Here is a 71,667-nt window from a genome sequence, read left to right as displayed (position 1 = left end):
GTTAACCTCTTACCGTGCCTAACTTGTAAACTGAACTTTATCGTAGGTCTGTATGTATAGGAAAACATAGTATAGTTAGAGTTTGGTGCTATCTGCAGTTTGAGGCACCCACTGGGGGTCTTGGAATGTATCCCATGCGGGTAAAGGGAGACTACTGTACGCTGTGATGTGGTTAAGTACAGTTACAAAGATATGAACCAGGAAATGTGGAAGAACAACAAATTTGCCTTGAAGAGTGGATGGCAAGTATTTTCCAAAGAGAGAGATGACAATTTTGAGTTGGGTCATAAAGCAAGGTGTTGGTGTTGGTTAGGAGGGTGGATATTCTAGGTGGTGAAAAGGGCGTGTCTAGAGGCTTGGTAGAAGGGCCCTTGTCTGCCTTGAGAACAGTGAGGCATTGAGTGTGATTGGAGAGGACAGGTGAGGTAGAGTTGAAAAAAAGGAAGGTAGTTGGAGTTGTAACCATGGGTCTACTAGGACTGGTTCACCTGACCCCATCTTATCAACAGAGTAATTAAGAGTTGTGTTTCAGGAACTGAGAGTTCCCCCTTGTCCAGTTCAGGCCGGTTGGGACCACCAGCCCATCAACTGGGCCTCCGCAAATGCTCTAAAAGTGTCCTTTTGACGTCAAGGGCTGAAAACTCCACCCTCAGATCATACTCCCACAAGCGTTTGAGAACACGTGTCCTGTGAAGAGCCCTGAAGCTTGACTACACTTGCACAGATCATCAGTTACCTCACTTATCCTCACCTCCAATCCTCTGTCTCCATACTTGAGACCACCCTGCCCTCTGTCCCATACATTTTACCCTAAGCCCTGGATTGGGGAGACAGATCTGAGAGCTTATGCGTTCTGTCTCTTTGCAGGTCGATCTTGCAGTAACGCTGTGTTCTTTTATCAAAAGCTGAAGCTGTAATGATTGGCTCTGTATGTGCATCAGGCAAGAGAACCCCAATTTTGTGTGTAACAGGGTCAGATTTCAAAAGGCTTTTTATGCTGTTTCAGTTTTTGCCTTTTCATTATAGGAAACTAACAAATACTTTAAAAGTCTTTAGAGTAATATGATCAAGTTTTTTAAAGGAACAGTAATATAGTGAAATGATAAAAAGCAGATGGTTAATATTAAACTCAAGAAGATAACTCTAGCCTATAAAGTAGGAAAATAGGAAGGGATGGAGATTTATGTAAAACTAAAACTACATGTCAGAAGTTGCTCTCAAATCACATCACCTTGTGTGTAGACTTTTTTCATCCTATATTTGTGAAAATTCTTGTATATTATCAACACTGATGATGATTCTTGGTATTTAAAGCAGGAGTAAAGTTGGCAAATGTGCAAAGTTGTGTTTTTTCAAGCAAGTTGTTAGAGTGATATATTGTAAACTTATCTGCTTTCTTGGATTGGACCGGTAGTCGGATTAACTGAAACTGCTCCTATAATAGTTCTGTGCTCTGAGAAAAGGAAAATACTTGAAGAAGAGTTAAAATGCTACATATTTTCTGGTGACTTTTATTGTGATATTATTTCACACTTACGTAAGCATTACAAGACTAGTACAAAGAACTCCTGTTTACCCTTTATCTAGAGTTCCATTGTTAACATTTTGTCCCAACTACTTAATTAGTTGCATTTTCTCTTCTTATATTCATTTTTTTTCTGAACCATTTGAGAGTGAGTTGCAGACATCATGCTCCCTTTCCCCTGAATTCTTCAGTATTTCGGAAGGACAAGAATATTCTTTTATGCAAATAACAAATCAGAAACTTTAAATATGTATAATACTCTTATCTAATGCAAAATCCATATTCAGAGTTTCCACTTGCCCTGATGTCTTTTAATTTGGAACAGTTCTTCTGCCTCTCATTGTCTTTCTTAACTTTGATATTTTTGAGGAGCACAGGCCAGTTATGTTTTTATAAGGTCCCTCAGTTTGGGTCTGTGTGATGCCTCCTTATGATTAGATTAAGGTTATGCATTTTTGGTAGAAATACAACAGAAGTGATACTGTGTTCTTTTTAGTGCATCTTGATAGGAGACACATGATGTCAATTGATCCCAAGACTAGTGATGATAATTTCGATCGCTTGGTTAAAGTGGTATCCACCAGATTTTTCTATGTAAAGTTAATTATTCCCCATTTTTAACCACTAAATAATTTGTGGGGAGATACTGAGACTGTGTAAATATCTTATTCCTTAATAAACTTTCACTTACTAGTTTTAGCATTAATTTATTACTATGACTTTTAAAAAATGTGGTGATTGATTTCATTTATTTTACGCTTACTGGCATTTACAAAGATGCATTTGAAGAACAACATTTTTAAAAGTTATTTTATCGTGGAGAAACGATGGTGTAAAACAGTAATAGGTCTCAAATTTGAAAATAAATTGCTATGATGAAACAAATGAGAATGTGGAGTCATAAAATATAATAGAAAATAGGGGTGCATGGGATTCTTGGGATTGCTGATTTCAGGTTCTTAGGATAGATACCCAGTAGTGGCATAGCTGGGTCATAGGGTATTTCTATTTTTAACTTTTTGAGAAATCTCCATACTGTTTTCCATAGTGGCTGCACTAGTTTGCATTCTCACCAACAGTGTATGAGGGTTCCCTTTTCTCCACAACCTCTCCAACATTTGTCACTTTTTGTGGTTTTGGATCAGCAATCCTAAGAATCCCATGCACCCCTATGTTCATCGCAGCATTATTTACAATAGCCAAGACATGGAACCAACCTAAATGCCCAGAAACTGACGACTGGATAAAGAAGATATGGTATATATACACAATGGAATACTACTCAGCCATAAAAAAGGACCAAATTGTTCCATTCGCATCAACATGGATGGACCTTGAGGGTATTATGGTAAGCAAAATAAGCCAGACAGAGAAAGACGAACTCTATATGACCCCACTTATAGGTGGAAGTTAACATATAGACAAGGAAAACTGATCGGTGGTTACCAGGGAAAAGGGGGGGTGGGGGGAGGGCACACAGGGTGAAGTGGTGTACTCACATCATTACTAACGATAATGTACAACTGAAACCTCACAAGGTTGTAATCTATCATAATCTTAATAAGAAAAATCATAGAAAAAATATAATAGAAAATAATACAAAGCCAACATATGGATAGGTCTATGGAAATTGTGTTAAAAGCCTGCCAATTCCAGATTTGTTCTATTTCTTGTAATTTGTTTAAGAACAGTTTGCAGAAAAATAACCCATGTGTAACAATTTGCTGCTTTTCCCATTTTTGACCTTTGGTTCCCGACCTTTCTCTAGAATAAAAAATACGGATTGAGGGGGAGATTTGTAGGGGAAAGAAAAAGAGCCCCAACTGCTGAGCCTTTAATGAATTTTTATTTACCCTGCAGTCGTTAAAAACAATATAGACACATTAAATAAAAGAGAACTCTCCAAAAATCTTGTTAAAGCAGGATTTCTCAGCAGGATCACTGTTGATGCATTGGGCCAGATGATTGTTTGTCGTGGGGGCACTCTTGGGTGCGTCGTAAGATGTTTAGCAGTATCCTTCGCCCCTTCCCCACTATATGCCAGTGATGACCCCATCCGCTGTTGTGATCTCCAAAATAGTCTCCAGACATTGTCACATGTACCCTGGGGGCAAAATTGCCCCCAGAGAGAGCTGCTGTCCTCCAGCGGTGTTTTGCTCCAGCTCCCGTGGTGCTTTAAAATTCCTTGGACATGTGCATGTATAATGTTCACATAGTTAGAAATAGTTTTGATTAAATTTGAGAATCAGTATTTTCACTTAAAAATGTAGTTTACGTAGTTATTTTTTCCATCTTTTTTATTGTGGTAAAAATATACGTAGCATAAAATTTACCATTTTAACCATTTTTAAGTGTACAGTTCAGTGTCTTTAAGTAAATTCATAGTATTGTGTAACCATCGCCACAGTCTATTTGCAGAACTTTTTCATCATCCCAAAGAGAACCTGTGTATCCATTAAACAGTAATTCCCCGTTCCTGCTCTCTCTATCCTCTGTTAATTTCTGTTCTGATTTCTGTTTCTTTCAGTTGTTTTTAATCCATTTAGCTATAGTGTAATTTACTCTATTATTCTCTGTGACAATGGCTTCATTCATTCTTATAAGGCGTTTTAAAAGGTGATTTCTTTAGTTTATATTCCTAAGAGAGGGATTAGTGAATCAAAGGTTATGACGTTTATGATTCTTCTGTAATTTACCAATTGCTTTCTAAAGGGTTTATACTTATTTACACTGTTAGCATAATGTGTGAGAGTACCCATTTCACTGTACCTTCATTGGGCATTATATTTTCAGTTGTTGGGTGTAAAATGGTACCTTGCTATAAAGAGGTTAAAGGTAGTTCAACACATTTTACTAATTGCATCTTTTGTGAGAATTGTTCTATTCTTTGTCCTTGATGTCCTTGTCTATTCCTTTGATGACAAAATTTTTTAAAATGTATTTGATATCTTAATAGAATATAGATGTTAGTTTTTCATCATATTTCTGGGGGTATTTTTCTTGGCTTGTTTTCCTTTTTATTTAAATTGTTACGGTCTTGAAACTTACAAATATAACTTGGCTTGGCTTAGGTCTTTCACCATAACAGATTATAGTTGGCAGGGATGGGGAATAGCATTCTGTGAAAATCAGAAGTAATTTTTATGTGACTGGAAATGTTCTTTTAACATGTTCATAGTCATGTCTAAGAATATACTGTTTATACTGTTTTACCTTTTTTTTTTTGAGGAAGATTAGCCCTGAGCTAACATCTGCTGCCAGTCGTCCTCTTTTTGCTGAGGAAGACTGGCCCTGAGCTCACATCCGTGCCCTTCTTCCTCTACTTTATATGTGGGACGCCTGCCACAGCATGGCTTGACAAGCGGTGCCATGTCTGCAGCCAGGATCTGAACCCGTGAACCCCGGGCCCCCAAAGAGGAACGTGCAAACGTAACTGCTGCACCACCGGTCTGGCTCCTGTTTGCTTTATCTTTAATAATTTAAGTGGATTTTTCTAACTTTTGTTTTATTTCTAGTGTTGTATTTGAATTTGCTATTCCTTTCTCTAAAAGAGAGCTCTGCAAGTTTTTATGTAATAACGATTTTAGAAGTGAAATTTTCATGGTTTTGAATCTTATAATGGTATGGCTAGTCTTTTGCTTTCTAAGAACTGGCTAAGACCATATGCGTAGATACATTTATTTCCTCTTATTTACTGTATTTCTGTTTTTCAAGAAAAGTACCTGAGGACAGGATTTTTCCTCCATGTGGACGCTAGACATATTTAATGATATCCTTCTAAGGAAGCAAGGGTATGGTTCATATTTCCTTAGTTTTGAGTAGTGTGGCCTAGTTGTGATCCAGTTATAAAAGAGTGAGGAGTTCAAAACATTTCCTTTTATTCATAAATTTGTTTCATCGAAGTTATTGTTAAAGCCAACATTTATTTGTGTAACGATAGGTAATAAATCTTTGTTATTTGTTGCATGTGCTTTTCTAAAAATTAGGAAACATGGTAGGGGGAGGAAGTCTGTTTTTACTCTTGGGCCAGATCTCTGTGAGGATTATTGAGTCTCTTGCTTTTGAAAAGATAATTAGTTAACAATGATAAACAGTGGAATGATGGGCAAAGTAGATTTATTATATGACACAGCTCCCGTTCAGCGATGATAGCTAGCTTGATTTACACTTAGACTTAAATAGTTGGTGAAGGAATGAAATAACTTTGAAACTTTGGGTGATATAAAGTAAGTCAAGGTATTATCAGGTTATGGGTAGTGTTTTTAATAGAATGAAATATTGAAAAAGCACTGGAGTAATACCATGCTTTCTGTAACTTAGTTCTGGGTCTTCTATTACTTGTGTGTCCCTAGGTCTCAATTCTTTCTTTCTTTCTTTTTTATTTGTGTGAGGAAGATTGGCCCTGAGCTGACATCTGTTGCCAATCTTCCTCCTTTTGCTTGAGGAAGATTGTTGCTGAGCTAACATCTGTTCCAACCTTCCTCTATGTTATGTGGGATGCTGCCACAATGTGGCTTGATGAGCAGTGTGTAGGTCTACACCCAGGATCCAAACTGGGGAAACCCGTGCTGCCAAAGCGAGTGTGTGAACTTAACCACTTGGAAAGTCAAATATAAAGTTGGATTGATGATCCCTTTCAGAAGCAAATTTAATAGCTGGAACGTTATCTTAACAGTCATCTAGTAAAGTTCTCTCATTTTACAAGTGAGGAAATTGAGCTCTACTGAGGTTGCAGTTTGCTTAAGGTCATAACTCTAAGTAGTAATTAGGACTAGAACCAAGATTATTTGACTCCCAGATCAGGGTTCTTGGTGCAGTACTATGCTTTTAATAGCCCATTAGGATTTTTTGTATGTATTTTATAACAATGAAGAATGTAGAATATTTTTCTGTAAGTCATGTCAGAACTCTTGTTCAAGAAACCAAAGGACACTTGTTATGTCTTAAAGTAATTTTTACAGTTTTGTGTCATTGCTACAGTCTCAAGGAAGTAAATTAGCTACAATTCTATTGTTGTGACAGTGGATTATTTAGAATCTTCTTGATTCCTTGTGTTTTTGTTCATATGCTTCAGAGTTGTTTCCTTACTATTTAAATTAAGATAAGGTGATTATTTACTGAAATCACTACAACATAACTCAGAAGCTAAGGGAACTTTCTAGGAGTGTGCAATTAGTGACATAGTTGTTTTCGATCAGAAAAGTTTCCTTTTCTAATCTCAAAGTAGTTTGTATGTGTTCTTTGTTCTGATGTACAGTTTCTACTTTGGATTTGCATGCTCCATAGTTTTGACTCTGTTTTAAGTTCCATAACCAGTTTAACAGTATGACCTTTAGAGGTCAGAATAAATTCCATTTGCTAGGTGGAAAGGTCTTGATGCCTACCTATAGCAGGAGGAAGTCTGGAATAGGAGAAAAAAAGTGAGAGTAAACCAATTCTAGTCTTCTATAAAATTTGAGTAATTTAAACTAATCTTTCTGCTGTGAAAAAATATTCCTTATTTGACCTTTCCATCGTATGTCTTATATTAGAACTTGGAATTCCATTTCTTTATTACCTATGTGATTTTATTATGGTGAAAAATGTGGAATAAGTTAGAAGTTGGCCAAAGAACAGTTACCCTTCCCTTACATTCTTTGATCAGAGTGGGGAAAGTCCAGAAGCTTGGATCAGATTTATGGAACTCATGTCAAGTCCTGGTAACTCTCTTACTACTTTCCTAAATGCACACTATAATAATAGATCAAGAAATATGGAGGTACCCAGAAGATTTAGAACTTAATTGTCCATAAAAACAAGGATCAGTATCTTTCTACAAGATTATCGTTTAATGGGGAGCCAGGATTAGTTACACCTTTAATACTATAAATAGTTGAAACAGCTTATTTTATCTGCAAAGTAAAAAACATCCAACTATACAAATAAGATAAGGATTGTTTTAACCATTCAGCTTATTCAGCAAATACTTATTAAATGGCTGTTTATTTACTAGGGGATACAGTCGTGACGTCCATACTATCCTGTGGCTCTAGAGAGCTGTTTCTTTCTAGTGTCATATGTATTTGTGGAATTTTTATGTAATCAAGTAGAATATGTTTAATTATAGCTGTGTTTGATTTGCTGTAAATTCAGGACATTGGACTCACTTGTTTAAAGCCCCCATCTAATTACAACATTGCTAAGAATTGTTTTTCCTGAGTACTTTCTTTTTTTTCTTTTTTTCCTGAGTACTTTAAAAATCTCTCCCCATTTTTTACTTGCTATATTAAATGAAAGCAAACCTCTACTTCTTAAGTACTTTGTAATTCAGATCTGGCTAAGGTATGATTTGGGAGTTATCAACTACATTTAGATTCTGGCTCCACAATTTATTTACATTGTGACTTCGGGCAAGTTACCTAACCTCCCTGTGCCTCAGTTTTCTCATCCGTACAATGGAGATAATAATAGTACCTATCTTATAGGGTAGTTCTGAGGATTACCTGAGATAATGCGTGTTAAGCACTTAGAACAGTGCTTAACCCAGTAAATGTTACCTATGGCGGTTGAATCTTCTCTAGGAACACCCAGTGAGGTGTAAGGGCAGGGGACGCTTGAAATGAATGACTTGTATGTTTTTATGTCATGAATTCACAAATAAGCATTAATCCATGTTTAACTGAATATAATCAGAAGTGTGTGAGTTTAAATTCTAGATTTCCTTACTTATATAAATGCTTATCTATACAAATTTGAGTACCTACTGTTTATAGGCCACTTATTCTAGGGTATAGAACACTGAGCTAGGTGTTAAAATAATATTCTTTATATATTTAACTTTCTTATTCTGGAAAATCACAAGTGTATTCAAAAAGAAGAAAATAGAACCCTGCCAAGTACCTGTCACCAAGCTTCAACAATTACCATCTCATGGTTAGTTGAATTTCATATATACCCACCCAGGTCCCCCCTCACTGGATTATTTTGAAACAAATTCCAGACATCATATTATTATATTGAATTTTTTTGTTTTTTAAAAAAACTGTGCCGTAGAGTGTTTGCCTAAAATGAACTATTTGCAAAAAGACAAGTTGATTTTTTTTTTATTTTCTTTTGGTGCCAATACAAGAAACAGGTAGCATTCTTGATTTCCTTTAAGTGGTAGTATCTTTGGTGTTTGGCGTCCATCATAATTGTAGTTTAGAGGTTATTATACTCTCATGTTATTTTTTTAAAGATTTTTTATTTTTTTCCTTTTTCTTCCCAAAGCCCCCCAGTACAGAGTTGTACGTTCTTCGTTGTGAGTCCTTCTAGTTGTGGCATGTGGGATGCTGCCTCAGCGTGGTCTGATGAGCAGTGCCATGTCTGTGCCCAGGATTCGAACCAACGAAACACTGGGCCGCCTGCAGTGGAGCGCGCAAACTTAACCACTCGGCCATGGGGCCAGCCCCTACTCTCATATTATTGAAGTATAAATATTTCAACATTTTATTATGAAAAATTTTCAAACTTACAGCTAGATTGAAAAAATTTTACATATACTTACTGGAGTCTACCTTTAGTATTTTACTGTACTTATTTCATCACATATTTATCTATCTATCCAACTCTCCATTGATGTAACAATCCATCTTGTTTTCTTATTCATTTCAAAGTAAATTGAAGAGATCAGGATAATTGAAGTTTAATTTTTAAAGTTGCCTTTTCAACTAGATTTTATCAGATTTCTTGTTCTGCATAAAATTTGTTGTTGTGAATGATGGTTTATATCTGAAGTTCTGAGTTGTGACAACTCATTCTCTGTGGTTTCAGTGCTTCTCATTTTGAACTTTGCTTTCATACACTGGGAACCTTTCTTAGAGTATTTAGCTTATGTCCCAGTAATTCATATTTAGCCAACACTAAATAGAATGAATAATGAGGGTTTTGCATGTGTGTTTTCACTGGTCTTTTAAAAAACACTATTCTAGGAAGTCCTTGTGTGTCCCAGGGTGATACAGCAAACTAATATGCTATTTTAGGAATCTCCTTTAAATTTTTCCATTTAACGATTATTTTGAGGGCCAAAAGTCGCTGTTTTGGTGTGTAGCTCTTTTTCTTGGATCTTGGTATTCTGTAAAGTGCCTAAATATACTTTGATCTCCACATGACTGTGTAACTTGTGACAGAAAAAGCTGTTCTCCACACCATGAGCTTCTTGAATGCTAATGATAGCCATGTAGTAAATGCTTATTGAGTAAATAAGTAAGGCAAATGTATCAATTCTTATCTTTATTTTGTTTTTTGAAGTTTTCGTTTCCCTTAAAACTTACATGAAGGAAAGAAGGCTACTTTTATTCTCTGTAGAACAAAGTGAAGTAAGTTGTTTATATTCTAAATACTTCGTTAGCATATTTTCAGACTTAAGTTATTGTAAGGTAGAGGTAATGAGAGTTCTAGAACATGCACACTCTGAATTTATTTAATTGTGAAATATTCCAGACAAGAACACCATATAAATACCTTTCCACCTACTACCCAGCCTTATGAAATCTTATGTCACATTTGCTTCAGATTTCTTTTAGAGAAGTAAAACATTACAGGTAGACGTGAGGTCTCATGGATTTTAAAATATTGTCTACATATATGAACATATAATGGACACGTTTTTACGTAGTCATAAACATTATTTAGAATTCTTTTGGTTTCCTAAGTTTAAGTTGCACCCTACAGTACATATTATTTTACAGCTTGCTTTTTTGTTTAGTGTTGTTTTGGGGAGTATGAAGTAGCCTCAGATCAGCACTATCCAAAACAATAGCCACTATCTCTGGCTATTGAGTATTTGAAATGTAGCTAGTGTGAATTGAGATGTGCTGGAAATGTATTTGCACAATGGGTTAAGACAAAATGAAAAAATTATGTAAAATCTCATTACGAATTCCTTTATATTGTATATTGAAGTGATAATTTGGATATATTGGGTTAAATAAGATATTAAAATTAATTTCACCTGCCTTTTCAATTTCCTTAACTTGGCTTCTAGAAAATTTTACATTATATTTGTGGCTCATGTTTGTGGCTTACATTACATTTCTTTTGGACAACACTAATCTAGATTGCTCACTTTTCATTCCTGTTTAGTATTAAGTTGTATGAGTAAACTGTAATTTATCTACCCTTGGTGGATTTTTGAATCTTTTTCTAATTTGGTGCTATTAAATGTGGTTCCATAAACACTCTTCATCATGTCTCCTTTGAACATATGCTAGCGTTTCTTCAGGAGATCAATTTTACTTAGGTCATAATAGTTTATAACATTGTGAAATTCCAGTTGTACATTATTATTTGTCACTCACCATATATATGTGCCCCTTTAGCCCTTATCCCCACCCCCGAACCTCCTACCCTTAGGTAACCACTAATCTGTTCTCTGTCCATGTATTTATCTTCCACATGAGTGAAATCATACGGTGTTCATCTTTTTCTGTCTGGCTTATTTAGCTTAACATAATATCCTCAAGTTCCATCCATGTTGTTGCAAATGGGAAGGTTTTGTCTTTTGTTATGGCTGAGTAGTATTTCATTGTATATAACTACCACATCATCTTTATTCAATCATCAGTCGATGGGCACTTGAGTTGCTTCCACATCTTGACTATTGTGAATAATGCTGCAAAGAACATAGGGGTTCATGGGTCTATTTAAATTGTTGATTTCAAGTTCTTTGGATAAATACCCAGCAGTGGCATAGCTGGATCATATGGTAGTTTTATTTTTAATTTCTTGAGAAATCTCCATGCTGTTTTCCATAGTGACTGCACCAATTTGCATTCCCACCAGCAGTGTATGAGGGTTCCCTTTTCTCCACACCCTCTCCAACATTTGCTCTTTTTTGTCTTGGTGATTATAGCCATTCTGACAGGTGTAAGGTGATACTTAGTGTAGTTTTGATTTGCATTCTCCTGATGATTAGTGATGTTGAACATCTTTTCGTGTGCCTGTTGGCCATCTGCTTTGGAGAAATGTCTGTTCATATCCTCTGCCCTTTTTTTTTTTTTTTTTGGGTGGCTCAAACAGCAGAAGTTTATTTTCTCATAAGGAGGCTGTAAGTCAGAGATGAAGGTGCCACCAGAATTGGTTTCTGGTGAGACCTCTCTTCTTACCTTGTGGACAGCCACCTTTCCCTGTGTCCTCACATTCCTCTGCCCATTTTTTGATTGGGTTGTTTGTTTTTTTGTTGTTGAATTGTATGAGTTCTTTATATAGTATGGAGATTAACCCCTTGTTGGATATATGACTTGCAAATATTTTCTCCCAGTTGGTGGGTGGGTTGTCTTTTTGTTATGTTCTTGGTTTCCTTGGCCTTGCAGAAGCTCCTTAATCTGATGAAGTCCCATTTGCTTATTTTTTCTTTTGTTTCCCTTGCGAGAGTAGACATGGTATTTGAAAAGGTACTGCTAAGACCGATGTCAAAGAGTATACTGCCTATATTTTCATCTAGGAGTTTTATAGTTTCACGTCTTATCTGCAGGTCTTTAATCTCTTTTGAGTTGATTTTTGTGTATGGCGAGAAAGATAATGGTCTACTTTCATTCTTGTGCATGTAGCTGCCCAGTTTCCCCAGCACCATTTATTGAAGAGACTTTGCTTTCTCCATCGTATGTTCTTAGCTCCTTTGTCGAGGATTAGCTGTCCATAGATGTGTGGTTTTCTTTCTGGCTTTCAGTTCTGTTCCATTGATCTATGTGTCTGTTTGTGTACCAGTACCATGCTGTTTTGATTACCATAGCTTTGTAGTATATTTTGAAGTCAGGGATTGTGATGCCTCCAGCTTCATTCTTTTTTCTCAGGATTGGTTTCACTGTTTGGGGTCTTTGGTTGCCCCATATGAATTTTAGCCTTCTTAGTTCTCTTTCCCTGAAGAATATCATTGGGATTCTGATTGGGATTACATTGGATCTGTAGATTTCTTTAGGTAGTATGGACATTTTAACTATGTTTATCTTCCCAATCCATATGCCTGGAATATTTTTCCGTTTTATAATGTCATTATTGATTTCTTTCAATAATGTCTTATAATTTTCATTGTATAGGTCTTACCTCCTTGGTCAAATTTATTCCTAGATATTTTATTCTTTTTGTTGCACTTGTAAATGGGATTGTATTCTTGAGTTCTCTTTCTGTTAGTTCATTATTAGAGTATAGAAATGCAACTGATTTTTATAAGTTGATTTTGTACCCTGCAGCTTTGCTGTAGTTCTTCATTATTTCTAGTAGTTTTCCAGTGGATTCTTTAGGATTTTCTATATATAAAATCATGTCATCTGTAAACACTGAGAGTTTCACTTCTTCATTGCCAGCTTGGATTGCTTTTATTTCTTTCTCTTGCTTAATTGCTCTTGCCAAAATATCCACTACTGCATTGAATATTAGTGGAGATTGTCTTCTTCCTGTTTGTCTTAGAGGGATGGTTTTCAGTTTTTCCTTGTTGAGTATGATGTTGGCTGTCAGTTTGTCATATATGGCCTTTATTATGTTGAGGCACTTTACTTCTGTACCCATTTTGTTGAGAGTTTTTATCATAAATGGCTGTTGGATCTTGTCAAATGCTTTCTCTGTGTCTGTTGAGATGATCATATAGTTTTTATTCCTCATGTTGTTAATGTGGTTTATCACATTGATTGATTCGCAGATGCTGAAGCATCCGTGCATCCCTGTATAAATCCCATTTGATCATGGTGTATGATGCTTTTAATGTATTGCTGCATTCAGGTTGCCACTGTTTTGTCGAGGACTTTTGCATGTATGTTCATCAGTGATACTGGCCTCTAATTTTCCTTCTTTGTGTTTTCCTCATCTGGCTTTGGGATCAGGGTGACAGTGGCCTTGTAGAATGTGTTAGGAAGTGTTCCATCTTCTTGAATTTTTTGGAAAAGTTTGAGAAGGATAGGCACTGACTCTTCTTTGAATGTTTCCTAGAATTCTCCAGAGCAGCCATTTGGTCCTGGACTTTTGTTTTCTGGGAGGCTTTTGATTACTGTTTTAGTCTCTTTGCTTGTGATTGGTCTATTCAGATCCTCTGTTTCTTCTTGACTTAGTTTTGGGAGGTTGTATGAGTCTAAGAATTTATCCATTTCTTCTAGATTGTCCCATTTGTTGACATACTGTTTTTCACAGTCTTCTCTTATAATCCTTTGCATTTCTGTGGTATTCGTTGTAATTTCTCTTCTTTCATTTCTAATTATATTTACTTGAGCCTTTTTCCTTTTTTCCTTAGTGAGTCTGGCTAAGGGTTTGTGAATTTTGCTTATCTTCTCAAAGAACCAGCTGTTAGTTTCATTGATCTTTTCTACTGTTTATTTGATTTGTTTCATTTTTTTCTGAACTTAGTTTTTATTATTTTCTTCTTTCTGCTGACTTTGGATTTTGTTCTTCATTTTCTCTGTTAGGCATAGTTTAAGATTGCTTATTGGAGATTTTTCTTGTTTCCATGGTGGACCTGGATTGCTGTGAATTTCCCTCTCAGGACCTCTTTTGCTGCATCCCATATGACTTTGTATGATGTGTTTTCATTTTCATTTGTCTCCAGATATTTTTTGATTTTTCCTTTGATTTCTTCAGTGATCCATTGGTTGTTCAGTAGCATGTTGTTTAGTGTCCACATATTCATGACTTGCCCAGCTTTTTTCTTGTAGTTGACTTCTAGTTTCATAGAATACAGTTGAAAAAGATGCTTGATATGATTTCAGTCTTAAGTTCTTGAGGCTTGCCTTGTTTCCCAACATATGGTCCGTCTTTGAGAATGTTCCACGTGTACTTGGGAACAATGTGTATTCTGCAGTTTTTGGATGGAATGTTCTATACATATCTGTTAAGTCCCTCTGCTCTAGTTTTTCATTTATATCCCATGTTTCCTTGGTGACTTTCTGTATGATCTATCCATTGATGTAAGTGGGGTGTTAAGGGCCCCTACTATTATTGTTTTGCTGTTAATATCTCTGTTTAGGTCAGTCAGTAGTTACTTTGTGTACTTTGGTGCTCCTGTGTTAGGTGCATATACTTAAAAGTGTTATATCCTCTTGGTGTAGTGTCCCTTTTATTATTATATACTGCCTGTGTTGTCTCTCATTGCCTTTTTTATCTTGAAGTCTACTTTGTCTGATACAGGTATGGCAAGACCTGCTTTCTTTTGTTTTCCCTTAACTTGGAGTATTGTCTTCCATCCCTTCTAAGCCCGTATTTGTGTTTAGAGCTGAGATGTTTCCTGGAGGCAGCATATTGTTGGGTCTTGTTTTTTTAATCCATCCAGCCACTCTGTGTTTTTTGATTGGAGAATTCACTCCACTTGCATTTATAATGATTATTGACATATGAGGGCTTAATGCTGCCATTTTATCACTTGTTTTCTGGTTGTTCTGTATTTCCCTTGTTTCTCAATCCGGTGTATTTCTGACTGTGAATTAAGTTTGGCGACTCTCTATGAGGGTTTTCTCAGTTTTGTCTTTATTTATCATTTGTGTCTCTGTTCTGAGTTTTTGTTCAGTAGTTATCGTGAGGTTTGTATAAAAGATCTTGTAGATGAAATAGTCCATTTTCTGATAGCCTCTTATTTTCTTAGTCTGAGCAGGTTCCATCTCTTCCTTCTTCCCTGAGTTATTGTTGTCACAACTTAATCCGTTTTGTGAGTTTTGGTTAAAATGAAGTGATTATAGTTATTTTTGATGTTTTCCTTCCCTTTTTCTTTAACGTTATAATTGTTTGCTAACCTGTTGTGATAGAGAGTTGTAATATTCTGTTTTTGTCTATCTCCTCGCTCAAGGCTTGGTTAACCCTTTTTTTTGAGGTATGAGGGCCTTCGTGATCATTTCTTTTATGGGAGGTTTTGTGGCAGTGAACTCCTTTAGCTTTTATTCATCTGGAAAAGTTTTTATTTCTCCAGCACATCTGAAGGATATTTTTGCTGGGTAGAGTATTCTCGGCTGAAAGTTTTTGTCTTTCAGAATTTTGAATATATCATTCTGCTCTCTCCTAGCCTCTAAGGTTTCTGCTGAGAAATCTGAAAGCCTGATAGGGGTTCTGTTGTAGGTTATTTTCTTCTGCCTTGCTGCCCTTAATACTTTTGGTCTTTGATTTTTGCCAGTTTTACTAATACATGCCTTGGAGAAGGTCTTTTTATGTTGATGTAATTAAGAGTTCTATTGACTTCATTTACTTGTAATTCCAGCTCCTTCCCTGGCTTTGGGAAGTTCTCAGCTATTATTTCTTTGAACAAGCTCTCTGCTCCTTTCTCCCTCTGGAATACCGATTATCCTTATGTTACATTTTGTAATTGAGTTGGATATTTTTTCATTTGTTTGTAGTCTTACTTCTATCTCCTCATCCTTCTGAAGCATTTGCATATTTCTTTCTTCTAAATTGCTAATTTTGTCCTCCATAATATCACCTCTGTTTAAAGACTCCAAATTTTTCTTTATCTTATTCATTGTGTTTTTCATTGCCAGCATTTCTGATTTTTTTTTTCTATATCTCATTGAGTTTTTTTGTGATAGTTATTTTGAATTGTCCGTCAGTTAGATTGTAATTTTCTGTGGCTTCAGGATTCATTTCTGGGTCATTTACTTTCTGGTCTGTAGTGTTAATATATCTCTTCATACTATTTGATGGGGTGGATTTGTGCTGTTGCATAGTGGTAGTATCTAGTCACAGCTGCCTCTTCCCACCACAGGAGGGCCGGGCAGAACCTGTGTATTCTGAGCCCACTGCAATCCCTGGCAGGTGTGCTTGTCCTTTGGAAGTTGTGCTGACAGGGCCCATCTGCATTTGCCCACTGGCCACCGCTGCTTTACACACATAGGTGTGCAGGCGCTCTGGTGAGAGTCCCTTGCTCTGGATGAGCTGATGTGCCAGGCAGGGGAAGGCCGCTTTCTTTTGCTGCGTGATCCTGGGGGTGCTCCTGCTCTGTACTCACTCTCTGCCCTTCTGGGCTGCTCAGCTTGGGGAAGACGCCCCCGTGATTGCTAAGCCTCCTCTGTGTGGAGTGTTGCCACAGGCTGGGAGACAACTCTGAGATTGAATGCGTTCCCCTGGAGGGCTGCCCTTTCCCCCTCTCTTCTCTCAGAGCCATGCATGGTGTTATGCTCTAGATTGCTGCCGTTCGAGGGGGGACAGGAGATCCCCTTACCTCCTTCCGCTGCCTCCTGTGTGGTCCAGCACCTTCATCTTCAGACATATGGCTGTGTGGATCTCTCAGACATCTCTTGTATTGTGTCAGTTTCCTCTGTTGGTTTATGAGTGTCCTTTTCATTGTATCTTAGGGGGGGAGAGTGTAAGGCAAGACCTCACTCTGCCATGATGCTGATGTCACTCCTTTGTTTCTTATTAGAATTGCCAAATTGCTCTCCATAATGACTTTATTAATTTACACTTCCACTGGCAGTTTGAGAATTTTCTTGTTCTGCAGTTCTTTATTGTGGCCAGTGTGTTTTTGTAGACACCTATAACTTAACACTGAAGTTTTTAACAGCGCAGACAAGCATTGGTAATTCTTTAAGTGAAGATAAAATAAGTGTCACCATATTTTTCTCAGCGAAACTTTTGTAATAGTTAATACACGTAGCCCTTTTTTTGTGGTACTTATGATCTGAATAAATAAAAATTGATTTTAAAATTTACCAGCTGTGCTATATATCCTATTAGTATGCAGCTGCAATTCTTACAATGAAAGCATATCCCTCTTTAAGTGCTGTTAGCTGGAAAAAAATCTTATGGCATCTTTACATGATGGAATACTATGCTGCCACTAAAAATTATGTTTTAGAAGAATATTTAATGTTGCAGGAAAATATTTACAGTATATTAATGGACAGGAAAGGTTACAAACCAGTAGAGTAACCATTCAGTTTTGTTAAAACCAAATGTGTGTTAACATTTTCCCCTACGATTATCTCTGGATGGTGGGATTTTAGATGACATTCTATTTTGTACTTCACACTTTTCTTTATATTTTACTTTCAGTAGTGGATTTATCATCAGGGAAGAAGGATGTGGAGGAGAGTCCTTAGTAACCATATGCTAAAACTTCCACACCTGGACTATTGTTATAGAAAAGATAAGTGAGTAAATGAGCTGTAATTGTTTTCATTTTCAAAGACGAATTAATGCTTTTCTTTTATTAAATATCAGGCTTTCCTTAAGATGCAAATGGAACCAAGCTATATTATTGTTTACCGGTTGTTTTTCCATTATTAGAGGAATATTTCAAAGAATATCTCATAAATTATTTAGGGATTGTCATTTAACTTAAGTAAGAGGTCTATTTGCATTTGGTATTTTCTCTTCTCGGGGAAAGGAAGTAGAGGAAAATCGATTAATCTCCAATCCTTTGGAATACAATTCAAATAGTTTGAGCTCTACTCTCAACTTGCTTTCATTTGGAATTACATGATATAGCGATAGATTTGGGTTCAAATCCAATTCTCTTGCTTTGTAACTTTGGGTGACTTTGGAAAGTTGGTTTTTCATCTGTGCAATGGAAACAATAACACCTAAATGAAAATCTTTATAAGATGTTTAGCATAGTGTAAGCTCTTAACAAAATTGACTAGCTTTCTTTTCTTTTTTTTGAGGAAGATTAGCCCTGAGCTAACATCCGTGCCCATCTTCCTCTACTTTGTATGTGGGATGTCTACCACAGCATGTCTTGCCAAACAGTGCCATGCATGTCTACACCTGGGATCCGAATCGGTGAACCCCAGGCCTCTGAAGCAGAATGTGCACACTCAACTGCTGTGCCAATGGGCCGCCCCCCCCTTTTCTTTTTCTTAAGATTTTATTTTTCCTTTTTCTCCCCAAAGCTCCCTGGTACATAGTTGTGTATTTTTACTCGTGGGTCCTTCTAGTCGTGGCATGTGGGATGCCGCCTCAGCATGGCTTGATGAGCAGTGTGCCATGTCTGTGCCCAAGATTCGAACCAGTAAAACCCTGGGCCACCAAAGCAGAGCCCGTGAACTTAACCATTAGGCCACGGGGCCAGCCCCTTGACTTTCCTTTTTTGCTCCTTTTCTATTTTTTGGAGTGGATTTACTTAACAGTTGGAGAGAGAATTGATTAGGTATGAATTCTATGAAAAGAGCTATGAATAGCTGTGATGTACATATCCCAAAGTATGGAAGTTACCATATAAGTTGATTCTGATTTTTCATACCTTCCTTCTCAGGTGTCTATCACCTGGAGTATCGAGTTCACTACATTCTAAAGATGAGCTAAACACTGTTTTTTCGAAGATGATCTAATGTGTTTATATATCTTTTGCCTCTGGCATGATGGTTTTATTGCTTGTGTAAAAAACTTAATATTATTTCAGAGCTTAATTAATATTTTTCAAAACTCTGTTTAGATAGCCACTTGTGTTGCAGATTTTATCTGATTCAGTTTTTATTGATTAGGGAAATAAGCTTTGTTTTTATCTGGAGAGATTTGCTTTTTAGCACTCTCTCAAAATTGAGTAGTAGTCCACAAATTAAATGGTTACCATAGTAGCTTGTGGATGGGCTTAGTTATGACACTAAATATTTAGCTATAGAATAGGAACGTGACTTTTGTTTTCTCTCAGGAAATCTAGATTTTGGTTTTCTCCACTTTCTTCTTTACCAAAAGAGAAATAAGGCTTTTATTTAAACTGGGTTTAAGTACTCTTTGTATGACAATATATAGGGATATAAATTCACTCTGAATCAAGTTCTAGAGGAAAATAGATTTTGTTACAATGAGTAGAAGTAAAATTGTATTTCTGCTTCATTTGAGGGTAGTTTGTCTTTTAACTTACTTAAATCTAAATTCATTCCCTTTGAGCTAAAATAAAGTTCATCCTGTTAAAAACCTCCTAAAGGTATGCTTTTGTAGAAAATAAAGGCAGTAATACTTGTTTACTTTTTGTGTTAAAGTGAATAGAATGTATTGAATTTGGGTAGATTTGCCTTGAATGGAATGGTAAATCTAAGCTTTGCAAATATTTACCACCTTCAAGTGATCTACGTTTTCCCTTGACTTTATGTTAAACCATTACACCTTTCTCTTTTAATACAGGAAACATTTGTGGTTCAGTGTTTGCTTTTCCAAGGTATTCTTTCAGGAAATTCCTGACCCTCTAGCAAATTTTGGTTCTTAAAATGGAGGTTAGCAGTTGTTGGAAATAAGGTAAAGAGTTTTAACCCTAAAGGAAGCTGTATAAAAATTAGGTGTAGTCAAAGATTTAAAAAGCATTAGGTAATTCATAGTTATAGGGACGGACCCCCCTTTCTTCCCTAGATTACTCCTGGGCTACTTAACAGCCTTTTTTCACTATTAGATTGTGAGTTCCTTGAGGTGAGGTCTTAATATATTTTTTATTCCAATACCAAGTGTCCAGAATAGATTCAGCATTTGGTAAATATTGTAAAATGACTAAGTGAATCTAACTCCTCATGAATAAGACGTGAAATCTGACTGGTTAACTGGGGTTAAAACCCTTATCAATTCGGGAAGAGTTTAAATGGAAGTTTTCCAGGCAACAGATATTTGTGAAGGTGACCTGAATTGCCTTTGCTTTGTAATTTTAATGCTACACGGTTACTTTAAAGGATTTTCAAAAAAGCATCAACCATTAGAAAGTTATATCTATTAGTCTTGTTTCCTTATTATATTGTTACTCCTAGATTATGACTCATCTTTCCCCTGAGGCATCAGCCTGCTAAAACAGACCCATATGACTTTTTCATGTGTTAAACCAGACTGGAAAATTCGAAACTCAGGATCTTTGGCCATTTCTGAATCTCTTTTATTAATCATAATGGAATTATAAGAAAACCATTTAATAGTTAAAGAAGATAGGCTATTTGCATTCTGGGAGTGGTATTAATTTTAGTTTTCTGAGATCGGTGCCATCAGCTGAAAAGAAATGAATGAGGAAGTTTAACCAGAGTGACAAGGAATGAGTTGTAGTTTTGGGTGGTAAGACGAGAATTAGGTTTTACGTACAGGGCAAGATGCTCAACTATCAGAATGAGTACACACAGACTAGGAACTCTAGTTGTCTTGAGGTAGGAGGATTAGAGCTGATGTTGGACAGGTTTGTTGGGTTGTATTCTACTCCTCATCTATCAGAATTGCAGAACTTACTGATTTTCTCTTGTTTCTTCTTAGTTGAGTCCTCTCTTTATGCTAATCTTCATGTAACTTTAATGGTTAGGCACGGCGTACAGAATTAGTTTGCTTCTGATCAACTCCTTATGAATTCTTCCGTTTACTTCTGCAAAGTCTTAAGATGGCTTCTACAAAATGTAGAACCGCTATTCTGAGTTTTTACTCAAATGAGTTAGATCCAAGGTTTTGTGAAAAAAAGGATCGCCTCCTTTTTGTTTTTAGAGAAATCTTCAGTGGTATTCAAGAGATTTTCCGTGGCTCTTTGTATGCAGGATACTTATTTATGAAGGACTACCTTTTAATGTATCTTGTGTGAGGACTCAAAGAGAAGGTCTTAGGTTTCAGTAATGCCATGTTGGTTGTGGTAAACTTTGGACGCTGTCTTTAGAAAAATAAAATTAATCTTCTAAGATGACTATTCTGTGTTACCCATGCTGGTGTGACCTGTTGTCTCATATACTTAATTTTTATATCCTTAGATGGCTGGGAGGCCTGAATGATTTTTTGAGATGATGTAGAATAGACACCAGTCTTGTTTATTTCTTGTTTCAGTATTTTCTCTTCCCCTCCTTTTTTTTCTTTTTGAAAAGGAACAAAAGTTTGTTATAGTCCCAGAAATTTTTGAAGTTTAAGATGTTAATATTTCTCAAGGGTCAAGAGAAGCACGTGGGTTTAAAAAGTCTAGGTCTTTTAGAGGATCTCTAGAGAGATCTCTGAAGAATTAAAAAGGGAAGATACCATTTGACTTCCCTTATTTGTGGCACAAGCTTCCTGCCAGACTGTCTGGTACTTTGGTCCTTTCTGTGTCCCAGTACAAAATTAATATTAAGCAATTAATGTTAAATAGAAAGTAATACAATAATAAGATTCAAGTAGAGTTGAAGGCCAAAAAATCTTATTATAGAGAACAGAAATTGTAAAATCACATTGTAAAAACCTTGTGCCCTTGATGAACATAAAGTGTGGACACTTGGTTTTTTTCTTAATACTGAATGTGGAATTTTTCAGAAAGCAGAGCTTCATTAAAGAGTTGATATCCTAGGGTGAGATATCCTTGGTGGAAGGAACTTGTGCTGCTTCTGCTCATTTTTAATATAGTCAATCAATGTTCACTACTGCTTGGCCTCAAAAGGCAACAAAATAATTGTCTTGACAGATAAGTTAAAAAATATGTATATTTATAACAGATTATTTTAATTTCTATTTCCATTCCATAATTTTATAATCTCTGCTGAAGCAAAAAATTCAAGCAATTACAGATTGATTACTTCCTATTTATTCCTTTTAAAGCTCAGGATTCAAATAATATTTTCAGATCATGTTAAATCTTTTAGTTTGAGTTAGGTTTTTCCTCCCTCGTTCTTCTTTGGGCTAGAAATTGTATTAAAGGACAAAATTCCAGTGCAATTACTGTCAAAAGATCTATCAGCAATTCAGTTAATGTGCGTCATTTTTTTAAAATAACAGCTTTATTAAAATAAATCACATTCCACACAGTTTACCCATTTAAAGAGTACATTTCAGTGGTTTTAGTATAGTCACCACAATATTTATCACTCCAACAAGAATCCCCATACCAATTAGTGGGCATGCCTCATTGCCCCTCACAACTTCTACCCTGGATCCTAACAACCACTCTTTTACTTTCTATCTCTATGTATTTGTGTATTCTGAATATTTTATATAAAAGGAATCATACAACATGTGGTCTTTTGTGACCAGCTACATTCATTTTAACATAATGTTTTCAAGGTACATCCACGTTGTAGCATGACTTAAAACTTCATTTCTTTTTATTGTTGAATAATATCCCATTCATCATTTGACAGATATTTGGTTTGTTTCTACTTTTTGGTTATTATGAATCGAATTATGAGTGTGTATAAATTTTTGTCTGGGCATATATTTTCTCTTCTCTTTGGTATATACTTAGGAGTGGAATTGTTGGGTCATGTGGTAACTCTGTTTATCTTTTTGAGGAACTTTCAGAACTGTTTTTCAAAGTGACGATACTATTTGACATTCATATCAGCATTGTATCATGGTTCCAATTTTTCCACATCCTTACCAACACATCCTATTGTCCATCTTTTTTTATTATACCCATTCTAGTGGATGTGAAGTAGTATCTCACATTTATTTTTATTGTGGTAAAATATATCTAACACAATATTTATAATTTTAGCCATTTGTAAATGTGCAATTCAGTGACATTAAATGCATTCACAGTATGTAACAATCACCACCATCTATACTCAGAGCTCTTTTATCATCCCTGACAAAAACTGTATACCTTTCTTGATAGTCTCTTCAGTGAATGGTGCTGGGTCAACTGGATATCCACATGCAAAAGAATGAAGATTGGATCCTTACCTTATACTTTATACCACAACTCACAATGGATCAAATACCTAAATTAAAGACCTAAAACTATAAAACTCTCAGGAGAAATCATAGGGGCTAATCTTCATGACCTTGGATTTGCCAGTGGTGTCTTAAATAAGATGCACAAAACACAAACAACAAAAGGAAAAATAGTTTGGATTTCCTTAAAATTAAAACCTTTTTTCACATCAAAGGGCACTGTTAAGAGAGTGTAAAGATAATCTACAGAATGGGAAAAAATATTTGCAAATCATATATCTGATAAGGGTTTACTATCTAGAATATATAAAAAACTCTTACAACTCAGTGACAAAAAGACAAACAACTCAATTAAAAAATGGCAAAGGACTTGAATATACATCCCTTTACTTTTTAAAAAAATATTGTGGTGAACTACCCATACATAACATAATATTTACCATTTTAACATTTTGTTGTTGTTGTTGTTGTTGAGGTAGATTCACCCTGGCAACATCTGTTGCCAATCTTCCTCTTTTTGTATGTGCGCCACCACCACAGCGTGACCACTGACAGAGGTCTGTGCCTGGTAACTGAACCCAGGCTGCCGAAGTGGAGCGTGCCAAACTTAACCACTGGGCCACCTGGGCTGGCCCCCATTTTAACCTTTAAATGTACATTTCAATAGTGTTAAGTACATTTACATTGTTGTGCAACCAATCTTCAGGACTTTCTCTTCTTGCAAAACTGAAACTTTATACCCATTAAACAACAAGTCCCCATTTCCCCCATCATCCCTTTACTTAAAATCACTATGGTTATGTTTATTTTTATTTACTTATTTATTCATTTATTTATTTATTGAGGAAGATTAGCTCTGAGGTAACTGCTGCCAATCCTCCTCTTTTTGCTGAGGAAGACTGGCCCTGAGCTAACATCCATGCCCATCTTCCTCTACTTTATATGTGGGACGCCTACCACAGCATGGCTTGCCAAGCGGTGCCGTGTCTGCACCTGGGATCCAAACTGGCGAACCCTGGGCCACCAAAACGGAACATGCGAACTTAACTGCTGGCCAGCCCCAATATTGTTATGTTTCAAGTGGGTTTCTTGTAGACAACATATAATTGAGTCTTGTTTTTTAATTCATTCTGACACCTGATTGTATCCACACTGACACTCTGACACATTCTGACTCTTAGTTGATGTATTTAGATCATTTACATTTAAAGTTAATTTTTATATATTTGGATTAATATCTGCCATGTTTGTAGCTGTTGTTTATTCATTGCACTTGTTCTTTGTTTTCTTTTTTCTTTTTATCTTCCCCATTTTGCCTTTGGTTTTAAACATTTTATATGATTTCATTTTCTTTCCTCTTTTAACTTATAAATTATACTTCTTTAAAACAATTTTTATTGGTTGTCTTACAGTTTGCAATATACATTTATAACTAGTCTGAGTCTACTTTCAAATAAAACCATACCATTCACAAATAGTGTAGGTACCTGATAATAGAGCGTTCCCAATTCTTCCTCTTATCTGTAAGGGGATCACACTCACCCGATACATTTTTGCTATTAGGTAAGTTAAGAATAAGAAACATAAAAGATGTTATTTTCCCTTCATTTATTCCTTCTCTAATGCTCTTCCTTTCTTTATCAGATGTGTGTTTCTGACCTATATAATTTTCTTTCTCTTTGAAAAACTTCTTTTAACATTTCTTGCAAGGCAAGTCTCCTGGCAACAGATTCTTTAAGTTTTCATTTGTTTGAGAAAGCCTTTATTTTTCTTTCGCTTTCAAAGGATCATTTTGCTGGATACATTGTTCCTGCTTGGTGGTTTTTTTATTTCCTTTAAACACTTTAAATATTTTATTCCGTGCTCCTCCTGCTTGCATGGTTTCTGACCACATGTCAGATGGAATGCTTATCCTTGTTTCTCTTTAGATAAGGTGTCTTTCTTCTGCCTTCTTAAAATTCTTCTCTGTCTTTGTTTTTTTGCCTGTTTGCATATGATATAGCTCGGTGTAGATATTTGGTATTTATCTTGCTTGATATTCTCTGTGCTTCCTGCATCTGTGGTATCTATCATTAATTCTGGAAGATTTTCCACCCACCATTATTTCAAACATTTCTTCTGCTCTTTTCTCTCTCTTTCTTATTCCATTATGTGTATGTTACAACTTTTGTAATTGTCCTATAGTTACTAGTTTTTCTGTTTTCTTTTTTTTCTCTCTTTTCTCTTTTGCATTTCAGTTTGGAAAATTTCTGTTGACGTATCATCAACCTGACTGGTTCTTTCCTCTTCGAGCTCATTGATTCTTTCCTTGCCTGTGTCCAGTCTATTGATGAGCCCATCAAAAGCATCTTTATTTCTTTTACAGTGTTTTAGATTTATAGCATTTCCTTTTGTTTTATTTAATAGAGTTTCCATCTCTCTGCTTATATTACCCATCTATTCTTGCACGTTACCTGCTTTTTTTTATTGGAGACCTCATCATACTAGTCACAGTTATTTTTAATTCCCCTGTCTTATAATTCCAAAAACCTGTGTCTTATCTGAGTCTGGTTCTAATGCAGTCTTTGTCTCTTAAGATTGTGTTTTTTCTTGCCTTTTAGCATGACTTGCAATTTTTTTTGAAAGCCAGATATGATATTTCTGGTGATAGGAACTGAGGTAATCAGGCTTTTAGTGTGAGCTTTTATGTTAATCTCACTAGGAACTGGGTTGTGTTTAATATTTGCTGTACCCGTAGGTGACAGAGGCTTCATTTTCTTCTAGTTTCCTTGTTTTAATTTTTTTCTTCCTGTTTTCTTTGGATTTCCCTAAGTAAAAACTCCTTCTTAAACAGAGTCTGTTATCTTGCTGTATTCTCACTTGTAATTCACTGTTGTTATGGTGGATCCCTGTTGATGGGGTGATAAGCAGTTGGGGAGGGAAAGTGTTCTGTAATCTTACGATTAAATCTCATTTTTTTCTAGTGGTCCTGAGTCCCTGGACTGTGACCTTCAAAAGTGTCTTTTAGCCCTCCCTCCCTCCCCCAGCTTCGGTGAGACAAGAAGGCTGGTGGAGGCTGAGGTTGCCTAATTGCTCTTCCTCCAGGTAGATGATGCTCTGCTAAAGTACTTTATCTTCAGGGTGTGACTTTGTTAAGAAGAGAATGTTCTGGGCATATTTCAGTATGGTTACTTTCCCCTTCTCCTGCTCAAAGCAGAAGAGGATTTTCCTCAGATCTTCATTGTGAAAACCTGAAAACCTCCTAGGGTTCCTGGACGTAAAACCCAGGAAAGTGTGGGGCCCCCCTCCAAAACTGGGACCCCAAGATATTTTAACTCTCAGGCTGATCCATACTTGGTCTCCTACAGTTTGTCAGTTACTGTTGAAGTGTTCCCACTCCAGATAAGCTGTGATTCTCTGTATCTGCCTGTCTCCAGTGTTTTCAGTGGTGATTTGCCCTGTGACCTCAGTTTTCTAAGATGTTATTGATTTACAGTTTCCTTTATCTTTTTTCTTGTTGTGAGCATAGGAGTGAGGACTTATAAGCTCCTTATGGGCTGTAGCTGACTGGTTAGTGTTTTTTGTTTTTTTTTTAAATGGTCCTATGTGAAATGCCATAGCTGTCTGTGGCTTTAGTTTTCGTACTGTCCTTTGCTTGAAATACTTTTGTAACGCCTGTCAAGTCTTGGTCTTTGTGAGGATCGGTTCCAGTTTTAGTTGGAAGTTTTAGGAATTGATTTTAAAATGATTTACTTTTCTTATTGTTAGTGACTTATCTTTAGTTGCTGCTATGTCCAAGTGAAAATAGTGTGGTAAGCACAGTGGCTTAAGCATGAGCAGTAAAGCCAGAGAACTCGGGTAATTTCATGTGTCCATAAAGTGTCTTATTAAAAAAGTAAATTAAATCAATGAGCGTATATAAAACAATAAAGATAGCAATGAACAAAGATGAAAAACTTTGGAAAAGTATGCTCTAGTAACTGAAAGCACTTTCATGGACGTCTTAGTTTGTCCATAGTCCTTTTAAGTACAGACGGTTCCCAACTTAATGGTGGTTCAACTTAACGATTTTTTGACTTTACAATGGTGCAAAAGCGATACACATTCAGTAGAAACTGTACTTCAGATTTTGAGTTTTTTGAGGATTATCTTTTAGGGTAACTACTTTTTCTATTCATTAAATTATATTTGTCACTGTGCCTGGAGTTCCCCTAAGGGGTGCAGTATAGCGTAGGCTTTGGTTGGAGATAGAATTCCTAATTTTCCACTTAGTAGCTGTAAGTGCAAATTATTTAACTCCCTTATTGCATTCAGCAAATAAGTGCCTTTCTGAGCCTCAGGTTCCTGTAATAAAGTTCTCATGAGGTTTAAATCAGGTCAGTGTGCATAAAATGCACATGTTAAAATTTGGTAAGTTTTTGTAAGGAAACCCAAGACACGTGGACCCACTGAGAAAAATTCCACCATTTACCCTAACAACCGGAAGCAGTGGTTAAGTATTCAGCAGCGTAGTGGAAACCTGTATGGGCCTGTATCACATTTGCGACTAAAATCAAGGCATAAAAAGTTTATAGACAATTAGACTTTATTTTATATGCTTATGTAATTAATACTTGGAAGATTTTGATAGAATTTCTTATAATTTTACTTGAATAAGGACATAAGATTTCTAACACTAAAGCAAGGAGTAAACTTGTAAATAAAGGAGGTGTGAAAAGCTAACTATCAAATACTGTTTGATTTATAACTGAAGTTATTATGGATACTAACAAATAAATGAGCTGTATATTTTATAATGCATTGTAAATAGATACAATAATTTTAAAACTAAAAACACATGCACATATGAGTAATTTCTTGAATGGGAGTGGATTACCTTGCAAAATCTTAGGAAAATTAAGTTTTCAACTTTTAAGTTTAGTTTACCTCATACATCTCCAATCTTCATTTATGAACTATAAAAGAAAATTACATGAATTAAAAAAGAAAACAGAACTTTTACAGCATAAAAGCGATAAATTTATAATATGAAAAGGTAGAAAAAGATCCCCTATAATATTATCATCTAGATAACACCTACTATTAATATTTCTGACAGTATTTTACTGTAATAGTTTTATTTTATTTTATTTTATTTCCTTTTTTTTTTTGGTGTGTGTGAGCAAGATTGGCCCTAGCTAACATCTGTTGCCAATCTTCCTCTTTTTGCTTGAGGAAGATTGTTGCTGAGCTAACATCTGTGTCAATCTTCGTCTATTTTATGTGAGATGCCGCCACAGCGTGGTTTGACAGTGGTGCTAGGTCTGTGCTCAGGATCTGAACCTGTGAACCCCAGGCTGCTGCCAACTTAACGACACTATGCCACCAGGCTGGCCCCCTATTGTATTTTTTTTTGTTGAGGAAGATTGGCCCTGAGTTAACATCTGTTGCTTATCTTCTTTTTGCTTGAGGAAGATTGTTGCTGAGCTAACGTCTGTGCCAGTCTTCCTCTATTTTGTATGTGGAACACCGCCACAGCATGGCTTGATAAGTGGTGTGTAGGTCTGAGACTGGGATCTGAACCCATGAACCCTGGGCCGCTAAAGTGGAGCACGTGAACTTAACCACTATCCCACAGGGCTTACCTCATGTGCTTTTAAACATAGTTGTGATCATATTTTGTCTACAACTTATAGCCTGCTATTTTTGGTTAGCATTGTAGTGTGAACTATTTTCCATATTATAATTGAACTTTTTTGAATTATTTTTAATGGATGGTATGATATTGTATGACTTTTATGCATACCTGTTTATTTAGCCATTATTATACATTTTAATTATTTACAGTGTTTTCGCTGTTGTAAATAACTCATAGATCAGTATCTTTTGTGAGTAAAGTTATTTATTAAGAATTATTTTCTTTGTATAGATAAAAAGAAGCAGAATTACTCAAGAGATCAAAGGCTTATTGCCAAGTTGTTTTCTAAATCCTTTTATTACCACTGTCCATATGTGAGAGTGTCTACTTCAGAGTAAGTTGTCCTACAATGGGTAGTCTTTTTTTCCCTTAAGTATTTGATAAGTAAAAAAAGATATACATTTAACACTTTTTTATGGAGTTAATGATAGGTTACAATCTTGTGAAATTTCAGTTGTACATTAATGTTTGTCAGTCGTGTTGTAGGTGCACCACTTCACCCTTTGTGCCCACCCCCCACCCCACCTTTCCCCTGGTATCCGCTAAACTGTTCTTAGTCCATAATTTTAAATTCCTCATATGAGTGGGGTCATACACAGATTATCCTTCTCTTGCTGGCTTATTTCACTTAACATAATTCCCTCAAGGTCCATCCATGTTATTGCAAATGGAATGATTTTGTTCTGTTTTACAGCTGAGTAGTATTCCATTGTATATATGTACCACATCTTCTTTATCCATTCATCTGTTGCTGGGCACTTAGGTTGCTTCCACATCTTGGCTATTGTAAATAGTGCTGCAATAAACATTGGGGTGCATAGGACTTTTGGGATTGCTGACTTCAAGCTCTTTGGATAAATACCCAGTAGTGGGATGGCTGGATTGTATGGTAGTTCTATTTTTAATTTTTTGAGGAATCTCCATACTGTTTTCCATAGTGGCTGCACCAGTTTGCCTTCCCACCAGCAGTGTATGAGGGTTCCTTTTTCTCCACAACCTCTCCAACATTTGTTAGTATTAGTTTTAGATATTTTTGTCATTCTAACGGGTGTAAGGTGATATGTTAGTGTAGTTTTGATTTGCATTTCCCTGATGATCAGCGATGATAAGCATCTGTTCCTGTGCCTATTGGCCATCAGTATATCTTCTTTGGAGAAATGTCTGTTCATGTCTCCAGCCCATTTTTTGATTGGGTTGTTTGATGTTTTGTTGTTGAGTTGCGTGGGCCCAGGCGACTCGGCCCCCACTGCAGCCTTGGTCCTTCCTGCGGGAGCGGGCGGAGGTGCCGGGTGTCCGTGTGTCCGCTGGCCGCATCCTCAGTGCACCTGCTGTCTGCTGCCCTGTTGACGTTTATGTGACTGGCTCCTACCTTATGGTGTGCGTTAGCGCTACATCCTGCATTGTGGTTACGTTCTGCCCTGTTGGTACTTTGTGCACTGTCGTTATTTTGGACGTTCTGGTTACTTGGTACTTTGTCGTGACGTTCCACACTGTCGTTCCATATTGTTACCTTGTATGTTGTGGTACTTTCTGCCCTGTCCTGACATTCTACGTTTTGTCGTGTGGAACCGGCACCAAGACTACAGAAGCCAGAATACTCACCCCCTCACCCGATTTTTGAAGAGAAAACTTTCCGGTGTCCTCTGCAGCTTCAGTATGTTTTCTCAGCCTCTAACGAGCAGGGGAAGCTGGGGCGGGCAGACCCCTTTGTTCCCAGTGCGTTTTCAGGGAGGGAACAGCTGCTTGGCTGCATCTGGGTCCCAGGCTGGGGCCTCAGCGTAGAACCCGCTCCTCCGCGAGGAGCCTGTGGCAGGTCCCCTTTAGTTGTGGGCGGGCGGGCAGGCTTTGCTTCTGGGGAGAGCGCCACCTCCCCGCTGTGCGAGCGCTGGCAGGCGGCCCCAGATCTGCCCCAGATCGGCTGTCCTTGCTGACCTGTTTGTGCCCTGTGCGTCCACACTGAGCCACAGCCGGGGTCCCTGCAGACACCGCCCCCTGCAAGGCCTCCCGCACCCTCAGCAGTCGCGCAGAGAGCTGCTCGGTCAGGGCGCGCCAGCTGTCCCCTCCCGCCTGCACAGCCGCCGGCCCGCCTGCCCGCGGGAGGGGTGGCCTGCCACCCCTCCTCCAGCCATGTGCCCTCCTCAGCCTGTGGAACGCGCGCCGCCTGGGCCGGCCCCCACAGCGCCTGGCCAGCGACGCACGGAGTGCGCTGAGCCCAGCCACCCCAACCGTCCTGCCGGGCGCAGCTGCCGCCCCGAGCCCAGCGGCCCCAGCCAGGCCCAGCCCCGAGAGCAAGAGCCAGAGCGAGGTGCCTGGCCCGGGCCCTGGCGGCCCACGCGAGCCGACATGCGGCTCCACGAGCCGTCGCTGTGCCAGGACCCCAGCCTGAGGCAGGAGCTGGCCTCACTGGCCCGCGGCTGCGACTTCGTGCTGCCCTCCCGCTTCAAGAAGAGGCTCAAGGCCTTCCAGCAGGTCCAGGTCTGCCGCATGTCACCCCCCCGGCCCACCCGGGTCCCTCCCGAGTCCCTCCCTGGTGTGGGGGGGGCGGGGGCTGCTCGCACCCACCCGTGCAGGGAGCGTGGGTCCCGCGTGAAGTCGCTGGGAGAGCTCCTAAGAGCTCGCCCGTTGCTGGAGTTTTGGCGGCAGGTGCCGCGGTGTGGCCAGGATGCAAGCCCCCAGCGCGTGGACAGGTTCTGGCTCGGGTGGGGACCTGACCCTGTGGTCCCGGTGGGAAGCCTGGCCCATGGTCACGGCCATCTCCGTGATGACACGGCCCTGTGGGACGCCTGGCCTTCTCGGCCACATGGTGTTTACTGGGCTGTGGGGATCTGCACACATGGGCCGGGCAAGTGGATGGCTCGGTGCTGATAGTGAGTAGTTGGCGTGTAGACACCCTCTCCATGGTTGTGTGTGCTCAGAGGAGTAAGACCTGCTGTGTCTACACCTTGGACGTGTTACGAGTTAGTTTGAGGGACCCAGTCGTTTGGAAGCATCAGACAGCCCGTGATCCCCAGAGTCTGTCTGTGACTCGAGGGGTCTCTCCGTGGCATATCTTGTCCTCGCCTCAGCTCTGGGCCGGTGCTGGGGGCAGGGCCACAGGGCTTGGGGCCGGGGCTCCTGCTCCTGAACGCCTCACCTCTTGCAGTTAGACACCCGCACTTTTTCTGTAGGCCAGGACTTAACGTCCTGTTGTGGCCAAAAAAAATGACATCCAATCAGACCGGGCCATCTGGGGGAAAAAAAGACCTGCCTTCTGCTGATATTTTAATGGGAGTTTTTCTGGGATCATATCTCAGCTTTTACACAGCTTGGGAATTTTTCCTGTCTTGTGTCTTCCAACTTCTGAAGTTTTGTCTGCAGCTGGGGAAGGTGTGAGTCTGTCCCTAGATTTTAAGGAAAGTGCCTGCATTTGGAGACCCAGGAGTGGAATCTGCCCCACGCGGGTCCTGCTTTGACGATAGGAAAACAGATGTGGGGCAGTTAGGGTTTCTCCTGATGGTCCACTGGGCTGTGTGGGAGACCCGGAAATCCCTCCAGCCTCGCCCAGGATGGTCGTGCCTGGGGGCCCGGCTCCCCACAGAGCCCATGCAGGAAAGTCTGCATTGCTTTAGGGCTGCTGCTTATCAAATGAAAATCACTTTTTGGGAATCAAACTTTATGAATTCATTTCATGGGAAGTTGTTTCTTGTCACAGAAAACATGTCTCAACCTTGCTTCTCAGCCGTGACGATGTGCATTGCGTAACGTGAGTGCTCCCTGGGCTGCAGGCGGTGGACCAGTGGGTCTTTCTCATGGGGGTTGTGGGAGGAGCAGAAGGAGAGTTCTCCTGGCTCCTTTCATCCCAAGATGTTGGAGGGCGGATTCGGGACACAGCCTTGGGGGGGTCAGCAAACATCTTTGGGAGAGGCTGGGGGTAGAGGGAGAGGCTGGGGGTGGAGGGAGGGAGGTGGTGCTTCAGCCTGACGGCCACGCCACCCGCTCAGTGGGCCCCCCTGGCCCGGAGCAGAGGACCCTGGGGCACGGCTGTGCCGTCCACAGTGGAGCCATCCCTGCTCCCGCCTCCCATGTCCACCCGCCCACCCTGCCCAGGGATTCTTGGGCCTTCTGGGCGCCGAGCAGCGCCAACTCCCGGTGGTCACTGCAGGCTCTCTCAGGCCCAGGACATGCTCGGCTCACCCCGCTGGAAGGGGTCCTGAGCGTCCTGTACCCCGGGGGTCCCATCACCCACTCTCCACAAACAGGCTCAGGCACAGTTGACGGGCGCCTCTGCTCCTCCACTCTGTCACCTTGCTGTGGGCCCGGACACGCTGTCCAGCCTCCCTGCAGGGTCCTTCAGGGCACACAGACCCCGCTGAGCGTCATTCCAGACCCCAGTGTGGCCACCCCCTGGGGACAGTCCTGGACTCTGAGCTGACCTCCCCTCCCTGGGGTGACAGCGTGGCCTCCCAGCTCTGCCTGTCCCAGATGGCAAGTGGGCCACAGTCTGGGGTCCTAGTCTGGGTGGGGTCACAGTACCCTGCAGGAAGGGTCATGAATACCCCCTTTGATCCACATTCCCAGGACCCTGGCAGCTGGAAGCGGCCCCTCTGTCCACTCGGCTGTGGATGCAGGTTCCCCTCACAGGCCACTCCAGAGCCACACACACGCCCCCTTGGGAGCCCGTCCTGTGGGGCAGGTGCAGAGCCAGGCTGACAGTGTCCAGGCCGGGGACCCCGCTCAGCCGGGCTCCCCCGTCTGTGTCAGTGTTGGGAACACAGCTCTGCTCCCTCCTGTGAACGCGGCTGGCCCAGCAGCCTCCACAGTGAGCCCGGCCCCTCCTGTGCTGGAGGGAGATCCTTCGCACGAACCCGTGTGCAGGGCCTGGCTCCCCCGTTGTTGTCTTTGGCTCCCCTGTGTTAAACTTTGACCTCTGGCTCCCATCTGTCAGCGTGGAGTGTCGTTCACGCGTTTAGTTGGCGCACCTCCTGCCAGCTGGTGTGGAGGGTCCACGGGAGCCGAGGAGAAAGCTCGCGGCCCACAGGGGCCTCCTGTTGGGTGCAGCATCTTTGGGGCCTGGGCTCACCTGGAATCCACAGGCTGTCCCCCTGAGCTCCCTGGCCCCGTCCAGGGCCCCGTCCCGGCCTTGCTGCTGCATCCGGTCTCAGACGGGGCCGCCCAGGACGCTGCTGGGCTTGGCCGCTCCGGCCCAGCGTCCCTGCCTGGCCTGCTCTCATTCTGCCACCTGTGCCCTGTCCTGGCCCGTTGGAGTCGGAGGGACCCATCTGATGTCCCAGCACGTGCCGTCTGACCCCTCTGGGACCTGACCGTCCGAGGCTGGTGTTGGGAGGTGTGACCCCAGAGACACAGCTGGACGGATTTCTGCTGGGCTCCCCCACACCCTTCTGCGGGAGAAGAGATGCCTTTGCTTTATCCCAGGGCTTGGATTTTGGTCGTGGGGGCACCGCTCCGCCCCACTGTGTGTTCTGGGAGGCCCATGGGCGAGTCTGAGGTCCCAGGAGTGGGGTCGAGTCAGGGAGCAGGCGGCTGGGGCCCTCTACAGAAGTAGCTCTCCGTGAGGCCGTGCCCCTTGATCGGGGCTGCAGGGGGCCTGCGTGGGGCGGGGCGGGTGGGAGCCCAGGCAAGAGGCTTGGGGACCCGAATGCCCCTTGGTCGGCTGGTTGCCATTTTTTAAGAGGCCTGAGCCGTACTTTAGGACTCTCCTTTCACACACACACGTGTGTGTTTTTGCCACTTTTGTTCATTCCAGTCATCTGGCCGCGTCCCCTGGAGGTCGGGGAATGCGCCCCACGGTCCCTGCAGGACCTGCTGAGACCTGTTTTGCGGCCCAGGAGGTGGCCAGCCCCCAACGGCGTCCTGTGTGTTGGAAAAGAATGTGAGAGCTGCAGCTGTGCTGGGGCCGCATCTATTTCTGTCCCGGAGATTAAACTTGTAAATCTCCCGTGTCTGCAGCAGGCTGTTTGTTTCTCGTTGTCCGGTCAGCTCCGTCATCGCTCCGGGGAGCTGGGCCCGGCCTCCCTGGGGGCTGGACCTCTGCTTTTCCCTGCAGCGTCTGCCGTGTCCGTGTGGGGCTCCTGGGGCCGGCATCGGCCAGCTCTGAGGCATGTCGTTTCCCCTGGTCGCCTGCCCTGACGCGGTCCCTGTCTCTCTCTAGTACTGTCCACACCTCCACCTCTTGTGTGCACGTCAGTCCAGCCACCCCACGGCCCCTCTACCCTTTTCCGTCTTTTGAGAAGATGTTCACCCTCTGCACCCTTACGTCTTATGTGTGTCTCTTGTGAATAGACACGATTCTCTTTTTCCTTCTGATCTTCATCTTTTAACTGTGCCGTTTGTCTGTTTCCACGTGTTATGACTGTTCGTCCATCTTGGTTTATTTTCGTCCTGTCCTTTCTTGCCTCCTCTTTCTCTTTTCCTCTCCTACTTTGGAGTATTCCCTTGCTCCTAGCTGACTGCTCATCCTAGAAATGGCCACTACTGGATTTTTCCAGGTGAAAAATTAATACCTTTGCCTTCCAGCTCAAAACACTCAGATGGGGGCTGGCCCAGTGGCGCAGCAGTTAAGTGAGCATGTTCTGCTTCAGCGGCCCGGGGTTCACCAGTTCGGATCCCAGGTGCAGACATGGCACCACTTGGCAAGCCATGCTGTGGTAGGCGTCCCACATATAAAGTAGAGGAAGATGGGCACGGATGTTAGCTCAGGCCCAGTCTTCCTCAGCAAAAAGAGGAGGATCGGCAGATGCTCAGGGCTAATCTTCTTCAACAAAAAAAAACAAAACTCTCAGACACTTCCATTCCATGACCCCATTCATTTTATACTGCTGTTGTTGCCTTCGGAGGGTTTTTAAAAAGAAATAAAATCGCCGCCTTATGATGATTCACACAGTCAGCGTGTTGAGATTTGCCCCCCATACGCCCCTTTCCTGCATCTCCGACCTGCGTCAGGAGCACTTGGCTTCTGCCTGACGCACGGTCCCCCGCACATCCTGGACCAGCGTCTGCTGACAGTGGCCGGCTCGCTTTTGCTTTTCTTCCGTTTTGGTCTCAAACTGTCTCCATGTTGGTTTTGTGTGGCAGACACCTCCCGGGAGGTGGCGTTTGGGCGAAAGGGCAGCCGCTCTCCTCCAGCTCTGGCCCCTGCATTTCTGTCGAGAAGCTGGCTGCAGGGCTCCTGGGTCGCTCCTTTGGAGACGGTCCCCTTTTCTGTTCCGTTCCGTCTCCTTGTGGCAGGTTCTGAGGATCTGCCGCTGTCTTGGGTGTTGTCCCGTCTCGTCGTCCGGTGTGCAGTGTGGGTCGCTCCAAGGACTCCTGCTTGGGGTTCCTTGGGCCTCGGGTCTCAGGATGTGTCTCCAGCTCTGCAGCTGCAGGCTCAGCACCTGCGTCTCCTCCCTCCCGGGGCACGAGTCCCTCCCAGCTGTGCTGCTCTGCTCTCCAACCCAGAAAGCAAGTGTGTTTCCTGTTCTTCTGGACGTTTTATTTGGGGCTGTCTTAAGTCTCCTCACTCTTGCATCTTCAAGCCTCTCCCTGTCTTGATATATGAAGCGTGTCGGCTCTCATTCTCAACAACGTCAGAGTCCGGAGTCTTCGCCAGCCCAGCTGCTCCCTGCTTGCCGGCTCTCCCTCATGGTGCCTTCCTTTCATGTGTGTTTGTGCATTTTGATCATGAACGCCTCACTTTCCTTGGAACTTGGGGCGTTTTCTGAGTCCCGAGTTGAGGATGGTTCACCTCAGCACATCTTGCTGCTTCCGGGCACTGCTGATCTGTGGCAGCCTGACGTCGTCGGCTGGAGGGTTTGGGGACCAGGCACAGGATGTACATTTGGTTTGCACACTTGACTGGGAGTCTGCTGTGAGCTCTCGGGAGCTTTGCCACCACCCCTGCCCGCAGCCCCTTGATGCAGCACCAGCTTTCAGGCCTATGATTGTCCTTTCCTTCCTGGGGTCAGAGGTTGGTGGGGATTTATTTCCACTTCATTCTTCTCGCTGCAGGGGCAGCCCCCAGGATCCCGCTCAGGGGGCAGCCTCCGTCGAGGATGCTGGATGTTGCCTCCTGTCCCCGAGCTCTGCAACACTGTGAGGTGACGGTCACTTCACCCCCTTGAGTGCACTCCCTGAAGGCAGCGCCTGTCCAGCCTCTCCTGGCCTCGCTGGGTGCCCCTTCCCAGCGTCCGTGCCCTGAGAGTCCTTCCTCTCTTGCCAGTCCGTGAGGCACTCAGGAAGATGTTTGTCAAGTGCTCTCCCCAGCATTTCCAGCTGCCTTCCTCAGAAGGGCTGGTCCGGGTACCTGGGTCTTGACAGGGCCGCAGAAAGAGCACACATGTTAGCATTTACTTCTCCCTGAGTCGATCCTGCAAGTCCAGCACCAGAACTGGGTCATCCAGTGTTGCGCTGTGCCTCAGGGAGTGAGTTGGTGGGAGACGCTTGCTTCCCCATGAGTGTGAGAGACATGGAAGGTTCCAGGCTGGGAGAGACTCACTGTGGACAGAGGGAAACAGAGTCATGTGGCCAAGTTCTCTGAGGTAGCAGCTTTCCGAACACAGCGAAAGGTGTTTTCCTTTCAGGGGAGCTCTTTGGGATGTGCGTTCCATCACTGCATATTGCTGGGGGCCTGCTCTGTGCCAGGCACTGGAGGGTAGCTGCACCTTCTAGTTGGGATGACAGAAAAGCCTACAGAGCCTGACTGGGATGACAGTACCTGTGAAGGGGCGGCAGGTGGGGTGGGATGTGTGTTCTGTCAGGGATGACCTTGTGACCTGCGGTGATGTATTCTGTGAGGGGGCAGCAGATGGGGTGGGATGTGTGTTCTGTCAGGGATGACCTTGTGACCCGGGGTGATGGTTCCTGTGAGGGGGCAGCAGATGGGGTGGGATGTGTGTTCTGTCAGGGATGACCTTGTAACCTGGGATGATGGTTCCTGTGAGGGGGCAGCAGGTGGGGTGGGATGAGTGTTCTGTCAGGGATGACCTCGTGACCTGGGGTAACGGTTACTATGAGGGGGCGGCAGGTGGGGTGGGATGTGTGTTCTGTCAGGGATGACCTTGTGACCTGGGGTGAGGTTCCTGTGAAGGGGCGGCAGGTGGGGTGGGATGTGTGTTCTGTCAGGGATGACCTCGTGACCTGGGGTGATGGTTCCTATGAGGGGGCTGCAGGTGAGGTGGGATGTGTGGTGTGTAGGATGACCTTGTGACCTGGGGTGATGGCTCCTGTGAAGGGGCAGCAGGTAGGGTGGGATGTTTGTCCTGTCAGGGATGACCTTGTGACCTGGGGTAACGGTTACTATGAGGGGGCGGCAGGTGGGGTGGGATGTGTGGTGTGTCAGGGATGACCTTGTGACCTGGGGTGATGGTTGGTGTGAGGGGACGGCAGGTGGGAGTGGGCTCAGGCGGGGGGTGTTGTGTTGTCTATTGATGACATGCTAGTGGCAGGTGGGATCTGATCATGGTCTTAGATGAGGTAAGGCAGTGTTTGTGGGGCGCCTGGGAACAGTAGGCACAAAGGCCCTGAGGTGGGCAGTGACAGGGGCAGTCATTAGCGCCTCCACACACCCGCTGTGCCCCAGGGAGCTGTGGTGCAGTGGTTCTCAAACTCCTGACCCAGGGGACCGTCCTCCTGTACCAGCGTGTTGGTGGAAGGGACGTGTGGCACCCTCAAGGGAAGCCCTCCTGCTGGCAGCAGCCAGTGTGGCCATGCGGGGTGTCTGCAGGGCGCTGTCAAGAGCACCAAAGACCTGTGGTTGTGTCTTTGCCCCTAAGTTTGTAGCTGTCTCCCTTCCTCCCTCCCTCCATCTGCCAAATTCCCCCCAAATTCCCCCCGTCCGCATGGCTCTGACCACAGGGGCCGTCTCTCACTGCGCAGCCCATGTGGGCGTCCTCCCTCCACCATGGTCAAGCTCCCCAGGCAGTAAGCTCGCTCGTGTCCCACTCTGCTCGTCCTGTGCCGCTGTCCAGAAGGTCATGTCTCATGGAGCTATGCGTGTGTCCTCGGGGCCAGGCCTCAGGGCCCGGAGCAGAGGAAGACAGGAGCTCTGCTGTGTTCCAGGGTCAGAAGGACCCGGGCTGCCGCACGAGGCGAGGGGTTCCTGGAGATCAGCGAGCTGTGTGTCCACCCCCAGGAACAGACACACGAGCTGAGGCAGAGACAGGCCCTCGCGTGGCAGCCCTGGGCGTGGAGGCCTCATGCGTGTGTGTGCGTCTGTGTGTGTGTCTCCATCGCGACCAGCAGGCCCTTCCCCGCCAGTCCTGACTGGGAGGCCCATTTGGCTGTTGGGCCCCATCCCCTTCCTGTTCCTGCCCCTGGAGACAAGCGGACCAGCAGACGGTGGGGGATGGAGAAGGAGGAACAGGTGACTGAGCCGGTGCCATCGCTGTCGTGGGAATCTCTGCGCCATGTGCTCAGGAAGCGGGTAGAAACCGTCAGATGTGGTTCATCCCGTGCAGTGTGAATACTGCCTCCTAGAGTGCTCAGTCTTTGCAGCTTCGGAAGACACGTTGGCGCGTCTCCACCCACAGAGGTTTGGTGAACTTGCTCCTGACGCGTGGTTTCTGCCCCTTGCGAGGCCCACACAGGACCTGGGGCTCCCCGTGCCCTTGGCCCAGGCTGGCCCCTCTGCCCGGGTGGCCCATCAGCTTCTCCCTCTCGGACTGCGGCCGAGCCTGCATCACGGGGGCCCGGTGTCCATCCTCCTTGGAACTGGCCCCCCATGTCCTTCTCTATACCTCTGGCCTCTCCTGTTGTCCGAGGCCTCCCCGCCCAGCAGGGCCATGGGAGGGTCGATGGGCCACTGTACAGACCTCAGACGTTGTCCCCGTGGTGCCGGTCGTTCTGAGTTCGTGAGCACAGGGCACGTGCTCAGATGTCATAAAGTAGCTCCCAGTGCTGCCTTGGACCATCTGTTAGACCAACGAGAGAATGAAGCCGACTACAAACGTGATCTAAAAACTCCCGTGTGGTGACAGACGTCACAAAGTAAATAAAAAGACGTGGGGCCTGGGGACGGAGGACAAAACTCACAAAGCCGAAGACACGTGCCGCCCTGGGAATGGTCAGAGGAGGAACAGAAATGACGGCACAGCGTGGAGTAGAGAAGGGGCAGGGAAGATGGTGTCCTTGCCTTTTAGACAAATGAGGAGATGCTCCACCTGGTTCAGAGTACGGTGGGGGTGGAGCATGATGCCTGTGTGGTGTCTTAGTTCCCCCAGACGGCGGAACCTCAGTTTGACAGCGCCCTCTGCTGACGGGGCAGGAGGGAATGCGGTGTCGGAGATGGTGGTGGCCCCCGGAGCTCCTCCCGCAGGAGCACGTGGACGAGCCACACTCTTGCGGTGCTGAGGCCGTGCCGGCTGCCTCCCTGTGCTCCCATTCAGATTGGGGCCTTTGTAAGCTTCTTGCACTCGCTCACCTTTAAACAACGCAGGACAGGCGCCTAGCCCGTGGTGGGGACCGCCCACCTTTAGGACTGTGGTGTGTGCAGACACCAGCACCAGGGACACCAGGCCCCCAAAGCCCCCTCAGGAGGTGCTTGCATGTATCCTCACGCCTAGGACAGGAGCCACGAGCACTCGCTGCTGCTGCTGCTGCTCCACAAAGGGGCATGCTGGCCTCCCGCCCTCCCCTCACGTGTGGTGGCGGCCGGGTCACCGCGAGGTCACCAGGGCACAAAGGCCACGTTACTTCCCCAGGCAGAGCCGCCAGGACCCCAGGGCAAAGCCTTGCTCGCGGATCCCAGCCTGGATTCGCATCTGCGTAGACTGCGGATTCATGAGGAGGTCTGGTCGCCACGCGTGACTTGTGCAGATGAAGACAGACTTCCTCGTGAGTGTCCAGCGAGGTTCCAGAGCTGTCGCTTGGCAGCCCTTGGGCAGGAAATGTCCCTATGTCTCCACAGGAGGGGGGCACAGATAGTGGGCGTGAGCGACACAGGGCCTGACACCACATGTCCAGGACGCCCCAGTGAGCCCACCCCGCTGCTTTCAGGGCTTCGTGTGGTGGAGTCAGCATCACGCCGTCGCCAGCTGGAGTGTGCCTGTGGCCATCCAGGGGGAGGAGGGCACCCATGGGGACGCTCGGGCCAGCCAGGGGGGCGAGGGTGAGCCTCGTGGTGGATTGCTGTGCACTGACAGCCGCAGGAAGATTTGATTTAAGTTCTTTGTCACGTTCTGTCCATTTTGTCAAAGTCCATTTCTCAGGACCGGCCTGAGTATTAACTGTGTAACGGGTCTGGCAGAAGCCGGCTGACACGGTGACAGCAACCTCGTTTTCAGGAATCACACCTGGTCGTAGGCGAGAGGCCGAGCAGTGTGTCTGCATGGAGGCGTAGCAGCGCTGTCATCCCTCTTCCTTGTCCTTTCCCAGGTGACCAGGTGCGCGGCCTCCTAGCGCTGACCAGCAGCGAACGACGTCCCTGTGACTTAGCAGCCCAGGGGTCTGTGTCAGCCCAGCCATGGACTGGGGAGAAGGCACATGGTTGACAACGGCTCCAGAACCAGCCCAGGGGCAGCCACCCCACAGTGTAGGTGCCCTGCCCTCTGCCTGGAGCGCCAGACTCCTTGTGCCTCAGTTTTCCCACCGTGAATACAGGATGCTGGGGGCACGTCAGTCACAGATTGTCCTGAACGCGGCAGTTGAGTGAGATGGCTCATGGGAAGATGTGGTCGGTGCTCAGGAAACACCAACACCGTATTGCACAAAGGTACAAGGGCAGCGACTGTGGCCGACAGCTCAGGGCATTGGGCTCGCAATTCATTCCGCCTCGCGGGAGAGAAGAAAAGAGAAAGACGGGAAAACGGAACCACCGCCACAAGGCAAGGAAACAGGCACTCAGGGGCCTGCCCCGGGGGCACAGCAGTTAAGTTTACAGGCTCCGCTTCGGTGGCCTGGGGTTCGCGGGTTCGGATCCCAGGCGCAGACCTAGCACCGCTCGTCAAGTCACGCTGAGGCGGCCTCCTTCATATGAAGTAGTAGACGATTGGGACAGATGTTAGCTCAGTAACAGTCTTCCTCACAAAAAATTAAAAAAATGAAAAATGGCCCTCAGTCTTTGTTCCAGAAATCGAGGGGAAAAGTTATCTTCCTCAAAGCGAATCGTGGGCACCCCCAGCAGATCTGTTGAACCGAACCCTCTCCTTCCAAGGAGGCAGCTCTGGGTGTGGCTTCCCCTCCCGCCTGTCCCTGGGCCACGGTGGGTGTGGTTTTGGCTCAGTGCTGCTGTGCAGGGCTGTCACATCAGGACTCAGTGATTCTGACACTGTAACCCAATCCCCGTGGAACAGGACATCCCGGGCTGGGAGGAGGGGGATCAGCCTGTGTCCCTGGGTGCTGACTCGGGCCGAGTCTCGTGAAGGGTGGGCCCGAGGTCATCGTCCAGCCTTTGCTCTGCTCTGAGGCTTAGTCCACAGTGTGGTCCTCGTGCTTCCCACCGTCCATGGCAGATCCACCTCGCTCAGCACAGCCGGCCTGCAATAGGTGCCGGAACCTCAGGGCCGCCCTTTGCAGCCTCTCCTTTCTGATCACCGTGCCGTCCACATCTGCCTCTCGGCTCTCAGCACTGAGGTGACCCTGCGTCAAACCCCTGACTGTTTTATTTGCCCTGTTGTGATCACAGGGCTCATTGTCGTGCGTCTGCAGGCTCTCCCCATAGCCCCCCAGTACAGCAGACTCAGGACAGCAACACCTCTGGACGTGTTGCTGTCGTCTGTGGGTCACGTCAGTGGGGCAGGACAGAAAGCGTTTACAAGTGACTCCTCCTCCTAGTGCTGGAGGGAAAACAGACAGGTGACACAGGGCGTCCCGGGACATGACTGAGGGGACGCGAGGCCGTCCCGAGATGTGACTGAAGGGGACATGGGGCCATGCTGAGACGTGACTGAGGGGATGCGGGGCAACCCTGAGACATGACTGAGGGGGACATGGGCCCCTCCCGAGACGTGAGTGAGGGGGACGAGGGACCGTCCCGGGACGTGAGTGAGGGGATGCAGGGCCGTTCTGAGACGTGACTGAGGGGGACGTGGGGCCATCCTGAGACGTGACTGAGGGGACGTGGGGGGCCACCCCAAGACATGAGTGAGGGGGACGTGGGGCCATCCCGAGACGTGACTGAGAGAACATGGGCCGTCCCTGAGATGGACTGATGGACTGAGGAGGACACTAGCCGGTCCCAGAGGCTGCAGCTGGGTGGTGAAGAGGCCCCCGTTGCAGGACGAGATGTGTAGGACACCCGCAGGTTTCAGTGGGGAGCCGTGTTGACTGTGTATCCTGGTGGCAAATTGGTAGTGCTGTTGGTGTCTGGTGTTCCAGCCCCTGGTCCCTGTGGCATGAGGCGGTGGCTGCATGAGCTGTGCTCTGTCACTCGGCCTTGGGGAGGGTGGCTGACATGTGAGTGCCCCGTGGCGCATGGAGGGGACCCCCCACCTGGGCGTTCGGGCCTGCTGGCGGTGCCATTCCTCTGGGTAAGAACCACGCTGTGCCCGGTCACTGGGCCGGCCCTGAACCCTCTGTGGTGTTTCCTCGGCCTGCTGTGTTGTGTGTGTGTCTCCTGCACGCTCAGGGTCTGCAGGTCCTATGTGGTCCCGTGGTGTCCCGTGTGCATTGGGTTCCCCAGACCTTGTTGAGTTGGGGACCCTCACAGTGCACTCTCCTGACCATCTGCCCACTCCCGGCCCCATCAGCCCCCGTGGCCTCAGGCATTGGGTTTTTGCTGCTCAGTCCAGTCCTTCCCCAGTAGGACGCTGGGCTGTTCCTGCCTCCTGAGACTGTGGCCTCGTGTCCCCAGCCCTAGAGAATGTAGGGTGTAGACCGGAGATGCGTCCATGGGCCAGACTGTGCCTCCCCGTCACTGCCCGTCGAGGCCGACCGGGTGCCTGGTCCTCGGCGGCCGTCTACGACCCGGCTCCCAGGAGCTGTTTCTGGCCCCAGAAGGCCTCTCCTGAGTCAGCAGGGAGATGCTGCTGAGTCCTGCTGGGCGACCGTGCCCACCGTAGTGGGAACAGCGAGCCTCATGGGCTCGGCCTCAGAGGAGATTCAGAGCCTCTCCCCCCTCGGTGCTGCAGACCCGGCCTGGGGCCAACTTTCGGCAGTCATTCCTTAACCGGGTCCACTGAACAGCTCTTTCTGCTTGGGGGCATTTTAAACAACCGTGTTTTATATACAGAGTCCCCCCTTCCGCCTGTAACGACAGCCCCACAGCAGGTCAGCTCCCTGAATCCCCGAGGGCACGTCCCGACACCACTGTGTCTTGGAAAGCATGTCAGGAGGTCAAACTTCTCCGAAGTAGTTGCTGCTGAAGGTGCTGGCTTCACTTGGGGTGGCTCAGCTGCCGTTCTGCCTTCTGGCGAGAAAGAGGCTGCAGGGCCAGATCCTTTCCCGGAGGGCCATCCCAGGTCAGGTGACAGACGTACGTCCCATTCTCCGGGAGGCACACGTGGGAACCAGCGACTGCAGGTGTGGGCCCCAAAGAGAGGCCACACCTGTCCTGGCTGTGAGCGAGCGCCATTGACGGCCCGCCTGGAGGACCCTGACCCCAGGAGGACTGCGGGGCAGGCTCCCCACAAGGACCTGTGCCAGCCTCCCTGGCAGCCTGGGCCGTCAGCTGTCACTGTTGCGGGGTCACACTGAGGCAGGGCTGGGGGAGGCTCAGCAGTGTGGATCAGTGGTATGTGACGCTCTCTTGTGGTGTGTGACCTTTCGGATGCGGGTGGCCTCATGGCTGGAGTTGGCCCCCAGGATTGTCTGGCGTTCTGTGCACATTGGGGTTCCGTGGCCCCGTGCGCTCACTTTGAGAACGGTGCCGCCCCTGTCTGTTACGGGTTCATGTGAGGACGATGTTTCCTGTTCCCAAGTCCTCACCACCTGTCTCATTTCTCAGGTCCAGACAAAGGAGGAGCCCCTGCCACCAGCCAGCAGCCAGAGCATCCCCACCTTCTACTTCCCCCGAGGCCGTCCGCAGGGGACAGTGGACGTCGATGCCGTCATCGCCAAGATTGAGCGGACCTTCGCCCAGTTTCCGCACGAGAGAGCCACCATGGAGGACATGGGCAAGGTGGCCAAGGTGGGTGCCCTGCGTGCTGCCTCTGGGCAGCACCACGTTCACGGGTTGGTGCTTGTGTTCTGTTTTCAGGATCTGAAACACAGTGGAGACTCTGTATTAACGGTTGTGCCAAATATTGAAGACAGACATGCCTGTGCGTTGTTGCCCTCCCAGATGGAGCAGCGTTCACCTTTGCATTTTTTAAGCAACTGATCCCCTGAGGTCCAGCCTGGGCCTTCCTCTCCGCCCTCCTGCCCCGTGTCTCTCCCTGTGTAGGGTGGGTGCTAGTGGACCCACAGTCCATGCGCAGCAACATGTCGATTTTGAACTTAGCCTAACACATGATCCCCCGTGCATTGTCTCACCATTTGGTTTTGAAATTCGGTGGCATGTCTCCAGGCCATCCATGTTGACATGTGTAGACACACGTAGACGAGCACAATCGTGGTTTCCCACATCGCCTCAGCCGCGTGGGAAGGCTCCCGTGTAGCCGGCGGCTGGCACGGCCCCTCCTGGGTGCTGGCGTTGACGCGTCCCGCTCCCCCATGGATCGGGCTGCCTTGGGCTGTGCTCCTGAGCTCCGCCTTCAGGCCGCATTGGGGTGCTTGTGCTTCCCCTTTGCCCCTGTGCTTCCGGGGTGCTTTCTCTCTCTTTCTTCATCCCCACCCTCCCCTCTGGAATGTCTCTTCCTATTCTGGATGCTGACCCTCCGTCCATGTGTGTTGTGAGCAGGTTCTGTTCCACCTGCTGAATGGTTCACGTGCTTCCTTTTGCTTGCAGTTTTTAGGGCTTGTCCTCTTTTCTTGTTGGAACTGCTTTATTGAGATATAACTCTCGGACCACAGTTCACCCATTTAAAACGTACAACTCAGCACAATGCAGTGTATGCCCGGAGTTGTGCAGCCATCATCGTAGTCAACTGGAGGACATTTTTGTCACCCCCTAAAAGAAACCCTGTACCCTTTAGCTGTCATCCCCCCTCCCCCACCCCCAACTAATCCACTTCCTGTCTCTGTAGGTTCGAGTATCCTGGACATCTTATGTAAACAGATCCATACCATGTGTGGCTTTTTGTGTCTGCCTTCTTTCCCTCAGCACACAGCCAGACCCGGGCGACACTGGGGGCTCGGCTCCAGGCCCCCACAACAAAGTGAATGTCACCATAAAGCAAGTCACACGAATTGTTTGGTTTCCGAGTGCAGATAAAAGTTAGGTTTATGCTATGCTGTAGTCTAAGTGGGTGATAGCATTATGACTAAAGAAAAGTGCATACCCTAATTAAAAAATACCATATTGCTAAAAAATGCTAACCAGCACCTGAGCCTTCAGCAAGTCATCTTCTCTTTGCTGGTGGAGCATCTGGTGAAAAACGCAATAAAGCAAAGCGCGGTAAAGCGAGGAGCAATAAAGGAAGTGCTTTATTGCAAAATAAAGCAAAAATACAAGCGAGCCTGTGTTTTCAAGGTTCGTCTGTATTGGGGCGTGTGTCAGTGGCACGTCCTTTCAGCGTCCCGTTGTGCATTTATCCATTCATCAACTGATGGACGTCTGGGTTGGCCCACCTTTGGGCTGTGGTGCACAGGGCTGCTGGAACACGCGTGTGCGAGTCTTGGTGTGCAGGTGTAGGGTTCTCTCAGATATACACACCTAGGAGTGGAATTGCTGGGACACATGGCGACACCATGTTTAACGCTTTGAGGAGCCACAAGACCATTTCCCAAAGCAGCTGCCCCATTTTGCATTCCCACCGGCAGCGTAGGAGGGTTCCGATCTCTCACACCCTCGCCAGCACTTGTGTCTTGCTGATTGTAGACAGCGTGTCCTAGGGGGCACGAAGTGTCTCCTGGTGGTTTTGACTCGCATTTCCCTGAAGACTGTCATGTTGAGCAGCTTTTCATCTGCTTATTGGCTATTTGTGCATCTTCTTTGTAGAAATGTTTGTTTAGATCCTGTGCCCGTTCTTTAACTGGATTGTCACTTTATTGTCCAATTGTAAGAGTTCTTTATATATTCTAGATTCAAGTCCCTTATCCAATACTTGGTGTGCATTTTTTCCCATTCTCTGAGTTGTTTTTTCTTTTTTTTAATTATATGTACTCAGCACCTGAAAAACTGAGAATTGACCTGAGTCTTTTTTAACCTTTTCTTTTTTGCTGAGGAAGACTGGACCTGAGCTAACATCTGTGCCAGTCTTCCTCTATTTTGGATGTGGGCTGCTGCAACAGCATGGCTTGTTGAGCGGTGTGTAAGTCTGTGCCCAGGATCTGAACCCACCAACACTGGGCCACTGAAGCAGAGTGTGCAAACTTAACTACTGTACCACCAGGCTGACCCCTTTTTTCAGTTTTTGATAGTCTTCCATGATGCCAAAAAGTTTTTGTTTGTTTGATAAAGTTCACTTTATCTGTTTTTTCATTTGTTGCCCGTACTTTTGCCGTCATATCCAAGAAATCATTGCCAGATGCAAGGTCATGAAGATTTGCTTTTGTTTTTTCCTGAGAGTTTCTAGTTTCGGCCTTTACGTCTAGGTCTTTGATCCATTTTGAGTTAATTTTTGAATATAGTGATGCAGCGGTCAAACTCCATTTTTTACGTCTGGAAATCCAGTTGTCTCAGCACCAAGGCTGAAGAGACCATTCTTTCCCCGTCCAGCGGCCCTGGCCCCCTTGTTGAAAATCAGTTCCCCATAAATATGAGGGTTTAGTACTGGATTCTGATTCTAGCCCTTGACCTGTCCTTGTGTCTTTATGCCAGTTCCACCCTGTCTTGATTACTGCTGCTTTGTAGTCGGTTTTGAAATGGGACGTGTGAGTCCCTTCTCAAGCTTGTTTTGGCTCTCCGTGGACCCTTGCAACTCCTTATGGATTTTAGGGTCAGCTTGTCAGTTTCTGCAGAGACGCCAGCTGGGGTTCTGCTGGGCTCGCGTTGACTCTGTAGATCGGTGTGGGGAGTATGGCCGTCTTACTACTGTCTTCTCATCCGTGTACATAGGACGTCTTCCACTCATTTAGGTCTTAGTTTCTTTCGAAGATGTTTTGTAGTTTTCAAGTATAAGTTTTGCACATCTTCTGTTAAATTTGTTCTGAAGCATTTTATTCTTTTTGATGCTATTATAACTGGAATGCTTCTCTGAATTTTATTTTCAGCTTGTTCATTGCAAGTGTATAAAAATGCAATTAATTCCTGTGTACTGATCTTGTATCCTGCAGTCCTCTGAACTCATTTATTCGTTCTAATAGTGTTTTAGCGTATTCCTTAGGATTTTGTGTGTACATGATCATGTTACCTGCGGCTAGAAATAGTTTCGCTTCTTCCTTCCCGGTGTGGATCTGTTATTTCCTCGTCGCGCCCGACTGCTCTGGGAAGAACCTGTAGCGTGGTGTGGTGTTGATGTCCGAGAGTGGAGGTTCTTGATCCTGCCCTTGGGAAAAGCATCCAGTCCTTCACCGCTAAGCATGCTGTGAGCGTGGGTTTTCACAGATACCCTTTATCGGGTTGGGGACCTTCCTTTCCATTCCTGGTTTGGTCAGCGTTTTTATCAAGAAAAGATGTTAGCTTGGTCGGATGTTTTTCCTGTGTCTGTTGAGAGGCCCGTGTGGTTTGGTTCTTTATTCTATGGATGAGGTGCATTACGTGAGTTGGTTTTTCCAATGTTAAACCAACCTTGCGTTCTGGAGCAAATCCCACTTGGCCATCGTGTGTGGTCCTTTTTCTGCGTGGCTGGATTTCACTGGCTGGTATTCTGTGGATGGTTTTTGTGTCCGTATCCAGAAGAGATACTGGCTGGCAGTTTTCCTGTGATTCCTGTGTCTGGTTTTGGTATTAGGGTAACACTGGTCCAAGAGGAAGATCGGAAGTGTCCCCTTCTCTTCTGTTAGAGATCGCCTTTTTAAAGTATGTTTTTAAATTTTGTTTTATAAGTATGTAAAAACGTACATGGTTCCAAGGTCAAAACTCACAAACCAGATATATTCCCATAAGTCCAGAGTCTACCCCTGTCTGTTCAACTCTGCTCTCTTCCTCCCCCATAAGTAACAGTTTTCATAAATTTGGCTTATCCTTTATTTTTTAATATGAGCAAATACCTACAAATATACATCTGTGTATGTACACACATATTTAATTTCTTCCCTTTCTTGGATGAGAAGTAGCACGCTGTTCTATGCTTGGGTGTGTTCTCTCTGAACATTATGGGTGGCGATCACTCCCCATTGGCGAGGTGGTCCTCGCTTTGCATGTTCGTGTGGGAGCATGAAAGTGACCCCACGAGCTGAAACCTGTGTAGCTTTTCTACTTCTTTGGCGGCTTTCTCCGGGCACGGTTGCTGGGCGAGAAGCAGTGGGTGTCTGCTGTGGACAGTTTGGTGAGCTCCAGTGGGCCTGTCAAGCCGTCAGCACAGTCAGCATGATGAGCGTCTCCACTGGCCCCTAAACTCTGCTTCATTCTCATCCCTCCCACCCCCAGCCCCAGGCTCCCTGTGGTCACTATTGATTAGGGATTTCTAGAATTGTACATAAACTAAATCATACTGCAGATACTTTCATTCTTTTTATGGTGGTAAAATTCACATAAAGTTCCACCAGCATTTTAACCATTTTAAGATGTACAATTCAGGGGCCTTTATTTCATAGACAGTGTTGCACAACCATTACCACTGTCTGGTTCCCGAACATTCACATCCCCCTACAAGGGAATCCCGGGTTCTGTAGCAGTCACTCCCCATTCCCCACGCCCAGCCCCTGGCAACCATGAGTCCCCTTTCTGTCTGTGGATTGGCCTGTTGTGTTTCAAAAAGATCTGGGCAAAAGTTTTGATACAAATGAAAATAAAACCAAACCCACCTTCCCTAAGCGTCATTTTTTAAGAACAGCCAGAGAAGTGTGATGGTTTGGTGCCTAAGCTTCCTTTCCTGCTGAAATTCTCATCCAGCCTGGCACCAACCTGAAGGAAATCACCTCACTCCTCATGCTCATCGCCCTTCCCTCTTGGGACCTGGGACCTTCCTCCCAGGACCGTGGGGTTAGGGGCTAATAATGGAAGTGAAGTCACTTAGAAAACACAGAAAAGCAACTTTAGGAGATATGTCACTTCAGGTAATCTAATCCCATCCATCAAACAAAATCTGCAAGTGTTTGGTGGTGAGGATGTGGTCTATTTTCCAGAAATCACAGACAGCTTATATTGCTTCCTGTGAAAACTTTTTCACCTCCTGTACAAGCTCCCATCCAACCCAAGTACGTTTCTTAAGTAGTCTCAACAGAAAAACTAACCTGAGAATGATTTAACGGGACTTTCAATTCTAAAAGATCCAGTGTCAAACGCTTTATGATCAACTTCCTTTGGCACCGCAGAGCCCACGGCCTCAGCACGCTCTCCCGGCTGCATCCTCTCTCTCATTGCCTTCTTCACAGCAGCGAGGCGACCCCCATCTGCGATCCCAGCATCATCATGTTTTGGTTCACTCGCTATACCCGAGACAACTTTTTCCTACAAAGAGAAATTATGACATTTACTAAAGCAACTCATTACCATCTTATAAGAAAAATGAATAAAGCATGCCTAAAATATTTCACACATCCATCTTATGCTTATCAAGTTCCTAGTATGTGCTAAACATGCTGGGGGTCAAAGGTAAAGGACAAAGTTCCTGCCCTCAAGGAGTTAGTTGTGGTTGTCGTTTAATGTAAACAAAGATAGGACCCTTCAACATGTCTAAAAACTGATGGAAAAGAGAGAACAAGGCTAACTGATGGGATGAGAGGTCAATGAATAAGAGATCTGGGGGAATGGTTCCAAAGTATAGATAAAAGATTAGTTTGATTTTAACTGTTCAGTAGTCTTAACGGTGGCCTATAAAATAATGTAGGAGAGAAACACTGGTGGTAAGGGGCAGAATTACAAGGCTCCGACATAATGCTGTCTTGACACAGCCGTTATCTGCGTCACTGATGGTGTTATGTCCCCAGGACTAAGCACCCGATAAGAAATGCGCACGGCAGGTCCAAATGTCCCAGCATCCTTCCTGTTTAACAGACTTGAAATTCATTCAATCAATCTCGTCACTGTCCTCAGGGCCTTTGTCATTAGTAAGACATTACTAACGTCTTACTAAGACATTACTTCATTAGTAAAATAAGGAGACTTCATTAGTAAAACAATCCTACAATAATCCTTTAATACTCTAACATCTTAAACTCCTAAGACAGAATTCAAAACAGAGTTTTTATTTGGATTACACAGCATAATAAAGTACCAGTTTAGAAACCTGATTTTACAACCAGAGGCATTTTTCTAAAATCTAAAAGAAAAAGTGGCAGGGCTCCAAGCTGGCTTGAGAAGTAGCAATTCTGAACCAAAAGCTTGGAGTTAAAATATTTTGGGAAAAAAATTAGTACAAATAGATAAGAATGGAATCTATCATGTCAACAAAGCCAATTTTACAGAGAAAATAGGAAATTTTACATGATAAAATTTGGGAAGAAGAGAGAGAGTCTAAGAGTCATTGTTCCTCTTTTCTACTTAAAAAGTTCTTTCATTTTGAAATATATCACACACAAGAGTATAGAAAGCAGAGATGGCATAACCTGTGGGTTAAGAACATGGGTTCTGGAATGAGAAACCCAGCTCCACCCTGGGCACGTGCTCGAGTCTTCCTGGCCTCAGATTCCCCACCCGGGGATAACGGCACCCACCTCACAGGACTGTTGTGAGGATTAACTGAGTCAATGTGTGTGAGGGCCTGGGAAGCATAGTTGGCACATTATATAAATTATGTACTACTGCTATTATTACTGCAAAACAATGTATAGGTACAGTTTAAAGAATAAAACACACTGGTACATACCGTTACTTAGCAACTCAGAAGCTCTCAGGAGGACCAAATCCAATCTCAGCCCCACCTCCCCCGCCAGAAATAACCATCCTGAATTTTGTGTTGACCTTTCCTCACTCTTCAAGACAATCAGGACATTGTAATAGATGACACGTTTTGTGAAATGAAAAACCTGAAGCTAAATGTTTCTAAAGCTTAAATTCATTAAAGTAAAAGTCTATATTAGAAATCCACAAATTTACCTGAAACACATCTTTGCTCGTATTGCTGGCTTTCTCCCATCCACACTCCTCAAGTATGGTCAGATTGTTGAATTTCTGGCGTAGATCCTGTATCTGTTAATAAATGAAGCACAAGTTTATCAGATTAATGCTAACCATATTAAATTTACAAATTAATGCCCAAAAGCTTCAAACAAATTGACAACGACTTGGACTGGTGACATAAAATTAGACTGTCATTGTCAATTTTGTATTCAAATGAATTCTTATGGTAAAATTGTTCATTGTTATTTTATGTTAAAAATCTACATAAAGGATGTCATATGTGAATAACTCCCAAACTATTTTGATGACTAAAATGGTAGGAGAGATATCCTAAATTATACAGTGTGAACACAATCTCTCCGTTTTTTTTTTGTTTTTTTGTTTTTTTTTTACAGTTTATTTATCCCTTCTCCTACTGAGGAGCATATCCATTGCTTCCAAGTCTTGGCAATTATGAACAATGCTGCTATAAACATCTGTGCACATGTTTGTCTGGACACAGGTTTTCAGCTCATTTGGGCAAACACCAAGGAGCGTGACTGCAGCATCGTATGGTAAGACTCTGTTTAGTTTTGTAAGAAACTGCCAAACTGTCTTCCAAAGTGGCTGCACCATTTTGCACCCCCACCAGCTATGAATGAGTGCTCCTGTTGCTCCACATCCTCACCAACATCCGGTGCTGTCAGCGGTTTGGATCTTTGCCATTCTAATAAGTGTGTACTAGTGTCTCATTTTACTTTTAACTGGCAATTCTCTAAGGGCATATGATGTTGAGCATCTTATCTTTTCATACACTTACTTACCATCCATCTGTCTTCTTTGATCAAGTGTCTGTCTGTTCAGTTCTTTTGTCCATTTTTAAATCAGGTTGCTTGTTTTATCATTGTTGAGTTTTAAGAGTTCTTTGTATATTTTAGAAAACAGTCCTTTATCAGATAGGTCTTTTGCAAAAGTTTCCCCTAGTCTGTAGCTTGCCTTCTCTTTCTCTTGACATAATCTCATTTTATTTTCATTTTTATTGTTTTGGTGAGGAAGATCGGCCCTAACATCTGTTACCAATCCTCTTCTTTTTTCGCTTGAGGAAGACTGGCCCTGAGCTAACATCTGTGCCAGTCTTCCTCTATTTTGTACGTGGGTCACCACCACAACATGGCTTGATGAGTGGTGTAGGTCCATGCCTGGGATCAGAACCCGCAAACCCTGGGGCAATGAAGTGGAGTGTGCCAAATTTAACCACTATACCACTGGGCTGACCCTGGCACAATCTCATTTTAAAGGATTCAAATAATATACATACTAGCAGGATGGGAATGTATGATCCCATCCTTCTGGTATTTCCAATCTCCTCAAAGTGGTAACCACTGTCAACAGTTGGGTAAATATGCTTTGAGTCTCTGTTTATACAAATAGGTACTCTATTTGCATTTATACAAATAGGTACTCTCAATCTCCCTTTCTCAAAAAAATTTAAATGTCAAAAAGACTCAGGATTACACTTATGACCAATTGATTTTCAACAAAAGTGCCAATGCAATTCAGTGAGGAAAAGATAGTTTTTTCCAACAAACAGGACTGAGAAAAGTGGATATCTGCAAGAAAAAATATGAATTTGGGCTCTTTCCTACACCATACACAAAAATGAACTCCAGAGCCAGCCCTGATAACCTAGTGGTCAAAGTTCAGTATGCTGTGCTTTGACAGCCCAAGTTCAGTTCCTGGGTGTGGAACCACATGACTTGTCTAGCAGTAGCCATGCTGTGGTGGCAGCTCACACAGAAGAACTAGTAGGACTTACAACTAGAATACACAATTATATACCAGGGCTTTGGGGAGGAAAAAAAAGAGAGGAAGACTGGCAACAGATTTGCTCAGGGCAAATCTTTCCTAGCAAAAAATAATTAATCACAACTTAATTTTTTTAAAAAATGAACTCCAAATGTTCACAGACCTAAGTGAAAGAGATAAAGCTTTTAGAAGTAAACATAAGATAAAATCTTTGTGACCTATGGTTAGGCAAAAAGAGTTCTTGGAAATAATGCCAAAATCACAACATTAAAAAAATTGATAAACTGAACTTCATCAAAATTAAAAACAGCTGTGTTCCAAAAGATACCATTAAGAAAATTAAAGAACAAGCCACAAACTGGGAGGAAATATTTGCAAATATTTCTGATAAAGGACTTGTATCCAGAATATACAAAGAACACTTACAACTCAATAATAAAAAGACAGACCCAATTAAAAATGGGCAAAAAGATTTGAATAGATATTTCACCGAAGACGACATACAAATGTCTAATAATAAGCACATGAAAAGATGCTGATCATCATTACTCATTAGGGAAATGCAAATCAAATCTACAATATGACAGTTCACACCCCACAGGATGGCCAATACTAAGAGAGACAGGAGCAAGCACTGGTGAGGATGCGGAGCAACAGGAGCTCTCACACACTGCTGGCGGGCACGTGAAAGGGTGTAATCAATTTGGAAAGCAGTTTGGCAGTTTCTTAAATAGTTAAACAGAAATTTACCACATGATCCAGCCATATCTACCCAAGTGAAAGAAAACATGCCCACATGAAGATTTGTAAGTGAATATTCATAGATTATTCGTAATCGTCAAATAGTGGAAATGTCCATCAACTGGACGATACAGACTGATGTCTCCATGAACCGCTACTCAGCCATGAAAGGAACAAAGTACAGGCATGTGCTGCAACATGGAGGAACCCCAGAGACACCACGCCGAGGGAAAGAAGCCACATACAAAAGACCACATATTGGGTGATTCTTAGAATGAAACGTTCAGAAAAAGCAAATCTACAGAGACAGTAAGGAGACTCGTGGTTGCTTGGGACTGGGAGTGGCAATGGGAACTGACTGAAAACAGGCAAGAGGCATCTTTCTGCGGTGAGGAAAACGTTCTAAGTTTGGATTGCAGCGACGGTTGCACAACTCTGTAAATTTACTAAACATCATTGACTTTTACACTTAGAATGGGCAGATTTTATCATATGTAGATTGTTTATCCTCAGTATAGCTCTTTAAAATAAATAAAAGCCCCAGGAGCCAACTTGAAGAGGCTCCCACTGGCCAAAACTGGGAAATGAGCATCACTAAAGATAATGACTGTAAAAGATGCCAACACAAATACTTTTAAATCCATAAAATAATTATGATACTAAGAAAGACAAAATTAATTGGTCACCATTGAAGGATGCTAGTGAACCAACTCATTATTATGTCAACTGGTCATAAAGTGACTCCATAAACACTATTCACTTCTGCGCCATATAATTACCAGAATATTGTGTTTCTTCACATTTTTCTCTAGACTTCATCATTGCTTTGCTTTTTGTTTGCTTAGTTTTTTAATGTATCTATCATCAATTTGCCTCTAAAGTCTGCACAGTATGTATAAATTCCCTCTTAATACAACTAGAAAAGCAAACCACTCGGGTATTCTGTTCCGTTCAGCCTCAGAGACAGTATCTCGCCGAGCCCCAGCCTCCTGCTCCAGTCTGAACAGCTGCTTCCTAAGCCTGCTGCTCACCCTCTTTACTCACCTCAGCCACAATTCCCTTAGACTTTTTGGGGATCTGTCCCAGCTCCTTCCCCTTTCTTGGCTTACTCCCTCATTTTTGTGAGGGCCGTTCTCAGTTTCCTGAGAAAGGGTGCCTGGGAGGTAAAATTTCAGACTGTGTGTGTCTGAAACATGCCTTTCCACCCTCAAGCGTGACTGGCTGGGTATACAACACCAGGCTGAGTGTTATTTTCCCCGAGAAGTTCGAGGGCCTTGTTCTCCCAGCTTTCGATGTCGCTGTTGAGAAATCTAGGGATATTCTGATTTTTGACCTTTTGTATGAAACTTGTTTTTGCTCTCTGGAAGTTTCTAGATGTTTCTCCTCATCCCAAGAGTTGTACAATTATATTTCATTGTGCATTGGTGTGTGTCTACACTGACATACAGTGCTAGGCACTCAATGGGCTCCTTCAATCTGGAATTCAGGTCCTCCAGTTCCAGGAAAATGTCAAACTATTTCATTGATCATTTCCTCTCCACTATTTTTTCTGTTCTCTTTTTCTGGAATCCCTGTTATTTGGATATTATACTTCCTAGACTGGTCCCCTTAATATTCTTATCTAGTCTCTCCTCTTTTATCTCTCTCTTTTTGCTCTAATTTATGGGAGATCTCAGCTTCATATTCCATCTTTCTAGTGAATCTTACATTTCTGCTCATATAGTTTTTAACTTCAAAGAGCTCTTGTTGTCGTTCTCTGAATGTTCTTTTTTGCATAGCTGTTCTCATTTGGCAGAAAAAATGCCTGGTCTCTTTGAGCATATTAACACTTGCTTTTAAAGTTCTTTCTCCTGGATCAGCCCACGGCCTCATCCAGACAGCTTCCTTCCTGTGCTGCTGCGGCCCCTTCTTCCAGGTTTCGGGCTGTCTGCAAATGTCTCATGGTTCTTGGCCACTGGTTCTTGAATTAGTATTTTATATGCTTATTTCTAAAATAAGCTCAAAAAGCTAGAAATTGTCATCTCCCTACCTTCACTGATTTTCCTAGTAACGGCCTCTATCAGCGCTTTCTACACCAGATTGGTATGAGGGCTATGTCTGACTCTGATAAAACTATAAACTCCTCTGGGGTAGAGAATGTGCCTATTTGTCAGCTCCTCATACAACGCCTGACACACAGCAGGGACAATAACTGCTCGATGGACCCAGCTACTGAAGACTCGTCCTCATTTTCGCACACATGGAATCATCACAGACTAGGCAACAGCTGAATAGAATCTCAATTTCCAACCCATATAGAAATTACCCTGACAGTATGCAGGAGGAGGGGACAGCAGCCATAAAATTTAGACAGTGCTTTACAGTTTGTAAAGGGGCTAATATCTCCTTTAATATTACAGATACCTAAGCAGCCTCTACTACTCCCATTTTACTACTGTTACCTCACTTCCAAAAACATGCGACTCGAAAGTTAAGCCATTCCAAATCCTGGCCACATACCTGAAGGCTGGCCATGTTCCAGAACCCATCCAGGTCTGCACAGGTGGTATCCTTTTTGCCTCATTTGTATTCCAAATTGTCCACCAGTTCTTCAAGCCGTTTGAATATTTCTGCCTTAAGGAGTCTTTTTTGACCAACTGCGAGGGGAATAAGATCTTCTGCTAAGGAAAAGATGAGATTTTTAAAAGCTAGAGAACAAAACAGGACCTTGATTGCAAGTCAGCCAGCTGATAAGACGACCTCACCCCAAATATCCTGGGGCTTCCAGAATCAAACTCTTACCTTAAAGCAAAACAAAAAAACATCGACTACAAAACTTTGTCATACCAATACTGAGCATTAACTGTCTGCTTCTGTTCCCACTAAAACGTAGCAATATTCATTCTCATATATGTTGCTACATAGTAAACAGCATTCTGTTCACCTTGTATTTTACAAGAATTCAACCTCAAACAACTCACTGTACATCAGCATCTAAGGACTTCACACAGCACACAAATGATTTTTTCTAAAAAGCTTCTCCAAATAAGATTAAGGAAATATCAGAAAATTTGTTCCATATTTATTTAGGTCATTTTCATTCAGAAAATATTTTGCATAATTAAACAATACTAGATATAGATGTCACTCAAAAAGTCATAAAAAATCTAATAATAAAATAGGCAAACGTTTAACTCCCAGGAATGATTGCTAACATTCTAATTACTTACACCTTATAAGTCATCTACCATTTTAGCACAGAGATACTAGTGAACGTATGTTGAGAAATGAAAAGTCTTGCTATTTTGATTAACAAAACAATAAAGTTCGGCAACACTAGATTTTTGTTTCAGATAAATGTAGACATATTAAAATAAACAATGCAGAGCCACCCTGGTGGCCAAGTGGTTGGGTCCATGCACTCACCTGCAGCAGCCCAGGGTTCACTGGTTCAGATCCTGGGCCCAGACCTACACACCGCTCATCAGGCCATGCTGTGCTGGCATCCCACGCAGAAGAACTAGAATGACCTACAACTAGGATATACAGCTATATGTCAGGGCTTTGGGGAGAGGGAAAAAAAGGAGGAAGACTGGCAACAGATGTTAGCTCAGGGCCGATCTTCCTAAAAAGAATAAATACATAAATAAAATAAAATAAACAAAGCTAAGACAAAAAACATAAATGTTCCCTCCCCTTTGTTTGGAATCTATACTTCAAGCTTCCTTTCCCACTCAAGGCAGTCGGTCAATATTAATTCCTCTCTTTCATATCAGAGAATCTTTCTAAAATTATGACATGTTTCAGCTTTACAAATGTTTCTCATACTAATATCTAAGTATTAGCAATATGACACTTATACAATAGCGATTTTCCAGAGCTGATGCTTATTTTATGAACTGTGATATATTAAAATCCATAAATACAAGTTGATATCCTATACATGTCCATCTTTCTACACCTAAAACTTACGTGGATGGTTAATGCCAAGAGCAACTTTCCAAGCTAATATTTCTAGTTCTTTCCGTTCTCATTTATCAGAGATGAAACAGAAAGAACCAGACATGCCTGAGTTCTGTCTTTACTTCTGGTATTGCCCATGGAACTGAGACCAACCCAACTGCCCAGAGTAAGTTGAAGCTAAACCCTGTAAGACTGGAATTACAGTGTCAGGGCCTCACAGATTCTAATTAGTAGGCTTTGCTTGTCCAAGGGCGGTAGTTCTCAACACTGGTCAATTTTGCCCCCCAGGGGACATCTGGCAGTGTCTAGAGCACCTTTGTCACAAACCAGAGGAGTGCTACTGGTCTGGGACGTTACACAACATCCTGCGATGCAGAGGACGGCCCCACAACAAGAATTATCCAATCTGAAATGTCAGTAGTGCAAGTTGAGAAACCCCGGCCCAAGATAAATTGACTCTGTCTCTTTATAAAAAGCATCTTAGCAGGAGAAACTGAGGATAGTTTTTTTTCTTAGAAGAAAAAATTAGCTGTTTATATCTAATGAAAACTTAATTAATGAGAAAGGAGACTTGTCTTAGATCCGACATTATTTAGTTGGGTAAATTGCTTATTATCTCAATGTCTCAGTCCAACAACACGGTGGACTAGCTCATCTCTAAAATCCCTTACAATCATAAAACCTTACGTTCTACAAACAGCTGAAGTGGCTCTGAAATATACTCATTCATAATAGAACAAATGAGTATTAAAAGTATAGGAAGATAATATTTCTCCTCTATTTGATTGTCAAAGCCCAAAAAAGTGGTTAGTACTGTATTGGAAAAGATGTGAGAATCTCCTTGCTACATTCACTCAAGAACATAGTATGTCATCATTTCCTGTGTGATGTGGAGCGTTGGGGCCTTTCTCCAGATGCAGTCCTCTGATCTGTGTCCAAGGCATTTAGGTGACATGGCTTTTAGGTTCCCAAACAGGAACTCTAATTTTCAGTCTTCATAGTTGGAGAAACATAATCCTATCTTATGATTTAGTGGGCCAAGGAGCCTACCATCATCTCCCTCTATCCTTCTTTTGTAAAATAAACATTAACTTAGTTTCTTTGTTTGAAAAAAAGGTATGATAAAATAGGAACTCCCATATTTTGCTGAGGGAATGTAAATTGAGGTCTTTATTTATTTGCACAGGAGAGGATTGAAAAGCATCCAGGCTTGTTTTTTGCAGGCTTGACAGTAATACTACCAGACTGAACTCAATGGAAACAACCAGCAACAGGGACCTACTAAGTAAATCGTGGTGTAGCCATACAATTGGATACCATGCGGCCATTAAAACACACACAAAAACAGCATGAGAAAGTTCTTAAAGGACTCAAATGGAATATCTCCTACATTTAACATTAAATGAAAACAGAATAGTATGCTACTGTTTACATTTAAAAAAAGTTTATCTACATATGCATTATGTATCTCTGGAAGAATTCACAAGAAATGAATAACACTTGCCTCTGTGGAAGGTTCGAACTGTAGGGTTGGGAGCAGAGTTGGAAAAAAGGCTTCTCACTTGTACCTCTTTCTATCTTTTAAGTTAGCAACCACATGAATATACTAGCCATTGAAAAAGATTTTTAATTTAAAAGATAAATAAAAATCACTCAAGGTCAGTTTCCTCCTAATTCATCTACGTATTATATTAAGGTTAAAATAGTTTAATTTTGGTTTTAAATGTCTAGACATTAATACAAAATGCTTACACTGGGAACAAACGCACAGACCTGAAATGCAGCACATGTCGCTGCTGAGATGTCTGATCCTCCTTTATTTCAAGTGATGGGACTTCTTTTATTGGAAAGCCATGTAAATTTTCAGTAGTAGTTTCATTTTTATTTAAGACACGATCTATAGATTAAAGAAAACATTACATATACATTTCAAAGCAGCAACTCCTATAACGACATCCCCCACAAGACAAATTTCTTAAATCCTTCAATTTTTTCAACATTGAAATTTAAAATTGTAAATAAATTTAAAATTTAAATAAAATTTTATTTCTGCCTCAAAGATTTCATTCATCAGATCTCCTTTTACAGTGTCTCTCAATGTTCTTCATCTCTTGAAATTTACATTTCGGTCCTCCTCTCAGTCTGCAGTCCTCATTCCAGCTCTGTTTCCAGATAGCCCTCCCCATGCTTTTCCGTCTCTTCTGACCCTGAGATCACACCCTGAGCTACATGGTGAGACACATGGTGGAAAAGACTCTAAACGATCTCTGATAAACCATAACCCAGAGAAACAAGTAAAAAATTCATGAAAATACCATACCTGTGCTCCCAACTGTCAGAGAACTCAAAGGACGGCGTAATTCGTCGGAATCTTGATGTACTGAAGTTTCACTTTTGTGTGCCAACATTTCTTTTGTTACTTCTGGAGCCTCATCACTAAGCAAGAGCAAAAATACACTTCGTAAAACATGAACCCATACATCTCACTGAAGGATTTCAAAATTATGTTGTTTTTTAAAAACATGGGATAAAATAGAAATATGTTTCTGTTTTTTAAAACATGTCTAATCTAGAGGGAAAAACCGTAAACACCTCCAGCGGGAAGGCCCGTCTCTGCCCCCTGTGATGAGATCCACAGATGCAAAGCCCTCTCAACCGGACATACACACTTAGGAGTCTCAGATGCCGCAGAGCAGTTCTCGGTCAATCTGCCGCCAGCCAGCCTTTGGAAAGCAACCTTGCCATTTCTTGTAAAGATTCAAACTGATTTTTTCTCCCCACTTTACAAGTTAATCATTTTGTCTTTTGAGATAGCTTTTATAAAGTAGTACTCAGTAAAAAAAACACAAACAAAAAAATCCAAACCATGTCTGAGCTGCAGTATAGCAATTTCTTCTTTCTAAAAATTTATTTCTAAGTGTTGCAATTAAGTCACTTCTTAAAAGCAAAAAAAAGCAAATTGAATCGTGAAAATAATAATGCACAGAAAATATCAAATCTGTCAAATACATTATTGTATCCTTCTGAAAAATTTTTTGGAGAGGTCAAATTTTCATGATTTGTAATGAACATAGTTTACTAACTAAATAACTTAAAAAGCACAGGCCAAATTTAAGAAAGGCATTCGTTCTCCATGTCAGCAAGGAATTCATTCATAACATCTCATTCTGTCACTGGCTGTCAAAGTAGCGGTGCTTGTTGGAGTCTAGGTGTTACGTCATAGCTCTTCAGACCATCTGGTGGCCGAAACAGAAAATCTACTGGTGCGAAGGATGGCCTCCCTTTCACTTCTGCAGGATTTGTCTCAGGTAACTTTTCCACTTTGGATAAGACTCCATCTGGATCCCTTCCGTTTGTCACACTGGTTTGTGATTCCAAAGTATTTACTTCGCTATCAACTTTAAAAGACATGACCTGGATGTGAATAAACAGAATAGAGTGAGAGTCTCTCTTCTTGGGATATATTCCACCAATTTTTTAGGCCCGAAAATGTGAAAGTTAAGAGATATATCCCACGTACATAATTTAAGAAACAAAAACAAATACAATTAAATGTTTACATGGAGTCAGAAGACCAGCTACATAAACCATTGCTATGGTCCAGAAAGAGGGAGAACCAATCCATATTAAAAAAACTATGTAATAGGTTTTAGGTATTACCAAAAATTAAAATATATGAAAACTAAGGTGGAAAAATTCACTCACCTAACAAATACGTATCTTTTTACTTAAATTATGTTGATAATTACAAAGGTTTGAGAATCAGAAATCCAATGTTTATTGGATTACCAGTATTGTCAAGGACAAAATCTTTTTTAATAACTTTGGATTATTATAAATAAGTTTATCATATGAGCAAAACTATTTTTCAATGTGGCACAGTAAGATTAACCATATAAAATGTGAAGCGTATTTTCTTTTTCAAGTCAATTTGTTATTTGGTAGTTTTTTTTTTTACTGTAATATAATTGGCATACAACATTACATTAGTTTCAGGTATACAACATGATTCAATATTTGTATATTGTGCAATGATCACCCCAGTTAGTCTAGTTAACATCCATCACCATGCACAGTTACAAATTTTGTTTTCTTGTGATGAGAACTTTTAAGATCTACTCTTAGCAACTTTCAAATATACAATATTATTAACTGTAGTCACCATGCAGTACATTACATTCTCTACTTACCTATTTTATAACTGGAAGTTTGTACCTTTCAACCACCTTTGCCAATTTAATCCACTCATTTCAACATAATTTTTAGAGGTTTCTACGTTTCTGAGTTTTAATGAGATACGTATTTCTACCCGGACTAGAGTTTAAGGGTAACACTGTGCTTGAGGCCTGTGTGGCTGCAAAGGTAGACACTAGCGATAATCCTTAAGGAGAAAACCAACCTTGAGGGAGGAGCTGTGAGGTCCAGCTGCTCGCCTGTGAAGATCACCCTGTACTGCCTTCCTTGGAGGATCTATGTCTGATTTTTGGTAAGAACCTAGCCAGGTTTCTTACACTTTGGCATAACTTTTTTTTTTTTTTTTAAGGCTAAGGAATTATAGCATGGATTATAAATTAAGGGATTGGGTCCTCGAAATGGTGGCTCTTTTGAAGACTCTACCAGGCACTATGCTAGATGCTGTCAGAAACGTCAGGTGATTTCATTCTTGAAACTACTCTGTGTAGATATTACATGTTACAGCTGGGAGAACAAACTCATAGCTTCCCCAAGATTATATAGCCAATTGGAAGCGAGACAATAGGCAAACTCAGGCCTAGCTGAATCCAGAGTCAACGCATTTCACCCACTGCACCCATCTCCTAGCCGATGCTCACATGAAGGTTTCCGTCAGCTGTGTTTTTATTTTCTCTCTTCTGTTAACCAAACTACACATTCTCTACCTATAAGGTTTTAAAGATGAGACACCTCACAAACCATAACAGTAAACCCTCTTGACGCTTCCTTGTGCTTCAAGAGGTTTTCACACACGTGGAGGTTAACCTCTTGAAGCAGTTTTGTAAGCTTAATTTCAGCTTCATGAAAATAAAAATGAGATTTTCCAAATGTCTAGAAATAAACAGATACTTATACTCTACCTTGCCTGGTTCTTCTTCGATCTTTTTGGCAGGCCTTCCTTGATCTGGTACTTTTCTTTCTGTTATATTATCTAAAATAAAAATGACATAACAGATCCATTTTGACTAGATAGAAAATTCTGCATTAAAAATGCTAGGTAAGGAGCCGGTCCAGTGGCATAGCAGCTGAGTTCATACACTCCACTTTGGTGGCCCGGGGTTTGCTGGTTCAGATCCTGGGCATGGACCTATGCACTGCTTATCAAGCCATGCTGTGGCAGCTGTCCCACATATAAACTAGAGGAAGATGGGCACAGATGTTAGCTCAAGGCCAATCTTCCTCGAAAAAAATTAAAAAGTACTAGGTAATTTGGGAAAGAAAAAAGGCAACAATATGAATCTATGCCTTAATGGATTTTATGATTAAAAGTCATTTTAAAATATCCTATTTAAAATACCCTATTTAAATACGATAAATACAGATAAAACTTCCTGCCAAGTATAGGATATCTGTTTACAAAACCAAAGGTGCTAAAGTATTTTACCTTTTGCCTCTGACTATCAAATGCATATTTATTATAGAAAATCAGGAAAAGCAAAGCGCAAAAAACATCACCCCAGAGGGGCTGGCCCCGCTGCGCAGCAGGTAAGTTCACGCTTCTGCTTTGGCAGCCCAGGTGCTCAGATCCCGGGTGCGGACCCACCCACTGCCTGTCGAAAACATGCTGTGGTGGGTGTCCCACATATAAAGCAGAGGAAGATGGGCACGGATGTTAGCTCCGAGCCACTCTTCCTCAGCAAGAAAGAGGAGGATTAGCGGCAGATGTTAGCTCAGGGCTAATCTTCCTCAAAAAATAAATAAATAAAAATCACTCAAGATGACCTTATTCAGAAATCATCACTGCTGACAATTCAGGGTATGCTTTTCCAGTTTTTTTCCTATGTTCACATATTCACATACATATTTTAGAATTGTGATCACACTGTTCAGAATTGGACCTGTTTTCTTTGCCCACTTAATACATCCTGGACCATGTCATGAAGTGTCTTTCACAGGATCGTTCTTAAACGCTACACTGTATTCCACCAAACAAATGGGCTGTAATTTACTGGGGCCATTAATCTTCACTTTGTGGCGCTGCCCACCGGTGCACATGCTTCACCGCTTGAGCGCCCACTGTGTGCTAACTGGATGGTGGGGCACTGAACCTGTCTTCGGGACCTGGAATCTCCCGTTTCCTCCTCGCCTACTCAAAGAAGTACACGATGACTTTAAAAACTGAACACGAAAAACCTCAGGGACCAGAGCATTCTACTTCAGCCACTGATGAAGGAACAGTTCTCACCACGTGCCGCTCGCGTGGCCGGCACAGCCAAGGCTGCTCCCGCAGAGGCTACACTGGCGGTGCCTGCCCCCGAGGTCTGCTTCGCTCTTTGAGTCATCGACCGAGTGGTTCTCACGCACGTGGGCATTGCAGGCTGCCCTGCTGCGGGAACCATGAAATTAAATGCTTTCGGTAATTACTAAAGCATTGTTGCGGCAACGTCAGAGCTTATAATAATAAGCTACCTTTTTCTCGTTGGACACTTTCTTTTCAGAGGTTTGTCTTTGACCAGATCGTGTTGCTCGAACATCACTCCTATTAATGATCTATTGAAAAGATTAGGTGGTATGTGATTTAATTGCTTGATGAATCAAATTACCACATTTTCAATCGGTATTTTGACCCCTCATCTGAAATCTATTGTAAATGACCCAGCAAAAAATCCACCACCCCAAATAAGATGAGATGAAAAAAGTTTTCCATTATATAGATTTCCTTACAAACTTTTTGTAGAATCCTAGAATTTTGAAAATGCTAATAGCCTAAGCTATTCTAAATAGCTGACTATAATCTTCTGAGAGTCCTTAAACATACCAGCATGTTTTCGCTTCAAAACTTTTGAATTTTGTCTGGAAAAATCTTCTCCTGGATAGAAAACTCTTCCCACAGTGCACTCTGCAACTTCCTTGGAGACTGCATTCAAAGCGCCACCGTCTCAGTGAGGCCCCATCGGAAGCTCACCCTGTACCAGCTTCAATACTCCCCATCTGCCTTCTTTTTTTTTTTTTATTTCCCGCATAATACTTAGGACCATCACATACTATATATTTTTCTTTTCATTGCCTATCTCACATGTAAGCTCCATGAAAACAGGGAATGTTGCTTTATTCATTACTATATCCTAGAGCCTAGAGGAACATGGCAGTGACTCAATTTATTGAATACGTGAAACGGAGCCTTCTCACCTGATAAAGAGACATGCTATTTACCTCCTTGCCCACTTCACTTTATTTTAGTAATCGTCCTATTAACTTTGTCCATAATGGTGTTCTGAAGACCCGTAAGTTTATCCCCCACCCTACGTGCTTTATATCCCTATCTGCATTTTATAGTGACATGGATGCATAATAGAGCCCAGTAAACAAACAGAGTGACACACAGAGTTGGTATAGATCTCATAAGGGATGTTTGGCAATGAATATTTCAAGTGAGTACTTCCTTAGCATCTAGCCAAAACTGCTCTATGTCACCATGCCAATAACAGGGAGTTTGGTACTGTTAACTCTAGTAAAATAATCACTCTGATTGAAGCTGATAATAGATTTAAAATGAATTTACTTACTCTGAGAAAAGGAGCACGATTCATCATTTTAGTAACAATTATCTACTATCAACTTCACCCTAGTCAGCTCCATTTGGGCTTTGGCCTTTGACCTGGCAATCCATACAAGATGGAACAGCATTAAAACAATCAAAAGCAGACAAAGTTAAAAAAAATGAACTGCCATAATTTACTTCCATGTCTCATTACAAAATAAAGTCTCCATTTTAAAGTTAAATTTTACCCTTAGTCATCCAACCCTTAATCATTTATGGCAAAAAGATACTTGCTAACTTAAATTACTCTCTTTTCTGGTTCTGGTTTGATTTAAATTATGCTTAAAAGCCTCAAAACTTACTCATATTTCTCAGTGAGCACAAAGGAGAAATTTCATACTATATTTTCCAGGTATTAGAATCCTTGTTAATATGATGAACTGGAAATATTTGGAAGGGGTCAATGAAGAAACTAGAGTATTAAGATCTCTTCTCTCCTGTTTATGAAAAGATACTGCACAGCTTACTTTCTTAGCTTTGACAGTTTGCCTTCAAATCCAATGATTGTGCACTTGTCCTCTGTCCATAAGAAAATGGAGACCTGATCACAAAGCAAGGAAGAAATCCAGCAAGAGAAGGATTGATTAAAAGTGATAAGTTATTTATCAACTCTAAAATTCCTGAAGAAGCACAATCAGACTTCTTCTGTAGATTAGAAGCCACTTGCTTCTCCAAATCTCAGGGAAGATCTAGTGCTGAAGAAACGAGGCACAAAGTAAACAATATTCAGCGATGGCTATTGTCTAAGTAGAATAAAAAACTACTGGTGAATCGTATTATTTAACACAACAATGTGTGTCTTTTTCCCCCTACATATAACACTTTGTAAATAGCTGTTTACAGTTTAGACCAATGACTGGTGCCTTACATACTCTTGAGAAGCCAGATTAAATTCAGCCCCTTCCAAGAGGTCTTCTCTGATGTTCCTCCAAACAGAAACAATCTCGCCCTCCTCGAACACATACACACCATATTTTTCTGTATCTTTCCACCTTGAGCTACATTCTACTAATTTTGGTCACTTCCACCTTATCCTAAGGTCACATGCAGAGTAATCAAAGGTCTCTCAAATCAATGACATTCCTGAAGCAAACAAAAACAGGCGATATCTTGAGCTTTTATATTATTCAATTCTTATTTAAATCAGGAATGAATACACAGCCAACAAGAGACGACCTTGAAAAGAGCAAATCACCAGTGACTACCTAATTTACAAATCCAGCTGCCTGTGTTCAAACTTCATCCCCCTTAACTCATGGATCATTCTCTTCTTTAGATCACCCCTCCTCCAGCTTCTGTCCTGTTTTAGCTCTCCTGCCAATCTGACCTATCACTGGTACCTGACTTCTGCCCACTTGAAGGTGCTCTCTAGACCTCACTCTTTCACAATGTGTATATCTTTACTGGAGTGGTCTCATTTAGCCCTACAGCTTAAACCCCCATCCATACTCCCAATATCATATCCTAAATCCACCACTCAGCATGGATCTCCGTCCTGATTTTCAAATTTTTATTCCCAACTGCCTGTTATCCAGATGGCCCAAATGAGCTGCAGAAAAAGCAGGAAAAGCATTATCAATATGCACCCACTTAGGCATGTTCCTTTTCCTGGCTTCCACCCCTCTTTTAGCTGCAGCACAATTTATATGGTTGCTCAAACTAATTTATCTTCAGAATCATCTTATCTCCGACTCTTCAATTTCCTTCACCCCTCACCATCTGCTTGGTCCCCGTCAAATTTATCTCCTGAGATGTCTCACACCTGTTTCTTCCTTTAAGCCCACTGCCCCAGTCCCCTTATCCTGTCTCATCTATTCCATCACGACAGTCTCACTACAGTCTTCCTACCTATAAGTTCTTCCCCTTCCAGACTACGATCTTCCAGCCTAGGGTAATCTTCCTGAATTATTAATCTGATCATGGTACAAGCTCATGTATAAGCCTCTCTTGACTCTCCGCATCCGACAGGGTGGACGCCAGATCCTTCGCCCGGCCTTGCCCGTCCAGCCTGGCTCTGACTGCTTTGCTAGTTTTATCCCGTGTCAACCTACCTATGGCTGCACCGAGAGACCTCATCTCCATCTTCTGAACTATTAGGATGTCACTCCCAGCTCCTGCCAACTAGCTAAGTGAATAAAGGGACTACAGGGAAAGGGTTGTTTTAGTCATTTAAACTCTCAAATAATCGCTTCTTGGCCTCTTGGCTAAGATCAAGTATAATCTCTTAAAGAAAAGTCTGGTTAAGAACTATTCCTGAATATCAAGTTATGATACTAAATTTACCTTTTTTGGTTGGTGTGCTGGTATTCATGAAAGAAAAATAGTCTTATCATGTCTATAAACACACACTATAAATGGTCATCGCTGAAGGTTTCTCAATTTTTTCAGTCGCTTTTCCTCTACGTATTTCTGGAACATTTGTCTTCGTTGATCACTTAGAAGAGACTTTGCTGATCCTAAGCAGGGGGGAAAATAGCATATAAAACATTCAAATAAAAAGTTATCCAAATGTCTAAAATACCATTATCTAACTTCAACAGCTGCTAAGCAATACTTTCAGTAACTTCGTATTGATTCCTTAGCACGCTAACCACACAAGTCATTTCAACCCCTGTTCTTTCAAAATTTCTCTCCCTTTTGCCTTCTCTTGTTCACAAATTAACTGCTTGCCATCCCCTAGGCATCCATTACTTCACTTTTAAATTAATTAACTTCTATGATCACCCACCTCCAAGCTGACCTCCAACAATTCTCACCTCCTGGTAGTCATGCCCTTGTGTTGTCCCCTCCACACAGAATAGGGCTGAGCTGTGTCACCAAGAAAAGTGTGGGAATGATGGAGTGTGGCTTCCAAGACTGTATCATTAAAGACAGTGCAGCTTGGCCCTGCTCTCTCTCAGATCACTTGCGCTGGGGAAGTCAGTGGCCATGTGAAGCCTTAAGGAGATTCAGGCAGCCCTATGGAGACACCACATGACGAAGAACTAAGGCCTCCTGCCAAAAGCCAGCATCGACTTGCCAGTCATGTGAGTGAGTCATCTTGGAAACAGCTCCTCCAGCCTCAGTCAAGCTTCAGAGGCATCCCTGGATGACACCTTGACCTGTCAGATTCCTTATCTCCCACCTGTGATTCTCAACTCAGGTTTCTACTATGTATTCTCATGTTTATTTAAACTTGTTTGAAAAATGTGAGTGGCTACTATGTACCAGACATTTTTAGGAAGTAAGAATAAGAGAATTTCTGCCCCTGAAGGGCTCACAGTATCGTGGGGGAGATGAGCACAGTTTCAATTTGGTTTAGCATGGAATGAAGACTACGAGAATGCACAATCGAGAATCAGTATAAACCTGTCTGGGGAGGTCAGGAAAGGCTTGTCAGAAGAGAGAATACCCGAGAAGGTTTCTGAAGAATGAGAGTGCGTTTGCCCACTGGGTGAGGGTTTAAAATAATCCAGGGAGATGACTGCACAACTCAGTAAATTTACTAAACAAAAGGCATTTACTTAAATGGGTGAATTTTATGGTATGCAAATTCTACCTCAATAAAGTTGTTTAAAAGAAATAATCCAGGCAGAGAACAGAAGATGCGAAAGCTCAGATGATGAAGTGGTTAATCATCGATGAAACCCCTATATCCTCAACTTCCCTGAAGTTCCTCTTCCCTTCATCTCTTGATCTAACCGTAACCTGGCTCTCCCCTGAAGACAACGCTCCCCTAGTTGTCCTCTCAAGTGGTTGACTGTTTTCTTCTCCCACAAAGGTCATATCACTGGGCCTGAAGCGGGCCGGGTGGGGGGTGGTCCCTCATTGCTGTTTCTCAATTATTTCTTCCTCTTCACTAAAACAGCCCAGCTTTATATTTCACATCATCAGACCATACTAGACAGCACCCTGACTTGCCATCTATAGATGGCAAGTTCTTCTCTCAGTATTTTACAACTTAGTAAATGGGCCACTCCATTTTTTTAGTTGCTCAGGCCAAAACCCTTAGAACCATCCTGACTTTTCTTTATCAACCTACATCCACTCTATTAGGAAATCCTATTGGTTCAAACTTCAAAATGTAACCAGAATGAAACCACCCAGGGTTGCCGTTCCCACTGTGGTCAACCATGAGCTAAATTATTGCAGTTATCTCCCAGCTGGTCTTCTGGAGGCCATGCTGGTCACCCTACCATCCGTAAGTGATGCTTTAAAACATAAAGCAGATTATAAACACACTAATCCAATAATGGCTTCTCATGTCACTCAGAGTAAAGCTGGTCTCCCTGTAAAGAAGGCCCTTGGGCTGCATATTTCACTGGTCCTGGAAAATGACAAAATTGAAGCAGTGAACATTTAAACAACTTGAGACCTGATTTAGCTACAAAACTTCTATTTTAATGTCCCTTATCAATTAATCTTGTCAACACTTATCTTATTCAAACTCCAGAAGTCAGAAACTTACAACACTCCACAAGCGAATGGAACTTTCACAGCCTTTACCTTAAATAGGAAGTATTTAGTCATAGAAAATATCAAGTTATTTAGAATGGTATTTCAAAACTCCATTCTTCTGGTAAGTTTTTTTTTTTTTTTTGATGTGGAAGATTGTCCCTGAGGTAACATCTGTTGCCAAAGCTTCCTCTATTTTGTTTGCTGGATGCTGCCACAGGCTTGAGGAGCAGTATGTAGGTCCACGCCCAGGATCCGAACCCACAAACCTCGGGCCGCAGAAGCAGAGTATGTGAACCTAACCACCACACCACCCAGCTGGCCCCTGGTCAAGGATTTTTTAACCTCAGGTATTAAACCAACTTTTTTCCCCTCTTCAAAGCAGTTAAAATTACAATAGCTCTTTACTTACTTTGCCTCACACTCATCTCTTCTGGAATAGGCTCTTGAGATGTCTCCTCTAATTCAAGATTTCTACCTTCCAAGGTTGGAAGGTTGACATCCGTCAAACCAGAGTGTCTTTTTCGTTCATATTTATCATATCTGTCTGCTTTCTGAGAGAGAAAACTCTCCTCAGCAATTTTAGTTCTAATCATCTCAATACTTAAATCCTTTCTCAGTTGACTGGCAAAATGTGATGCAGCCATCCTGCCAGGGAAAAGAAAGGTAGACAACTTATATAGATTTTCATATTATTTAAAAAATTAAGATTCCAGTTCACCTCCTGCCCCACCTCAGAGCATTCTGAAATAAAAAATTTTCAGTACAAAATGGAATAAATATACGACACTGCAGAGTGGGAGAAAGTTATCAAAAGATAGTACGATCTATTTTGGGCTTCTACATAGGGCCTTGCTTGACAGATGAAGTGAAGCCCAGGAAGCTGTGGGCCATAACACAAACAAGAGGCTCTAGGCTCACCGCACAGCATTACAAAGTGACAAGAGTGAAGGAAAGGAGAGAATAGGGAAAGTAAGTGAAGGACAGTATACAGAATCGTTTCCTAACCTTTCCCTGTGATGAAGGCAGGCAGCCTGGCATTTTTTCTCAAGCCAAAAAACAAAACAAAACAAACACACGAGATGCCTATTAGACAGACAGGGATGATAAGCAGGCAGTTGGATATACAAGATTGAGCAAAAGATGGGATTTTAGAAGAACTACCATGGTGATACAGAAGGATAACCATAGTT

The 71,667-nt window shown here is 42.9% G+C and overlaps 1 protein-coding gene and 2 long non-coding RNA genes across 6 annotated transcripts; 1 reads left to right on the top strand and 2 right to left on the bottom strand.

Annotated features, from left to right (window-relative positions):
- Nucleotides 1-27,983: 27,983 nt before the first annotated feature.
- LOC139044122 (serine/threonine-protein phosphatase 2A regulatory subunit B'' subunit beta-like) lies at nt 27,984-68,335 on the top strand. Of its 4 annotated transcripts, none has more exons than XM_070503672.1 (3): nt 27,984-31,160; nt 44,539-44,721; nt 68,009-68,335. In XM_070503672.1, the coding sequence occupies exons 1-3, from the start codon at nt 30,813-30,815 to the stop codon at nt 68,135-68,137; spliced, it is 660 nt and encodes a 219-aa protein (XP_070359773.1). In that variant the 5' UTR covers nt 27,984-30,812; the 3' UTR covers nt 68,138-68,335. The 4 variants fall into 4 exon arrangements, with proteins under 4 accessions (XP_070359773.1, XP_070359774.1, XP_070359772.1 ...); XM_070503673.1 differs by lacking the exon at nt 68,009-68,335 and adding an exon at nt 52,194-60,325; XM_070503671.1 differs by lacking the exon at nt 68,009-68,335 and adding an exon at nt 50,052-50,267 and having other exon boundaries at nt 44,545-44,721.
- Nucleotides 44,728-52,185, bottom strand: LOC139044123 (uncharacterized). Its single transcript, XR_011501165.1, has 3 exons — nt 51,775-52,185; nt 49,971-50,187; nt 44,728-49,079 (listed from the first exon to the last, which is right to left on the bottom strand). It is a non-coding gene; the product is annotated as an uncharacterized lncRNA (long non-coding RNA).
- LOC139044124 (uncharacterized) lies at nt 52,522-68,014 on the bottom strand. The gene is made up of 2 exons (XR_011501166.1): nt 63,360-68,014; nt 52,522-61,680 (listed from the first exon to the last, which is right to left on the bottom strand). It is a non-coding gene; the product is annotated as an uncharacterized lncRNA (long non-coding RNA).
- Nucleotides 68,336-71,667: the final 3,332 nt, after the last annotated feature.

The sequence above is a fragment of the Equus asinus genome, unplaced genomic scaffold (assembly GCF_041296235.1).
Source record: "Equus asinus isolate D_3611 breed Donkey unplaced genomic scaffold, EquAss-T2T_v2 contig_611, whole genome shotgun sequence".
In the NCBI taxonomy this organism is placed as follows: Eukaryota; Metazoa; Chordata; class Mammalia; order Perissodactyla; family Equidae; genus Equus; species Equus asinus.
The sequence above is the reverse complement of the archived record's forward strand: the minus strand, read 5'-3'. Positions and strand labels throughout refer to the sequence as shown.

Coding starts and splice junctions, on each gene's coding strand:
- LOC139044122 (XM_070503670.1), top strand. CDS start 30,813: ATGTGCCCTCCTCAGCCTGTGGAACGCGCGCCGCCTGGGCCGGCCCCC. Junction 31,161..44,538: donor AGGCCTTCCAGCAGGTCCAG/GTCTGCCGCATG, acceptor CTCATTTCTCAG/GTCCAGACAAAGGAGGAGCC. Junction 44,722..50,051: donor ACATGGGCAAGGTGGCCAAG/GTGGGTGCCCTG, acceptor TTGGCACCGCAG/AGCCCACGGCCTCAGCACGC.